Here is a 69,544-nt window from a genome sequence, read left to right as displayed (position 1 = left end):
TAATGCAGTCACACACTGGGACTGCAAAGAATAAAGGATTTTCATATACAGCACTTGGTAAACCTAAAAACTTCACAATAGGCACTGTAAACTTGGTAATTTTGGTTTCTTCAAGTGTTTCATACAGTTACAGAAGTCATCCATTAGGGATCTGATGCACAAACTCAAATAACCTGCAAGACAAACAGCTCCACACCCAGTAAAGTTTAGTGAGGTTCAAAGTATTATTTCAGCCTAGGTTTTTAAGGCTGAGGGAAAGAATTTATTTCCTTGGGCCAAACATCTTAAGAGGCCAGGGTCTAAATGAGGTTTTAAACAGCAGGACATTTGCATGGAGAAGTAAGAATAGTTCTAGATACATAGCAGCTGTACTGCATTCTTCCAGGTTTGCAGCATACTTTTAAAGTATTCTGAAATTAACATTTCTTTTGGAACTCCTCCCACAAGAGCAGGACAGAATTAGTAAATTCAATTTAAAGCTGATAAGTGTCTGGGAAGCAACATTGTCACCTCCTTTTTCCTTTTTTCCCAAAATAGCACACTTCATCAGATTGATGTTCTCCACCTGAACTCTTTCCAGTTTCCTATTACATCAGTACAGTAAGTCCAGTTATGCAAGTCTGCACAAAAATTTGTTTATGAACCGAAGTAAACACCACATTCCCAAAATCTATCTACAATTTGCTAATGAATATTCATAGGTTACACCAGCATAGAAAATACTGGTGACCAAATACAATTGACCAAAGGGGAAAAAAGAGTCCCTCCCTAGAACCATGGCTTTTTCTTGTCAATATGTCTCTCAGTAGAAGCATAAAATTATTTAGTAATTCATGTTTTTCACAGAAATTTTTAGATAATCACAAAGCCAATGCTTTCCCCAATACCGTGTTTATTTTGCATATACCGCTACTTTCTGACAAGGGGATCAACAGCTAGTGTCCAGACAGAAGGGTTTGGTCTGGTTATGACTATTGTCAAATTAGATTTAAGAGCAGGAACATTGTTTAATAAGAAATTTCTTGATTAATATTAGAGTTTGCTCAGGCAGCATCACAATGAGCTCCTAGGTACCAGAATCACAGCCTCCAATTCCTAAGTAAGATTAGCAAAAGATAAATTCTACGTCCTCTAATTCCATATTCAACATGATAATATTCTTTTCCTATACAACTACTGGAATAGACCCACAAAGAATTGCAGACTACCAATCCTGGCCATAAAAAAAGTCCAAAAGCTACATCTATAAAGAGACTTGTAATTTCTTAAAATCTATCTCCAATTTGGAGTTACTGTCTTCCTCTAGCTTTTAGGGGTCAGTTTTTTCCAGAAGTGGATAATACAATAAGATCTCTAATAAGAGTCTACAACGAATACCATTCACATGACTAAAAGAAATGGAAAAAGGCTTTCAGTGAAAGCAGTACATTTGCACATACAGTGGGAGCATTTGACCTAAATAATGAGAAATAACTGCTAAGGCTAAAAAGCAACAACAGTCCAGTCTACCACTGTATTTCAGCATAGCACAATGGAAAAGATTTCTCACTAACAGTCTGAAATTATCTTAGAACTCATTGCTTTACTGCACTCTATGGATTACCAAGCAGTCTGCACAAGATTGCTAAAAGAAGCAGATGCATACCTGCTACACTGCAATGTCCAAAAAGGCTTCTCTGCACAAAACCTTTATAGAAATCTCTGCAGGTTTTCACACTTGCATCTGAAACAAATTTGAGGCCCTTAAGTCTAGTGCTGACTCACGAATTTCACTAGTAACATCTTCCCATAAAAACACCACCTGAAAAGTTCACAAGAGGGACTGCAAACATAAAATTCGCACTGAGGAGCAAAGATTGTTCTGAGTGCTACAATTCTACTGAGCTACGTGGCAAATGAAAATTTAGTTTTGTCTTATTTTTATTAAGAAGCACTAGTGACTTCACAAAGCCACCAACAAACCTAAGGCACCGGAACTGCTGTATTTCCTCCCTGACAAGTGACTCTCGGTTAGTCCGTCCAGCAAACTAAAGAAAACGAGAGGCTGTCTTTCTACTCGCACAAAAGCAGAAGTCTCCTTCAAAGCATCAAAGGGCAGCACAACAGCTCCAATCTTCTTCCCAGTGGAAGCACTAGCTAAATACCACACACCTGCACCACGTAAGAAAACACCTCGTGATAAATTTCACACCGGTATCTTCACTTTTTACTTCTGAAGCTTTAAAAGTGAAGAAATACAAGCGCTACGACCTATGCTACACAACCTTCCTCTCTAGGGCAGATGATCAGAGTCCATTCTGGAAAGTAAACGTCTTTAAGCAGGAGGCTCCCGTCGCTCCAACTTCGCCACTTGGGCCCACAATAAAAAGTAGAAATTGCCCGAACAGCAGCACAGCAGGGAGAACCAGCTCGGCGCCGGAGAGGCAGCGCGGCAGGCAGAGGCGGGGAGCCGCCGGCTGCCCCTCACCTTCTGGATGGAAGACTTCCCGCTGCGCCGCAGCCCCATGAGGAGAATCCGCGGCTTGGAGTCTGCCCCGCCCGCGCCGCCGCCAGGCCCGCCCGCGCCGCCCCCGGGCCCACCGGGCCCCGGGCCTCCCTCCAGCTCCGCCTCCTCCTCCTCCTCCCCGTAGCCGAAGTCCTTGGGGAACGAGTCCGCAGCCCCGAAGCTCCCCCCAACCAGCGCCGGCTCCTCGGCTGTGCCTGGCGCGCCCGCCCCGCCGAACTGCAGCGCCATGTCCGCCCGAGCCCGCCGCCCGCCAGCGCCCGTCCCGGGGCCTCCTTCTGCTCGCCCGGCCCAGCCCAGCCCAGCCCAGCCCAGCCCGCCCCGGCCCAGCCCGGCCCGGATTGGCCGCTGGCAGGCTCCGCGCCGCCGATTGGCCCGGCCGGCCAGCGAGGTAGGAAGGCTCCGGTCAGACGACCCGAGTCACCTGACGGCGCCGCCGCACGTGAGCGGGAGGGGCGGAGCGCGCGGCCCCGGGCGGAGCGCGCGGCCCCGGGCGGAGCGCGCGGCCCCGGGCGGAGCGCGCGGCCCCGGGCGGAGCGCGCGGCCCCGGGCGGAGCGCGCGGCCCCGGGCGGAGCGCGCGGCCCCGGGCGGAGCGCGCGGCCCCGGGCGGAGCGCGCGGCCCATCGCAGCCCCGGAGCGAGGCCGCACGTCCCGCCCCTCCAGGCGCAAACACAGCCGGCAGCCGGCCCGTAACAAAACGTTACCTTGTGAAGAAATACTCTTCATTAGACACTGTCATTAATTTTCTTCTAGCAGCCCTGGTGCAAGCAGGCACTGAGCTGAAGTTTTAACAAATATTTGTTATTTCGTCGCAATCCTAATTCAAGGTTCGCAACATCCAAGTGCTTTCAGAGGGAAGCTAATAGAGTCATGAAAACTGGATGTTTGCGTTACTTCCCTGGCACCCGACAGCTCAAGCCGGGAGTCCATGCCCTGTGATGGCTTGACCAACACCTTGACCTGCCGTGCTGCTTCTTTGGCAGGACATGACAGTCATTTAAAAACACATTCAGCCGGACAATACCTTTCCCACAGCATTACCCTCTCCCTACTTCCACCTGGTGCAACTTAATGCTCTATGTTACATTCAAGGGAGATTTCATCTGCCCTTTGTTCCAGAGGTTGGGGAAATTTTTTTTTGCTTTTCTTGTTTGGCGTTGGTTTGTTGGTTCAGGGTGGTTGTTTCCTAATTAATGCTTTAGAGACTTAAAACAGTATTTTCCCCTCATTTTACCTCTCTTCTGGTCTCAAGTCAATATATACAATAGTAAGGTAAGCAATTATTACATTCACTAGCCCTTGATCACAATGACTAACAAAGTTCTGATCTATCCTACCGCATTTTCAAGATAGTTTAACTTCCTTATTTTTAAGGGGGGTTTTGCAGACTAACAGTCAATAAATCTAATACATAAGACAGCTACTGCATTTCATTTCCCCTTTATTTTTCTTGTCATCAGCTGCCTTTAAAGTACCTAGCTTTAGGGTAGGAAATAAAAGAGTAATAATATTTTAAAGAGCTGCATTTATTTATTTATTTATTTTATAAAGGTCTACTTTGCATTTCAGAAGAGTCATGAAACCAGTTCAGGGAAAGGGGAGAGGGAACATAGGCAGAATTAATAGTCAAAAGTCACACCCACATCCCACCCCACCTGGATTTCATTTTCCCTGTTAGATGAATCAGAAAGCAGAACTCTCCACACTGTAGTCTTACATGTACCCCTCTAATTACACAGGATTTTCATCACAAATAAGAATTTTGTATTATGTTCAGAACTGCACAGGCAATATCTGGATCAACTCTCCAAAGCCCAGTTTCTGAGACAGGAACAGAGACACAAACTGCATGGGAAGAGGTACACCTCAGGCAAATTCAAGTGTAAGTTCAGTAGATAGTGGATTTCAACATTGTGCTATATCCACCACTTAACTATACTTGCTCATTTTATGCCCTTCTGAGTAGTGTCACCCTATCAGCTTCAGCAGAAGTCTCTCCTCAGTGCTGAGTACAAACATAGAAATTAATCTGGAGGTCCTGCTTTAATTTACAGTTGGTCCATCAGTGTCATGTCACCCCTTTCAGTTAAAAGAAAACAAAGAGACAAATCAGCAGTTCAACAGAACCATTGACCACGATGTGAGAAGTACATGAAGTTGGCAAGCACAGTAATCTAAATTCATCATAACTGTCCCCTTTTCATCAACACAGAAAGCAAGAACGTTGGTCAGTATGCTCTCAGCAGTTGCCACGGCATCTGCATGCTCATGGTGATGTATTCTTTCTTTAAGACGATCAAGTAACAAAGTAGACAATGCAGAGTACACACGCACATACACACAAAAGACCGCATTTCTCAGGAAGCCCTTTATTAAGTCAAGGCAATAAAGGAAAAACTACTGTTATTCACCATGCTTCTCATCTTGAGGAGGTTCATACTGAGCCAGCTGTGGATTTAAAGAAAGGAATTTAGTTAGTCACAATATTTCATGTAACACTCTATATTAAGAAGTAAAGGAAAATGTATGGTCTGGACTTGTTCCGTTTACTTTGTGTGTGTGAGTGTTCACTCACTCATCTCTATGCAAGGATTTTCAAATCAGGCAATAAAATAACCCTTCTCCCAAAACACCCACTTCTCACACTGTATAACAATGCAGCCAGCACAAGATGGATTTTTAAATGCACTTTGAAGCACATGTCTTGCCCTTAACTTTTCCCTGTTTCTTATTCCAGCAGTGTTTAAGTACTTTCATCTGAAATAGCAGTTGATAGTGACTGGTGACCTATAAGCTTTCAACTTAAAACTTGATTAAATGAAACACTCAGTCATTCTCATTGCAATAGTATCCAACCTAGTATTTCTTGTAATCATTCTAGTTTCCATTATGCTTTCTGGAGAGTATAGCCTTGGAAACTACACACTTAAACATGACTTTTACTTGTAAAGTTACTACCAAAGAAAGATACTAAGTTGTTCACTTATCCTCAATAGCATTAAAGGTAAGTTCAAGTTTCAAAAACAGTTCAAGAATTAGGGACATCTCTCTGAAATATGCTGGTTCAGTTTACTCAGTTAAGATTCCTCCCTTCTGCAAACTGCAGAGTGTGTTAAAAATATGCAAAGTACATAAAAATAAATTAAATAAAAAAGCATCAATAAAAATTAAAAATAATAAACACACAATAAATAAAATACCCATGTGTTCCTTCCTACAAGCAATAGTAGATTGCAGCAATCATTCTGCTACTAACAAGAAGCACTAAAATCACATTTTTTAGTTGTTGTAGATTTTACTACAACAGATAACTAGTACACAACCCAAAGTCAGTTTTCTTTTCCATCAAGGACCTAAGTGTTGACTTCCTGTCCTCTTCCCAACACAAACACAACTATCTAGCATTCACTGATGAATGCAGCAGCAGTTCCCAATAAATGCCCAGATGAAGTTATGTATTTTATGTTAGAGGACTGCTACAAGAAAATGGTAGTGTCCTCTGTGCATGCTGTGTGAACTTCCACAGTATGTCACAATAATGGGGATTACATTGTAAAGAAGACGAAAAAACAAAATATGCTAATACTGGAAAAATATGTGAAGGAGTTATTTAAACAATGAAGAACAAAAGTGTTACTTTCCTGCAACAAGCTCTGACTTCTTGAAAAGACTTCTTTAAACAAAGAACCAGATTACTCTGCTCTCATCTGTCTACTTACTATCAGTTGCATTTTTAAGTTTGCTAAAACAAGTGGCTGGTCTTTTGCTACTCTGCCTAAATTCTGTTCTTTCCCATATTTCCCAGTAAAAAGTAACAAATGTAGCTGAGGACTCATAATGGGTAACAGTGAAGCAGGAGAATTACTAGGACAGCAAGATGGCACTCTGGACAAGAAATACAAAGGGGTAATGGCCAAGAATCCTTTCTCACAGAACTAAAATGAGGTGGCTGTCTCCCAGTAAAAAACTCAGGGGTATTCACATGTAACAGCCACCATCCTCTTTCAACAAATGCATGGAAGCCTGCAGCAGCACAGAGGTTACTTGCAGATTAAATATCTCAGGGGTTTCCTTCTTCAGTGTTGTGAGAAAGCTGTTCACACCGCAGAGCTCTCTCAGACAGCCTGCAGACCCATTAAAGAATGGCCCTGCCCTAGCTAGCACTTGAGATTCACTGTTGTTTCAGATAAATACCACTGTCATTTTAGGTTAAAACACAAATTATTGTTCCACACGGATCTAAGTGCCTGTGTAAGATCCTACAATGTGTAAGTCTATGCCAAGTGACACAAAGTAATACATAATATTCCTGCTTCAATTTGCCTTTTGAAAGGCTTTATAATGGATACATTACCTTACTTGTTTTTAAAATGTCCCAAACACATGATCTACATAATATCAGACAACTTAAACACATCCAGACGAGACTCAATACAACATATTAGACATAATACACTTTCCCTAAATAAACAAAATCCCTAGTTTAGCAACATTTTGTTATATTCTGTAAGAAGCATTCCATAAAAATTAATCATCTTTACTACAATGAATTCTATCAGCATTTCTCAGTCATAAGGTTAACAGTGCAACGACATCTATCAGTTACTCTAAAGCTCTAAGTATATTAAAATATTTTTCTTATTGTGTAAAATGGAACTATAGAGTAACACCAAGTAGACTTTTACCTTGGTTTTCAGTTTTTTATTTTCTTCCAGCACAGCTTCATATTTTTCTTTCATCTCTGCCACTTCCAAGCGAAGTGCCTCTATTTCCGGATTCTCAGGAGCTGAAGCTCCCAGATGATGCTTCAGAAAACTGATATTTAGATGTTAAGTATTTCTTCAGTCATATAACTACATTTTAGTTTTAACACCTGTGTTGAATTTAACACTGCAGTACACCTGGCCAAAATTTCAGTAAACCATTACTACAGGAAAAAAGTTACCAAAATAAGAGAGCTTTTCATAGCTACAGTCCTTAAAAACAAACATACAAAAACAAGATATCAGTACAAATTCTTAAGTGTTACTACCCCCTTCTTTTCTCTTAATTGCAGATTCTTTGAAGAACCGAAAGAAATAACAAAAAAAAAAAAAAAAGCAATACCCAAAAATGTAGGCTGCTTAAAAACAGTGAGAAACAAAACATGCTAGTTCCCCCTTTCTTTGTGTATTTAAAAAAAACCCAACCAAAAAAACAACAGAAAAAGGAAGTGTGAAGAAGCAAATTTCAGAAAAAAACCCATTGCCAGTGCAGGTACTCAAATCTCATGCTGCAGGTCTACAACACACTGAAATGGCCTATATCTTAGCTTCAAAATTGCTGACACACTGAAATACCCAGTTCTCTTCCATCCTGGCAGATTCTCTTAGCTTGTGAAAATGCAATTATTAGGTAAAGTGCATTGATAAAAGCCATGTTCTCAATGCAAGGCTTTGAAATGAGCCTATCCAGTTCACACGAGTCAGAAGCAGTACTGTGCGTGAAGTCTCAATAAATAAGTCACAGCAAAGAAAAAGGATACTCCAGTGCACTATCTGGTTTCTCTGGCTCTTCATATAAGGCTACCAACACTGCAAATAGAAAATATTCAACAATTGCAAGAAGTTCATGCAATTCTATGTGTTTAAAGCACATACCAGCGGTCAGAAAGCACACAAGTTGCATTTTTTCCATTTAAAAAGATTTTCACCTGTATATTTTGACATAAGCAACAAGTCTGCTGTATCAGAGGGGACAGAGCATTCCACCTAGTAACAACTAAAGAGTTTTCTTGATCCCTAACCCCACATAGTCTTTGGCTATTTTAGCACAGAACACATAACGGCCTGAAATTTTTTTACATATGCCACATGTATCCTAGTACTAGCTTTTGCCAGTAAGACTGAAATTCTAACTATATTGTTCATAAAATTTCAACTTAAGCTACATCTTTAAACCACAAGACATCAGCAGTTTTATAACTTTCAGCATGTAAGGAAACCTCCACTGAGCATCTACAGCTACAAAACTAAATGGCTAGGTGACAGTCTTTACAGATGGGGACTCTAATGGCCAAAACCACCAGACAAAAGCAGCAATACCCTGAAAACTTAAATAAAATTATCATATACCATTTTATTATCATAAAATTATCATAACAACATAACTGGAGTCTGTCACATGAATACCCAGAAAGTTCCCAAACATAACCACTCTCTGCTCCTCACAGGGGCCATGTGCTAGTTTCAGATGTCTGAACAACACAGCCAAACAGGTTTTAAGCTAAGTGTCTCCTAAGTTAAAAACAAAATTAACCTGCCTCACTGCTTCAAAGACTTGTTTTGCCATCGCATAGGATGGTATTGCAATTGAAAAATCAAATGGTACTCACACACCAGGCCAAGAGTCTTAGTGCAGCAGCTATTCGCTTGACATCCTAGATCTGCTGCTCCCTCTTTAAACAGCATATTTTCAATATTAACAAAATATTATTTTTTTTCAATATTAACTGAAACATTCACAGATTTTTGCCACATATTATTCGAAGGTTCTCAGATTTTAGAAGGATTTCAAAGATACCAAGTCACACGTGTCAAGTTCAGCATCATCATTTTCCCAGTTTGATATGGAGAGTCATTATTCCAAAACTTAGTTTCATTCATTTTAGAAGGGTTATACACAATTAAAGTTTTTTTAAGATAATATTTGCTGTTATTTCATCTTCAGCACTGACTTCCTCTGCGGAGCTCTAGCAGAATAACACGAAAACACGAATAACACGAAAAGCACGCATTGAAAGAAAAGAAATTAACCGAAAGCACGCACTGAAAGAAGCACTTTGGCCGAAGAAGACAGGTCTCCAACACAGCACGCACGGGGAAAGGACCCTCCTTCCCGCTCTACACGCACCTCTAACAATCGCCCCCCACACGCTGAACGTGCGAGGAGAGAACGGTTTGCAGCTCTCGGGGCACATTTCCAGCGGCCCGCTGCCCTCTCCCGGCGTGCACCGCCCCGCCGCGCAGCTCAGACTCCATTTCCAGGCCACGCCGCACCAAGTTTGCCAGGCGAGTTCTTCTGCCGGCCGCCTCGCCGGACTGAGGAGAAAAAGCGATCGGCGAGGCGAGGCGGGAAGCCAACGGAGAGCGGCAAGGCTGCCCGAGGGACGAGCGCGACACCGCCGTGCAGGGCGGCAGCTGCTCCGCGGGAGCGGGACGCCCTGAGAGGAACGGCACCCGCCCGCAACGCCCACGAAGAGCGCCCGCCGGCCCTTCGGGCGGCACGACGTGAGCCGGAGACTTACCCTTGGTGAGCATGTCCAGCACTCCCGACTTCTCCAAGTACTGGCGGAACTGCTCCCGCTTGGAGTCCGCGGCCTGAGGGAGGACGCCCACAGGTCAGATCGGCGGCGCGCCCCGCCTCGACTGCGGAGGCGGCCCTTTGGCCCAGGCCGGTCCCGCTCTCCGCCGCGGAGGCGGCACGAAGGGCCGGGCCGGTGTCGGTCGGCGGCCCGCCGCTCCGCGCAGCCGGCACAGAGAGCGGCACCGCGCCCACGCCGGCGCGCTCCCCCCTACCTTGTAGTGCGCCATCTAACCCGCACGGCGCCTGCCCCGGCCGCGCGCCTGCGCCCTGCGCTTTAACGGCGCGAGCGCTTCCCCGCCGTTACCGGAGCGACGGCGCCGCGGCAACGCCTGGGGCCTCGCCCCGCGCGCCAGCCCCGCGCGCCGCCCGCGCTCCCCTCAGCGCGGCCCCGCTCCCCTCAGGCCGTGCTCGCCGTCCCGCTTGCTCCCCGAGGGGAAGCCGAGGCCGGCGCTGCGCTCCCTTCCTTGCGCGGCTCTGGCCCTAGCCCCGCTCTGCCTCGCTCTAGCCGCCGGGGTCGGTTCCGGGGCTCACCTCAACCTGCGAGGGCTGTGCCGCACGCTGCCCCGGAGCTCCCCGCGGTGAAGGCGAGCCGTGGCGGCAGGAACCGTCCGGAGCGGAGAGCGGCGGAGCGCGGCCGGCCGTGAGCGGGGCCCGAGCGTCTCGGAGCGGCGGGTGCCGCCGTGTTCGGGCGGAGCGGCGAGCTGTCCTGCTGCTCGCTTTTTGTTTTCCATAGTAGACCTTCTGGTTTGTGAAATTCAAAATATCTGAGTAATAAATTTCAGTAGCTGCAGCTGACTGAAATCACAGGAGAAAGTTGTAGCAAGCAGCAGCTGCAGAGGTGCCTACCCGAGAGGCTCGGAAGAGCGATACTTGGTGAAATCCTCGCATCGAGAGAAAGGTCTTTTGGCTTAGCCTGTTTGAAAAAAACAGAAGCAGTTATACCTGTTTATTTTTCTAAATGCTGAAAGATAAAATCTATTTATTATAGAAATAAGAATAAAATTAAAAATAAAAAGAGACCAACCAAATTATCTTGCACGTATGATGTCAGGGATTTTTCATACTTTTTTTCCATGCTCTTCTGCAAAGTTTAGATTTTTTCAGTAGTTACTCTTCATTTAGCAAGGTGCTGTGATGAAACAGAATATTTGACTCAGGTCCAGACATAAAAAAAGTTAATAAAATTCCTTTCACGGCAGCAGAAAAATTGTTTTTAACTTGTCTTGAACAACAAAAATACAAATGTCGTATCCCATACATGAACATCTAAATGCTAACTTTCTATTATTTAAACAGCGGGAACAGAGTGCGTTGAATACTAGGCTTTTTATTATGTAGAGATTAAATGCAAAACAGGCATTAGCAGTCATTGCCTGCAGAATCTTACACATCAAGAAATGCAAAAATCAAAGCCACAGCAGCAGCATTAACTTGCCTAAGTCACACTATACATTTATGTATGTTCCAGTATATTACACAATTTTAAATTTTACAGTGTAAACACATCTACGTAGGGCTGTATTTATGTATACACATAGAACAATACTAGAAGTGAAAAGGATACTTGCTGGAGAGAAATCTGCAACAAATAGTTTTAATAGTTCTAGTGTGTATTTCTTATGTGGACAGGACCAAATTAATGTTGCTGCTACAAGCAAAAGAGCCTTATAGGTTTTCTGGCTACTTTTTTGCAAGTATCATGCCTTTTTTAGTCAATCTGAAACATGGTTGCCTGGTAAGTATAATGACAATGCACTTGAAGAATTTAATTATGCTGTAACATCATGATGCTATATCTCACAAATTATTTTTTCAGTACATGTACAGTAAGTCAAATCTGCTAGTAAAAAATACACACAAAAATACTAATGCATTCCAGCTGTGACCACCTCACCAAGTATTTACAGTGTTTCAGTGCTGTGCAACTCAAATAAATGTATTTCATACATAGAAAACTTGATTACAAATGTACCGTAGTATTTTATTCGTATTTTCCTCCTTTATTATTTCAAGGTGTTTCATGGAACTTCCTTTACACCATATGGACCTGAACAGCAAGTGGATGAATGTCATAATGTTTTGTTAACCTCATAAAAAGCATAAACACAAATGCTCCTCCTAAAGATGTAGAAGCTTTGTTTGATTTAAAGGTTTATCAGAATTTGGGGGAGAGACAAACAGAAAAGGAGTACTTTTACTGTTTGATAAACCTTTTTTATGTCTTTTGACACTGTAACTGAAGGCATGAAGGTACTACCATATTTGCTTTTTTTGTTCTGTTTTTGGTTTTGTCTTTTTTCTGTTTTTCATAGTAAGAATTCTGATTTATGAAATTCAAAATGTCTGATTATTAAATTTCAGTAACTTGCTTTCTGATTTTTCTATTTATTAGTGTTATGAAAAATGTCAAAAGCTCACAACAATTCTGTAATTTGTGGTGTTCTAAAAATGTAGTGGTGTATTGAATTCTGACAGCATGGTATAAGAAATTCGCTTTAATTTTTCTGCTGAGAAAGTCAGTGGTGATACACTGAAAAAAAAGTGTACCATGGAGTCAAAGAATTAGTGATCTGTTATGTAAATGATTTTTCTCTTATTTACTTGTAAATAAGAACTCTGTATTGATAAATAAAATCTCTGTATTTACCACAGTTTGAACAGTGGAATATTTTTGACATTCTGCTTTGGGTCAGCTATCAAATGTCTGTTTGAATTCTCAGACTGATTAAGCAGAAACGTTTTTACCAATTAATTCTTCTGAGAGCACCAATGGCATCTTTAGTCTAATTTGATTTACTGGTCTTTGTAAAAAATATCATTTGACTGTAAAATTTGTCTTCTACTTTTATTCAGTTTAAATAGTATCCGTTGTGATTTTATGCCTGACTTTTTCCTAATATGTAGATTGAGAGGATGTATGTTTTCTTTTTTAGCTGGAGTGTAGAAGTTTATACACTGAGGTCTATGCCACACTTTCATTACAAAGTAAGTAAAGAGACTGTTTAAAATTACTTAGCTACTATTCAAAGGGCTACACAACTTTTCTATCTATGTAACCAGCTGGTTAAAGTTGAATTATTTAGCTACACTTACACATAGGTCTGGGTTATGTCTCCAGCAGTGGTTAGTGCAGCTAATGGTTAATTCACACTATATTTGAAGATCAGTGGGGGCACGCCTACTGCTGGCATTGCTTGACAGTGACTGTTGCCTAGACAGAGAGAAAAGCTTAGGACTATTCCAGTTTCTGCTTTGTGTAGATTCTGAGCTCACCACCCCCATAGAATCAGAAGTGTCTGGTCGGCTGGAATTTTTTACATCAGCATTGTAAGGAATTTGGGCTTTGTTTACATTGAAACTGCTTTGTCTTCCATCACTGTTCTTTGGAAGGGAATTTGTTGGTGCTCCTGTGCTCTCAACTGTTGCCTGTCCTCTAAAACTGGTATTAGGAAAAGTTGTATCAGGTTGCAATGAAGTTTGAGATGGCATCTCAGCAAAGCTTCTCAAGTACATGTTTGAAGCTGTATCTGCATTCTGAGTAATAAGAAAATGTTTCTTTTCAGCCTCTTCTTGTGCATCATGCATCTCAGTCCAAAGCTCGCCAAGAAAGCCTTCATTATTATTTGTGCTAGCATTTTGAGTCTGATTGTCTAAAGCATTTGTAGCTGGCCTCTTCTTTGGAGATTTATTTTCCTGATTGCAGTGGGTGTAATTGCTGCTGCTTTCTGTACGGTTATTTGGCACAGACTGAAACATAGAAGGAGAATTTAAAACTGGGTAGAGCATAGTGTCAGTTTGTTTTTCCATCAAAAAGGTACAACTGCTAAGAGCACAAGGAAGTGTTTTCTGAGGGGTGGTAGATATTCCCAAAGAAGACTGTGGTATCACAGAGTATTTCTTAGATTTGTTTATGCAGAAATTGTCAGAGTGATCCTTGTTTTTATTCTGCTCACAGAGTCCCATTTTAATTTTTCGGAATCCTAAGTGGATAATTTCTAGAATATTTAAAAGCAGTGAGACAGTCGCTATCGATTGCATGAATAATATAAACACTGTCTTTTCTGTTGGTCTAGATACAAAGCAGTCAACTGTGTTTGGACATGGGTGTCTCTGACATTTATAAAGGGGATCTAAGTGAAAACCATAAAGAAGATACTGCCCAATCATAAAGCCAACTTCCACTGCAGATCTTGTGAAAATATGTATCACATAAGTGCAGAGCAAAGAGCCTCTTAGGGGTGCTTTGTTCAGCTTTCTTTGATCCAATTGCCGGAGTTCTCTCTCCAGTCTTTTACGATTTTCAGTCATTTCTAATTCAGTGCTTTCAAGTTCCACCCTTACCTGAGCTTTCTTTTTTTGCCTCTCTTTTTCCAAGGCTCTTAGTCTGTATAAGGCATGACCCATATATACCAAGGAAGGGGAAGACACAAATATAACTTGCAAGACCCAGTATCTTATGAGAGAGATGGGAAAGGCCTCATCATAGCACACGTTTCTGCAACCAGGCTGCTCAGTATTGCATATAAATTCTGATTGTTCATCATTCCAAACATTCTCTGTTGCCACTCCAAGGACAAGCATGCGAAATATGAAGAGGATCGTTAGCCAAATCTTTCCAATAATAGTGGAGTGAATGTGGACCTCCTCTAAAATGCCTCCAAGGAAATTCCAGTCTCCCATGGTTATTCTGCCATATTAACACTAAAATGTATGAGAGAAAAAAGTATCAAGCATTGTAAAAATTGCATTCCTTCCTTAATGAATTATGAAAAAATACAACCATCTTATCTCACATTGTAACCATGGGAACATGACCAACTGCTCATTGATGATTAGGAATTATTTTTTCTCATCTGCGAGATGGAGAACTGCATCATCTGCCTGTGTCCACTTTATTATTAGCATCCTGATAAGCACATCACTACAAGCTATTAAACACCCTCAGTCTGCATCAGATCAGTGGAAACTAAAGTGCCTGACTTGTAGCAGGATTTTAAGAGCATTATGTGATCTGTTCAAACCATCATCCAATAACAATGTGACAGCAGTACATTTATATTTAGGACACTTATCAAGGTACAGTAATATTTCCTTGTCCTCCTTTTTGGATGTTTGAAGCCCCATGTCAGAGCTGTAATTATGGCAGTCCAATTACTGTTTCACAGAGAAAATTAATTATATAAAGGAGCTCAAGAGGGAATAAATAATCTCATGAAAATGTCATTATTAATTAAAAAGGCATGTTTAAACATATCATTTTGTGCAGACATTTGTTTTTTGTTTATGGATGTCAGCAATAAATAAATAGAATTGCTGTAATTGGTTCACTTCCTCTGATCAATGATACCTGCAGTTGAAATAGTGAATAGAGTGCCTAAGTGCCAAGCATTACTATCTTTGGTCACAATACTTTAAGAACTAAATTATTTACACAAAAATTCTTTACCAGCATTTTCCTAAATGACTGTCATCTGAATACAGATAAACTGGTAATAGATGTCTGTAATTGTACATCTCACCTTTCTTTCATATGTTTGTTTCTTCATTAGCAGTCCACTACATTGTGGACAAAACTGTATACATATACAATTGTAACACAAATTTTGTTATGTGTGGGGACAAGCAAAACACTTGTATATTTACCTTTTCATTGTATGTACAGAACAATTCAATAAAATAGTATCTCATTTTGGTATTTTTTAGGAAAAAGGTGCTTTAGCATAGCATTTTCTTTTCAAATGGGATTAATTTTCACCGTGTAAAACAGGAGTGCTCACAAGTCAACAGAAGCTGGAATCTTATGGTTGCAATATTGATGTCTATAGAGGAATCTTTATGTTAAGCCTTCTAAACATGAAAATACTTTTGGAAATCAGTATACAAATAGGCAAGATAGACATTTTTTAAAGAGAAACAAAAATAAATGGTAAATTAAAAATAAAACATACCTTTCTTTACAAGAATGTGTAGAGCTAAACATCCGCAACATCCAGTAAAAAGTTACAACCTCTGCCATCTTCCATCTATGTGAGTAAGTTGACACATTATGAGCAGTTTATTTTGCTACAGGAACAAGTGAGAGAGTGTGAGCTTTGCACATGAAATTTATATTTGCTGGGGCTGAAGGGAGGAGAAAATCAATCTATTGTTCAGTCTACTACCGCTCCAAGCGTAATTTAACTATGAATGGTAAAAGATTCTCATTTTTTAAAAAAGCTAGAAATAAAAAAAATCTGCAGCTTTAAGTTCTTTGAGATTATATATCTATAGCACCTTCTAAGTTTTAAGAACAGTCTCAGACAGAAAAATAGAATAAAACAGAACTTCCAGACTCTTTTCGTTTATGTATCTCAGTAATAACAAATATTCAGCTTGCCTGTGCAAAAGGTAGATTTTCCCAAGCACTATCATTGTAAATGCCTGCAGAGAGTCTTTCCTCCTGCAACAGCTTAGCACCACAGTCCTGATGTAAAAACAAAACAATGTCTGGACTTTTGGCCCCTCCAAACTCACTCCCTCTTCACAGACAGCATCTCCTATATTCTCTGATTCTGCAGTTCTCGTTTATTATCCTGAGGCCATATTACTTGTTATACAGACATCCTGAAGATACTCCTAAACTTGACAATGGTTTTACTCTATTTTTCCCATCCATATAATTCAGTATTTCTTTTTGGGAGAAAATCATTATAATTCCGTTTTAAATGTCAGACATACTAAAGATGTCATTCTTCTTGATAGTGATACATAGAGACTATAAAACCTGACTAGATGACACAAGTTCCATTTTTAATCCAGACCTTAAGCTACCCATCTACATTACCTCAGCAGGAAAAATAGAGATCAGGCTGAAATATTTTCTGTTACAAAAGAGCACACAAACTGCCTGGTCTCAAAGAACATTAATGGATGTAATTGTTCATAGGTTACAATCTACTGTTGTTAATTTTTTAGTTTATATTTCTCCCTTTCCTATTCCTTTCTTTACTTCAGATGGATTGTTGTAGCACAGTTGCCCTGTGACTGAGATGAATGCATGGGTTTCTTCTAATGAAGAATATTATTACTTCAGGTAGAAGATTTAGTAAAGCTATGCATTATACATCCTCACCTTGTTAACATGTGGCAGAATTAGAAATTAAACCCACAGTTGTACCTATACTCCACAAAGTTACCATTCTCTGTGTCTTCCTAGAGGAGGATAAAACCACTGGAACAGAATGAATGCTCCTAAATTACCTTTTACTAAATTTAAACATTTTTGGAAGAATGGCAATGGAAGTTCTGCACATCAAAGGCACATAGAATCATAGAATGGCTTGGGTCAGAAGGGACATTAATATGCTGCCTAGTCCAAACCCCTTCCATGGGCAGATTCAGCTTTTGACAGATTTGGTTTCTCAAAGCCCCATCCAAACTGAGTTTGAATGTTTCCAATGATGGGGCATTCACAACTTCCCCAGCAAGCTGTTCCAGTGTCTCATCACCCTCATCCTATATAATGTCTTACTTTGCTCACATAAAAATTCTCAGAGTAAATCCTCTCTTTAAGAATTCCTCTTGGCACCTGGGGATAGACCACAGCTTGGAAGATGAGATGATGCCTAAAAATTATTTAGGAGAGCTTAAAAATAAACTTTTTTTTTTTCTTTTTTTTTTTGAGGTGATCAAACTGTTAAAGTCCATTTTGGATACTGATGGTAAGCTGAGGAAACCCTTTTAAACACTCTAAACATTAAGAAATGTTGGGCAGTGGGGAGGGAAAAGTATCTTATTTTTAAAAAGAGGAGAAAATAAATAAATATGTTTATTTTGTGTACAAAAATTTTTCTGGAGCCAGCATTATCAGTGCTATGGCCAAGGGCATAGCCTCATTAGACACGCCTGGTATTAATGTGCAAGTCCACTGCTAGGAGCAATATGAATTAAGAAGCATATCTAGCACTATAATGTTCTTTTAGGTGATCTTCATCAGCATTCTGCAAAAGTGTAGTGCTAATTCAAATGTCCTGTAAAGGATGAATAAACTTCCTCTGTTGAGAACTCTAAAAAGCTAATCATTATCTTTTAATTTTGGTGCTGAAGATCAGTCAATAGGTCATGTCCGATTTCACGCTTGACAGCTTGCCTGAAAGTACTCAATCATTTTGGCAAGCTAGCAGTCTCCAGCCAGCCATTTCTATGAAGTACTTAAAGCAGAATTCTAAACATGTGTCTTGTCTTGAGTACTTAAAGTAGGTCTCTAAATATTTTTCTGTTATTGATATAAAACCCTCTAAGTCTGCTGAAGTGGTCCACAGTCACATCCCACCCCTGCCAGCTCGTGCAGAGATGCTGAAGCTTTGTTTGAAAACCTGAAGTGTTTGGTGAGACTGAACTACTATGGCCAGAGATTTACTTGCTCTGTAAAATCTAAATATTAAAACAGACATGTAACGATCCACACAATGTTCCAGGATGCATTATCTCATTTAAAATGGTACTACAGTTAAATGACAACTTGACAAGTCACGAGGGAAAATAAATTCAAGTGCCAACAATAATTTTATAGTGCTGATGCTGCTTTTTGCCTTAGTTCAGACAGCTTGCAACTCCGACTATTTACAAAAACCGTTTATAACAACATTCAGAATTTAGTCATTTAGTGATGGGGAGACAATTCATTTTTCTTCCAGGTCTAGAAGCTACCTCACTCGCTTTTTATGGCAAATTTTTATGACTATATTGATTTTCCTTAGCTTAGGGCCAAACGTCACAGTAATCCTCCAATCATGGAACTATTCTCTGAAGATCAAGGCCTTTTCATTTCTATACATCAATAATGTGCACTTTATGCATACAATTGATTTTTATTTTCTACTGTTATCTGTCTGACCCACAATGGACAGCTAGATAAGTAGAGGCACAGATACCAGTGATGTGTCCTACATGTTTTCAGGGTAACATGAACTCACTCCCATCGTTTTCTTTCAGTAGTGAAGAAGGACCACAAATGACAAACTGCAACAACAAGAAATTTTGGGCACTGTACTACTCAATGCTTTCTTTAGGATCGCCAAATTCAGCAGTGCTGTGTTTGAAGGCACACCAGAGATAACCATATAAAGACTGAAACACATATTCTTCACATTAGTATATTTTCTGTGCTGCCTTATAGATTCACTTTTTATTGCTAAAATACGCATGCAAATCAGTAGGTGCACATTTCTGTTTTCACTTTCACAAGCAAAATTTCTGAAGATGCCCTGGCCTGTATCAGAAAGTTTAAGGGTTTTTTTGGTTTTTTTCAGTTTCTGTCTGTTTTTATCTTAGTTCACTGTTGATATTTTTTCTAGTTCCTTAGCTTTAAAAATAAAAACTACTTTTATATAGCTTGCTGTCTATTTTCCTCTCTTAATCTCTTGGCTTTAAAATTTTATTTATACATATATACACTGGTACTGTAGCTTTCCGTGCCCGTTTTCAGTTGTCTCCTGGCCTTGCTCCTCTTTGCATTTTCAAGTTTCTTTCCATGTCTACGTTGTTAGGCTTCTTCTCTATTTTTTTTCTTCTTTCCTGCCTGTTCTGTATTCATCTGCTGGGCTCAGTGTGTGTGGTTGGGGCCAGGAGAAGGGAGATGGGTTTCATCTGTGAGCTGCAGCATCTAGGTTGTACTCATGAGGTGTGAAAGTGGCTGAGCCAAGGATTAAGAAAGGCTGCAGGAAGGGATGGGCTGGGGTATATAAATCACAGCCTCTCCTCAGGGTGCTTTGCTGTTCCTTCAGTGGCTGAGAGCTCCTAGGCTGTTTCAGCTTTTTGGGCAGGGATGTTCTGGCATTTAGAGAAGTGGAGCTGCCTGTCTGAGTAAGGCTTCAGGACCAGTCGAGGTTCAGCAGCCCATGTAGTAGAAAGTACACTTGTGACACACCCTGCCAGTCAGGATCCTGGAGGGAACTCCCCTGCTGAGTGTCATCCCCCAAAATAAAACCACCAGCCTTGGTGGCCTCAGGGGTCTTCATGGTCTCAGTGGGTCTCATGGTTTCCTGGAACTGGGGTGTCCCATGTGTCAGAGACTCCCACCAAAACCAGGCTGAAGCCCCCATCCTAAATGGCCCCCCTAAGTGGGTCAGAAACCTCCCTCAAATGGGGCAGAGATCCCCCCAAAAGGGTAAGACACATGCTCCAAGTGGGGGTATGTCGCTCTATTGGGAACGGCGAGAACAACACAGACTCTCTTGTGAGTTGAACAGGAGAGTTCTTTCTCTCTTAAGGTTTATTACTTCAGATCTTCTTTTATAGACCGATATGTTAAAGTACAGAAAGGTAAAACTTCTATTGGTTAGTGAACTAACACATCACCATCATTGGTCAGTGGGGTACACCACCCCTTGACCTTCTCTTGCAAGAAAACAAGGAACAGACAAACAGCACCTGCAAGGCTGTCTTCTATCTCTGAGGATTGTTTTAATTCCTCCTTATGATTTCCCAGGCCACTTTCTCAGGCGAGACTGAGAAAGCTATGTGGCCTGCTCTTCCATAGGCACTGTGCTCCCTGCTTCATAGGGGCATGGAGGGGAGCAGTGACACCCTGCAAGTTGTGGCTGGGAGAACAGACTGATGTATCACCGCCCCAGTAAAAACACCAGCCCTGGGGTCCCCACAGACTTCATGGTCTTTGTGGCTCTCATCATCTTCTGGGGCTGGGGAGACAGAGCCCCCACCTAGAATTGGGAAGAGAGACCCCAAATGGGGCAAAGACCCACACAAAATGATGGGGGGGGGGGGGGGGGACCCTGGATTGGTGCTGAGGTGCACAAGGAAACAACCCAGGACCTGTGTCCCTTCCCGTCACCCCCTCACAGAACCCCGGTCCCCGGCTGACCCCGCCACCTTCACCCATCCATTGGGTCCCACGGGCCCCACCGAAGCTCCGCCCCCCCCTTTTGTCACCCGTCGTCAACAGCGACAGCGTTGGCGTTTTGGTGGCGTTTCCCTCCGGGGCGGGGCTTCCTCGCCCAAGTCCCCCCAAAACGGTCCCCGCGCCCGCCCAGGGCACATTTGCTCCCGGATCCCGCGGGATGCGGTCCCAGAGAGGTATGGGGGGATATGGGGGATGGAGGGGGCGTGACGCGGGCCTTTTGAGACACGCTTTTAGGGGACGCTGGCCTTTTAAGAACTCTGAGACAGGGTGCTGGTCCTTTAAAATACCTGGGAGAGCCTTTTAAGACTCCATTTTAGGGGATACTGGCCCTTTAAGAGCTGCTTTTAGGGGACACTGGCCCTTTAAGAGAGCCAAGAAAGGTCTGCTGGCCCTTTAGGAGCCCTGGGAGGAGGAGAGGGGACACTGGCCTCAAGGAGCGGGGGAATTCCCGGGGTCTCCCCGCTGGATTCTCCCCGCGGGGGAGGAGGGGGTTCCCCGGAGAGGAGGGCGGTGCCAGCGGGGGCGGGTGGTGACGCATGGGAATCCCCGTGACGCCACGACAGGGGGATTCCTGCCTCGCTGGGGGAGGGCCCAGGCATTTGGGGGTCCCGGGGGGCCCGGTTATGACACGGCGGCTTGAGAGGTCTCAGGAGTTCAAGGGGGACCCCGAGGGTCTGGATGAGACGCGGGGATCTTGGGGACGCCTGGGTGTCTGGCGGAGTTCTTGGAGTTTTCAGGGTTCCCCGGCATCCCGGTGACCCCCGAACCCCCCCTCGCACACCCCCAGGTCCCCCCCGATCCGCTCCGCCCCAGACGGTGAAGCAGCTGCTGAAGGAGCTACGGCAGCAGAAGAGCAGGGAAGGGGCGAGATCCCCGGTGGGTGCCCCCCTCTCCCAGGTGACACCTCCCCCGGGACACCCCCACTCTCCTCGCTGACCCCCTCGCTCTCCCCTCTGCCCCCCAGGTTTTGGCTCTGCCCTCCCCGCGCCCCTCGGATGGTGAGTGACCTCCGACCCCCCAGTTCCTCCCAGATCCCCCCAGCACCCCCTATCTCCATGGCCCCCCCAATCCCTAGTCCCCCCAATCCTCCATGTGTCCCTCAATTCCCTCCCATGTCCCCCGCATCACCCGGTCTCCCCTCAGGTGCCCCCTGGCCCGGCACCCCCGCAGTGACACCCAGCCTCTGCGGGGTCCCACGCGTGCCGCCCCACGGCAGCCCGGGAGGGGCCCATGCGGGAAGCGCCTCTGGTCTGAGGGACTTCCAGGTGAGTGGCTTGGAGGGGACAGTGGGGCCGGGGGAGAAATGGGGCGTGTAACTGGGAGGTTAAAGGGGGGCGGTATGGTAAATGGAGGGGGAATGGAAGGTAATGAGAGGCAAAGGGAGGGAATAGGGGAAAAGGGGCGGAGAAGGGGAGGCAGACTACTGGGAGGGGAATGATGGGGCAATGCCGAGTTAAATGCGGGCAATGGAATGGTTAAGGGAGGCAATGGGAGGGAATGAAGGAAGCAGTTGGGGGTAGTGGAGGGGCAACGGGGACAATGGGGGCAGCAATGGAGGGAGATGATTTAGATGGGGACAATGGGGTGGCAGCTGGGGGGCAAGGGAAGGAAAATGGGGGGGTCATTGGGGCAGGATTTGAGGGTCATCTGGAGCCCTGGAGGGGCTGGGACCAAGCCCCTCTCCACTTTGACTGCTGCTTCCCCAAGGCTGCTGCCATCCCTGGCCCTGCCTGGCCCCATCTCCCAGTGCCGTGGGGAGAATTTGGGGCCCCTCAGCTGGGAGGAGAGAACCCAGACCTGTACCCTGAACTGGCAGCCGCCCGTGCTGCAATGGAGGGCCGAGATCCCCGGGAGCTGCTGCGACAGGACGAGGAGGGGGACACGTGAGTAGGGGGAGCCATGGGAGGGCACTGAGGGGTACAGGGGTCATAAGGGGGTACAGGGGTCAAGGGGTCCAGGAGACGCCAATGGGCTAAACTGGAACAAAGGGGGGGCATCAATGCGGGGGGCAATTTAGGGGGTCAGTGATGTGAAGGACAGTCAGTGGGGCCCATAGGGGTGCAGTGGAAGGGCAGCGGAGTGAGTGGAGGTCAATGTGGTGTTCAGTGGGGGGCAATTGGATAAAATGGGGTAAGTGTGGGTGAGATCACTGTGGGATAAATAGGAGAATCAATGTGTAGGGCAGTGAGGCCAATTGGGAGGCAATCAGGGAGTCAGTGGGACAAGAGCAGTGCTGTGAAGTCCCCAGGGGCAGTTGTGAGGCATTGCGAGGGGCTGTGGGGTGACAAGCCCTTTGGGGGATGTCTGTGTTCTGGGTGGAACATGGGGGGCAGGTAGAGGGGTCCCCTCTAACCCCCCCTCCATCCCCAGGCTGCTGCACATACTCTGTGCCGGGGGGCTGTGGGCACTCGCCCGGGCTGCAGCCGAGGCTCTGCGAGACCTAGGGGGACTCGAGGTGCGGGAGCACCTGGGCAAGGTGAGAGGGGGACACACCTGGGCGGCCTGAGGGGGCATCTGGAGGACATCAAGGTGCAGGAGCACCTAGACAAGTTGGGTGGGGACAGGGGAAGCTAGAAGTGCAAGAACACCTAGGGAAGTTGAGGGCATTGGGGGTAAAGAAGGGTTTATAGGGGTAATAAGTGGGTCTTATTGGGGCAATAAGGGGGTGATGGGGGTAAGAAGGCAATAACGGATCGGGGGTTATGGGGGTAATTGATAATAGCATGGGGTAGTTAATTCTGGGATAATGAATCACGCAGTTCTGTTACAGCCCAATAACAGGGGGAGTGATGGAGGATAAAGGGATAGTTAATACTGGGGGTAATAGGTGATTAGTGATGGTGTAATTAGAGACAAATAAAGGGGCAATTAATAATAAATAATGAATGAGCAGATGATAAGGGGATGATAAGGGGGGCAGAGCAGAATACCAGGGTGGCAATTGGAGGGTTCGGGGTGGGTGCACCCCAACCACCTCTGATTCCCCCAGATCCCACTGACCTCCCTTTTTCCCTGCAAGAGCCCCCAGACTCCTTTACCTCCTAGACATCTAACTCCCCTCAGGAGTCAGTCAAGCCCCTTGACTCCCCCTTCATTCTCTCTCTGACCCCCCCCATTTTACCCCCCAGACTCCACTGCTGGTGGCAGCAGCAGCAGCAGCCCCAGAGATCGTGCGGGACCTGCTTGTCCTGGGGGCCAATCCTGATGCCGCTGACCACAGGGGCCGCACGGCCCTGCACCTGGCTGCGGCCTATGGGCACCCTGAAATCCTCCAGGTGAGACCCCAACCCCCAAGAGGACTGGGAAACCGTGGGGACCACAAAACCCTCCCAAAGAGGACCCCAAAATGGGTCCAGAAGGGACACAGTTGTCCTGGGAGACCAGGGAACTGGCCTAGCGGCAGGCCTGTGGTGTCCAGGGGGACCCCAAATCTTTTCCCTCGCCTTCTCAGGCCATGATGTCCTCGGGAGTTCCTGTCAACGTGGAGGCCAGAAATTTTGAGGGTCAGCAAATTTGGTGGGGGCAAGGGTGGTGGAGGGGATTGGGGCAGGTCCTTGGTTTTGGGATGGGGATGATTCTTGGTCAGTCCTTGTTTGGATGGGGCCGGGGAGAGATCAATTGGTGGACCCCCAAATGGAGGGGGTGGGGGACTCAGGGGTCCCTGATTTGGGGTATCTGACGAGTCCCCTGTTTCAGGATGTCTTGGGAGAGTCCCACTTGAGGTGTACTCAAAACAGAAGGGGCTTGGAGGTCCCTGGTTTGAAGGTGACCCTGGAGATCCCCATTTTTTGGTAGCTGTTGGGATTTTGGAATCTTGGTGGGATTCCTAATAGGTGCATCACTGTTTTGGGGTGATGGGAGATCTTCAGTTTGGGGGTCCTGGTTGATGGTGGGAGGGTCCCAGGGGGTGTGTCTGTACTTTGAGGGTATCCCTAGGAGGGTTCCTAGTTCCAGGAGGCCCTGTTTGGGGGAGGGGACCTTCCTTACCCCTCTTTGTTCCCCCCCCAAGGCCAGACCCCTCTGCACTGTGCCGTCCTGGCCCACAACGCCTCGCTGCAGGGAGGGCACACCCCCACGGGGAGCTCTGGAGATGGATCCCCCACTCCCCAGGACCGATTCCGCTGTGTTGAGCTGCTACTGCAGATGGGGGCGGACAGCAGCAGCCAGGTACAGACCCCCCAAGGACCTCCAGGTACCCCATAACTCTGCAGGTGTCCCTCAGATCCCCTGAGTTCCCCACACAGACCTCTGTGTCCCTCAAAGATGACTGTGTCCCACCTCAAGGTCTCTGTGTGCTGGGCAGACCTGAGCTCCTGGCCATTGGGGTACCTTGGGAGGACTGGGGAGGAGTGTGAGACCCCCCACTACACCTGTGTGCCCACCAAAGACCCCTGTGTCTCCCTTCAAGGTCTCCATGGGCTGGATAGACCTGTGCTCCTGGGCACTGGAATCTCTTGGGGTCCTTTTGGGGAGGTTGAGGAGGTTGTAGCAGGGTGGGACCCCCTGTGGACTGCCCCCCAACTGCTGTCTTGCCTCCAGGACACCAAAAGCAGCCTGACAGCGCTGCACCTGGCCGTGCGGGGAGGCAACCTCGCCCTCGCCCACCTACTGCTGCGTCAGCCTGGCATGGCCCCCCGCCTTGTCAACATGAAGGTTTGAGGGACTTGTGGGGCTGGGGGGAGCTCTGAGGAGCTCTGTGGGGGGCTCTGGGTTCCCCCTAAGGCTTTGTTGGGCACCTAGGGTCGGGGGACCTCTGTGGGGCTCTTGGGGCTCATTGGAGGGGTCTGTGGAGCTCTTTGGGGTTCCTCTAATGGCTTGCGGGGTATGAAGAGGCTCTGGGAGGTTCAGAGGGATCAAGAGGGTACTGGTGGCTTTGGGGTGTCTGTGGGGAATCTGTAGGGGCTGGAGGTATTGGTATCAGATCTCAGGGGTCTCTGAGGTACCTCTACGGGGGCTGCAGGGTGACTTGTGGGTACCCTGAGCCCCCTCACGTCCCACAGGCCCATGGGAACACCCCTCTGCACATGGCAGCAGCACTACCTGGCACCCCCAGCCAGGAGCCCCTTGTGAGGCTGCTCCTGGCCTGGGGTGCTGACCCCAGCGCCCGCAACCTGGAGCACGACCTGCCCCAGGGCCTGCTGCCCCCTGGGTCCCCTGGAGACCAGGTGAGACCCCCAGACCACCCTCACACCCAGCACCCCACTTCCTGCCGACAGGGGGAAATGACTGGAATTGCACCTGGAACCCCAAAATCCCACCATTTTGCCTCAGATCCCTGCTGCTATGCCCAGAAGTTCTGCTGTTGTACTCCAAAATCCTGATGCTTTCCCCCCAAATCCTGCTGCTCTACCCCGTCATTTTCACAACCCCACCCCCCCAAACCGTGGGGTTCCGTTCCAGGACCTTTGGGTGACATCCCCATATTCTGGGGCAGAACCCCGTGTTTTGGGGACCTCCCTGAACCCTCTCTCCCCCACAGCTCCGCCTCCTCCTGAGGAGCCGCCGGGGGTCTCACCGCGCCCCCCACACCGCCGAGTGACGTCAGAGGGATGGGGATTCCCGGATATCAGATGGGGGGACACCCCCATATTGGGGGATTTCCCCCCGCCATGTTAATTTTTCCTGATTTCAATGAAATTGCCCCCAAATTTCTGTGAAATTAGTCTGAACCACATTGGTTTGGTGAGGGGGGGGAGCACAAAGGGGGTCCAGCTCCCCCTTTACCCCCATAGAGCACTCCCCCCCAGCCTCATTAATGGGGGCTGCTAATGAGGGGTGTCTCCTCTAAATTGGGGGAGTTGGGGTGGAACATGCCAAATTGGAGGGGAAACCCAAAAACTAAGGGAATTCTGGAATAAAATAAAACTTTCTGAAAATCTGAGTCTTTCAGACAGATATAAGTTTGTTTTATATCTTTGTCAGACAGATATGTTTGGTTTATTTGCATATCAGGGGTTAATTTTCCAATTACAACTTCTGGTAATGAAGTCACATACGCCCAGTTTGCTCCCTGCTCCCCAGTTCACTTTTGTTTATACTTTTTGGAGCCTGAGGCAAAGAATGTCTTTAGTTCTCAGGCTTGGAAGGATTGTTTTGTGTGACCAAAATGTGAAGAGAGCTTGCTAACACTCTATACGGAGTTCAGAGTCCTACACTAACGCAGTACAGCATCTGGAAGATATAAAAGCTAGAAATTGAAGACGCCGCCAAAGGGGACAGTGCCATGTCTGTCGGTGCACAGCGTCACCTTGTGGCCCTCTCGCTCCCGCCGTGGCTCAGAAGCTCCACCAGGTGGCGCTGTGTGCACACCCAAGGCGGGCCCGTGTGGGCCCGGCTCTGAACGGAGCGCACGGCGAGGGCAAGGGAGATCAGACAGGTCATACCTCCATCACTTGGGTCAAAGTTTCAAGATGCTTGTATAGCTTGAGTTGTAAGATACCAGTATAACCTGAATCGCAACTTTCTATACCTGTGTAACCTGAATCATAACCTTCTATACAATGCAACTGTCTTGACTTGGCTTACCCCTTACCTTGCCTTTCTTTACCTTGCTCCTCCGTTGATCAGCGTTGCCTTGCCTTCCCTGTCATGGAATGACCCTGGCTGGATACCAGGCTCAACCGAAGCCTGTCTGTCCCCTCCATGAATGTAAAGTGGGGAGAAAATATATGGTTCATGAGTTGACATACGGACAGAGAGAGATCTCCTCCGACCCATGGGCCCAGCATCTCATGTCACCAGACATACTGCAAATTCTTAGTAAAAAGCTATTTACCGTCCTCTCTGTTCCCATATCTGGGCAACAGCCTCTCCAGGGCTATCCTAGAGACGCAAACGTTCGGCTGTCAACAACGTGTTGTTAAACGGGAGATTGAAATAACGGCAATCTAAGTTAAAAAGCTGACTGTGGCTGGCGTCCAATACCATCTTTCAAGTCCCTTAGCCGTGCAGTCGGTCACCTTTATTGCAGAGGGGGCTGAACCTCCCGAGCCGTGCCGATGCCCTTTTCCCGGGGGCCGGAGCCCGCCGGAGCCCTCACGGCCCGGGGGCGGGCCTTGCAGCGCCCGCCGGCCCCGCCCCCTCTGCGCCGAGGGGCCGCGTGCGCCAGATCCCCGCCCCGCCCCGCGCGGGCACAGCGGCGCGTCACGTGTGCGCGTCACGTGACGCCGTCCCTGGCCGATGAGGTCAGCGTCGGGTCACGTGACCGGTGCCTACGCGCAGTAGGGCCGGGTGCAGATGGCGGACGCGGAGGCCGAGGCGGCGGCGCGGCCGGAGGTGCCGCGGGTGGTGGCGGCGCTCCGCGCTCGCCTCTGGCAGCTGCAGGCCGAGCTGCGCGAGCAGGAGGTGTCGGAGGCCTCGTCCCGAGCCTACTGCCGAGGCTTCTGCCAGGTAGGATGCGGGCGGGGCGGGCCGCGGCGCGGGCTGCAGGCCGGGTGCGGGCAGCGAGGATGAGGCTGGGGCAGGCACGGGGCTGCCGCCCTGGGCCCTCGCTCTTCCGAAGCTGGCGGTGCGCAGGGCTCGGGGCACCGTGCCCGACCGCCGAGCGGGGCTGTGCACGCCCTGCCGAGGGCGCCCCGTGGGCTCTGCGCCGCCAGCCCGGAGCCGGGGCCGAGGGGACTGCTCGCCTTTGGGCTTTGGCAACGCTTCGCACCAGGGCATCCTGCGGCCCTCGGGTGGGTCTCTGGGACAGGCAGGCCGCACCGCATTTTCTCGGTGCAGTCTTGGCTCCGTTCCGAGACCTCCGGTTGTCTGTGTTTCACTTGTCTCGGGATCAAATCTGTGTATTCTGCCTTGTCTGAGATCTGCCGGGCAGCGCAAGGAGTGCTTGCCGGCCTGTAAGGGCCTACAGTGCCCTTAAGTCTCTGAATGAGCTGTGGTTTGGATATCCCGTCTTGAAAACTTGCTTAGTGCAACCCAGAGGAAGATCAACAATTTCTGAATCGAGGTCCTAAGTTGCAGAAGAAGAACTGATCTTGATTAAAGTCACAGTGATGGAGATAACTCGTTCTTAAGTAAACTCTTCCAATGGTTAATTAGTTTTTGCTGCCCTTACAGCATTGTCTACAGTGAGCTCTAAGGCTGAAAATGGTTATTATGATGCTGGGTTGAACAGTTGTCCCTGTTGAGTCTGAAGAGGTTGTGGGTTTTAAAGTAAGAAATAAAAAATCTGTCTTCTAAACTAGTTCACAACAGCAGCTTATAAAGCTACAGTATTTGACTGGTGAATGGCAAAATCATAAGGAAAAGCTTGCTGGTGTGTTATAAATTATGTGTAAGTGATGTTACCCTTCACAGTCTTCCATTTTGCATCCACAGGTTGTGTGCTTTGCCATACTATTCTGGGAGGGTGTTTAGGTCGTCACTTACTGAAACAAGAGAATAAGTATATTTACTAGCTTTCAAAATTCTTTCCTCTCAAACTGCAGGGTGCAGCTGCATCCTGCTGTGTTTGTCCCAAATTCAGTGTATGGTAAAGACCTGTGACCTTGCATTGACATGGAGCCTGCTACAAAGTGTGACTGTGTCCATATTTAGGTATTGCAAAAATTGTTTCCAGTGACAATGTGTCAGGGTATTGACACAATTATTCAGGTAACCCTTAACAGTGGTTGTCAAAATAATCCACATGTCCAGTTTCCCAGATTAGTTTGGTACAGAAGCTTTAGAGATGCTCAATCAGTGGAGTGAGTTAGAGACGGTTCTGCTACCTAAAAAAATAAAAAGCAAACAACAACAAAGCAAAACAAATGAACAAAAAAACCCACAACCCCATCCTAAACCATGTTCCACAAATAATGTAGCCCTCTAGGTCCTTGTGTTATTAATATAGTCTGGTTTTAAAATACTGTGATAGCACAGATAAAAATGGAAAGGATTGGTTTTGAGTTGTCATCAGTCTGGGACTTTTTGGGTTGTTGTGCCCATAATCCAGGGGATTCAATGGGCAACATGGAACTGCTGCTCTGTCCTGCAGCAGCTTTAACAGAGTTGATGTTGTGCAGACCACTGTGGATTTGGTGTGATTTTATGTTTGGGTTTCTCCTGACAGGGGATGTTGGTAATAACTTCACTCACTTAAGGTCTACCCATATGTGAAATTTAGGGAGCTCAATTTTGTATTAATTACTTAGAAAGTACTACTGGTACCTTGTCATAAAGTTATTAAGCTACAGTAGAATGTGCCTAGAAAGAAGCTACATTTATCTGGGCTTAAGTTTGATTTTGGGAAGTAGCTGACATAAGGAGAGCTGAAATGTTTTACATTTGCCATCCTGTGAGTACAGCTGAGGCAGGGGCCTGGAAGGTGCTGTGTTTTGCTGTGGAAATTACCATGGCTGTCAAGCAGACAATGAACCAGATTAGTGAATTTTCTATGCTTTGAGCTGTTTGAATGCCATTTTACTGCTTGTAAACTTGTGCTGCTGTGTGCAGATTTCCAGTAGCTCTTATGTGGACTGATGCTGAATGTCACAATTTCCTTGAAGATCCCTATTTCCAAGCAGGGATCTAGTACTTTTGTCCAGGATAACAAAACAAAGAAACTGTTGAAGCCTAAATAATGGGTTGACTTTATATTCTATAGACATGAATGCTTTGCACATTCACCTTGGGAAAAACATGTTTTTTTGGAGAGCAGTATGTACTCAAACAGCCAGATAGAAGGACTAAGGGGACTGTTTGAGGCTGTGCTATCATAAGTAGGAAGAGCAATTATCAGTGGAGGTTGTAGGATGTCAAAGCATCCCATCTGCCAGTGCCCAGTAGCTGTTGGCTTTCTGAGATTTTTGAAGATGATGTGTTGGGTGCAATCAGATATGGTTAAGAGGACAAGGAACTATTTTTCTTTAAGAGTCTCAAAGCTGTAACAACAGGTCAGGAAGCTTTGATATCTTCATCTTTAAATTTGGTCTGAACAAAAAAATTATGCTTCTGAGGAAGTGCAGCTAAGCAGGTGTTCTGTCATTCCAGAACATGAAAATCTGTGCAGTGTGGAGGGCTGGTCTGCATGTTACACATTAGGTGGATGTGGCTTCTGCACTTCTCACCCAGTCAGAAGCCCATCAGATGTGTTACTGGAATCAGAGGATGGGATGAAGTGTAAGAGTGGGCGTGTGCTAACAAGACTAAGTGCGTGAATGCTCTCCTCACACAGGTAATTACACTATAAGGTAGTAATTGCTTCTAAGTTGTTACTTGAGAATCCCTTAAACTTGTAGATTATCTAATTCTGTCAAGTTAATAATTTTTCCATAATAGCTTTTTTATATAGACTGCCAGGGGAAATCTGTAGTGGGCAACTAAACAGCTCTTACTTGAGAAATAGCACAGAGGCTTTGAAGAACTTCTTTAATACAGTTACTACATTTGGCTTATTTGTCAGTGTGCTAATACTAATAACACCATAGTGTTCCAAACTATGGATCCTTGAAGTTTAAGCTATTAATAAATCTATCACCTTGAATCTGGTTTTTACACTGAAACCATTGTTTATGTATTTGATAAGAAGTTTCTCATAAATGGTTAGTCTGTGAATTCCTAATGTTAGCTTGAAGACTTTGATCCCAGCGCTCAGATTGCACTTGAGCAAGGGTGCAGTGTTTACTAGAAAGTGTATTAAATCTTAAAATGTATTCTACTGTATTTTATGGTTTACACAGACCAGGTAGTTTATGATGAAAGTGTCTGTCAAAATAATTGAGTACTAAATTTGGCTTTTTAGATTGTTTTTAGCAGATATATATTTAGAAAAGTGTGGGGACTGGTGGGTTTGATCTGTTTCTGTAGTCACTATAATGGTTGTGTTACTGCTGGCTTTACTAACCAGCTGATTTATGATGGTCATCAGTTGACTCTCTCTGGGGACTGCAGCTTGACAGTCTTCGAATGTGATTTAATGCTCCAAAGCAAGATATGATTTGTGTTACATTATCAAATGCTTCATTAATCTGTTAAACAAGTTTGAAGCCTAGTATTACTTGCCATTCGCTACTGCAGCTAATTATCTTTGTGCTGTGGATGATTTCTGCAAACTTCCAGTTCCTTGCCCCCTGCTTGTCTTTATAGCTATTAATATTATGTGGATTTTTGGGAAAGTTTGTAACTTCCATTCACCCAGAAGTTCTGTTAATGGATTGTTGGAGAACAACCCACAAAACAGCGGATTACTGATTCTTAGTATTTTTTATAGATTTATTTTTCCTAAGTATAACATGTGATTCTGCTAGTCTGCATTGTTTTTAGGCTAGGATTAGTATAGTAATATCACTGATGTAACATTGGATACTGGCCACTTATTTCTTGCTGTGCTGGAGGGTAGGTTTTGTTTTAGAAGTTTTTGGTCATAATTATGACTGCATTTGGTTTTAGCAAGCTTCTAGTAGGGTTTGTTCCATAGCATCCTCCTTCCATTCACCATCTGATAGGATCATGTGGGCTTTTTCTAAGGTGTTAAAATAAATTTGTTATGTCAGAGTCCCAACTTTAAGTGATTTGAGAACTGAGATGACCTTACCATCCTTGTAGGACAATTTGACTTGTTTTGAACGGTAGGGTGAAGCACTCTGAATTTTTTTTTCCCCATGCATTCTTGGCCCTAAGGATTCCAAAAAGCACAGCCTCTTTCATTGGTTTTGTTTTCTTTGCAGCTGGCTTTAATCAAGATTGTTACCTTGTTTAGTCTAGGGAGAGTACTACATGGAGAGGGATCTGGTGAGTATACAAGCATCACTGCTCTGGAGGTGCAGGAGGGTGTTCAGAGAAGGGCTGTTATTTGTGGAACAAGCAGTCAGAGCTAAGGTGTCCTCAGCTCAGTGCCCTCCTTGCTCTCAAATTGTACTTCATAGCCTAGCAGAGCACAGCATGGTAGTGTAGGTATGCTTCAAAAAGTTTGAGATACACTAGTGTTATCCTTGTGTTGATATGATTTCTATTAAAACTGGCTAAATTTTATATTGCTGCTTTAGTAGTGTGCCCAGGTAATGTGGGATTGCTGTGGTCAAGGAGTAAAATCTAGGGTAATTTTGTATTTGAAAAATGCCTATGTAACGGTCTGTTCTGGGTTTTGTATCCCTTTCTTGTGGCTTCATGTTTGCTGTGTGGGTAATGCATGTATCTTTAAAACACTACACCTGTAGTAATGTTCTTAATTTCGAGTTTCTTCCTATTTTTTCTGCATTCTCTCTAGTAATAAAGATTCCAAAAGGAGTTAAGTGTAGGGCTTCTCCCTGAATTTCCTGCTTAATAGCCAGTTGCATATAGCTTTCTCCCTAGTAAAAATTCTGATAACTTTATCAAAATAATAAAGTAAATAAAAATATATTTCAATAAAATGGAGAATTTGTGTTCTGAGATTCTATTCTGTTCTATTTCTGAAAAGCTTCCACTTTAAATTCTCCTTCAGAGTAAAAATTTCTCACTTCTAGAATTATTCCACTGTATGTGTTTGATATTGTGTATTGATATTTGTTTTTAAGCAAAAGTGTGTTATAAGAACTTCTAATGATAACTCATTTTGTTTCAGACACTGCTCCAGTATGCTGGCAGTCGGAGTGCATCGGAACATATTTTACCTTTTTTGGAAGTGTATCGAATCTCCATCCAAAGCTTTGCTAATGCAAGACCTTACTTGACTACAGAATGTGAAGATGTTCTTTTGGTACTTGGCAGGCTAGTGCTGTAAGTTTTAAGTTGGTATATTATTTTTTGTTGTTGTTTTAAAGAGAACTGCACTTTATAAATTAAAGGGCAAGCTGTTGAAATAGTTTATTGCTTAATTTGACAACTATCATTGCAGTTTATCTAGTGAATGTCTTTAGTATGTTTTTAATCATGCCACAAAAATGTATTTGAGCATTTAATTAATTAACATGGATGTGTTCTAAGGCTTTGTTCTTCTGTATCTGGATAATCATGTAGGTATTAGGAAGGTTCTTTCTTATAACATTCTGCAAGTATGCATGTTATTTTCTGCAGAAGAAGCTTCAATATTAGACCTTCATGCCTAGGTGAATAAACCTGGACTCTTGGCTCTGCAGGTGCAGCTTTGTGTGTCCTGTCCCCTTTAGTGCAGGGGCATTCTGAATGTGTCCCTTGTTGAAAAGGACAAGCTGATTTGTGTTCCTGGCAGTCTGGGTTGTGCTGTAAGATTGCAAAGCAGCCTAGACATGACTTAAAGCACAGCAAATCCTGGAACAGAATAGGGAACAGTTTTACAGATGAATTGGGATAACCTGTAGTTCCTTAAAATCTGTCCTAACTGCAAAGCAGCTTTTTGAAATTGAAGAGTGTTGCCTGAGGGCTTTCGTGTGCACTGGGATATAATCATTATAACCTGAGAATGATAAGGTGATGTGCTGGTCAGTCCTTGCTAGTGAGGTTTCACCTGAGGAGGGTGAAGATCTAGAACCTTGAATATGAAGATCTTCATAGAATAAAAGCAATTCTGTGATAGTTTTTGTTTGTTTTGTTGTTTGGGGTTTTTTTTCTTATAAGTCTCTTACTCATTTTGTGGTCTGAACTCAGGTATTTTCTTTAAGATGGACTTTAGCAGAACTCCTTGATCAAATGCTTTATTTTGTAATGGACTGACTTACCATATAAATTAACAGCTCAGAACCAGATTACCTGCAAATGATGCCTTGAAATATTTTCTTTTTAATTGTGAGAAATATGTGAACTAGGAGTGGTTTTGGGTTTTTTGAAAACATGTGAAATCAGGAGAAGTGTGTCTTAGGTTCTTACTATGAAAACTTAATCATTTACCTGGTACATGATACAGATTTTTGGCACAATATCTTCATTGCTTTTGCAGGCTGTTCCTTTAAGGCTAGAGTATTATTGTCTTCATCATTCTGTCATTAATTAGCTTGTGTATTTTGTTGTTTCCTACTTATGTAATTTTAGAAGTTTGTCTTTTAGTGTCTGTTTGCAGGGCATCTCTACTTGGAGTATTTTCTACATATTTTGCCACTGTTAGATATGTTGGGGTGTAAATCCCAGTTCTGCATTGAAATTGCTTTTCTCTTGTTGAGAAATATCAGAATATTCTGCTTTTGCTAAGGGTTTTTTTCCAGCTTTCAGTGTGCAGAGTTTGTTGTAGCTTGTATAGTGAGAAAACCTTGTGTTTGAGGACAGTAGAAAGGCTGACTTGCTGGAATCTCCTCTTTCTTATAATGATTACATTTGAAAGGAATCTAAAGAATGAGATTCAAGGAGTGAGGTGGAAGATAAGATGAGGTAAATGGCATACCCAACTTAACTCTCCCACGTTTTTTCTTTTTCATCAGTTTCCAAGGGAGTGAGCAAGAAGTTAGAGCAGAGAATTAAAGATAAAAATTGAGGTTCCATGAGGGAGGAAGACTGCTACTTATTTAGGGACACAAAACATACTGTTCCCATGCAATTGTGATTTTGGGGTTACCCACAGCTGTCATGCACTGTGTTTTCAGACTTGAACCTTGATTGGAAATGAAATAAGCAAACTTGCTGTTTCAAAGCAGAAGTGCTCTACTTCCTATTGAAATCCTCTTTCCCTTCCAACATTGACCCTGGAGAAGAGGAAAAGAACTTCCTCCTCCTGACTTCCTTCTCAGCAGGTTGAGCCAGTAACAGCCAAGTTCGGTGTACTGTGGTGTTCCCTGCTGAGGTCCTTTGTGCATTCACAGTGCAGCTGACATGAGCAGGGACTGTGCCTCCCACAAGAAGCATGATGCTCATGCACTGTGAGATCTTGTTGGTCCACTGTCCAACACTGGGAAACAAGGAAAGCTTGGACTGGTTGCTCTTGTAGATTGCAGATGTGATAAATGACTGGAGATGTGGAAAACAGGAGTGTTCTTTCTGGCCATGGCCATGAAGTGACTTACCTGCTTTGCTCAAGTGGAACTTGGACAGGTTATTCTCACATCCCCAAACACAGTGCATTCACCTCACCCCTCAGTATTACTGTTTCAAAGGTATTGCCTCTGTAGGATAATTAATAAAGAATTAGCCATATCAGGGATGTCTTTCACTGACAGTAAGTTAGCTGGCTGTCCTTGTGACTCTCAGGAGACCCTTGAAGCTGGTTATTCACTCAAGCTTCTGTGAGTGATTTATTTCTGAGGCTGCTGTGAAGGGAAAGGTATCATGTTATCAGTATAAAAATTTTATTTCCATCTGAAAATGGTTTTTATGATTCTAAGATTAATAGATTAAAAAAGGAATAAATATTTGGTCAAAATTCACATTGTGTTTGCCAGTGATGGCACTGAACTGAAAGGGAATTTACCACTTCTACTACTTTGAGAAGGTGTTTGTATGGTTTTTTTCAACCCTAAAAAGTGAAAGGAGATTTGAATGCTGTCATGTTTAAGAAGCAAAACTGTATTGAACCAATAAGACCAGTCTGCCTGAAGCTTGGAGCTCTATCTCCCTATGGGATCTGACAGATGTTGGTTTCAGACAGATTTGTGCTGGCATCCCACAGCACTCTGAGCAGGCACAGCAGCACTGAGCTGTTTGTCTAATAAAGCAGTTCTCAGCCTAACACACTGCTGCAGTTTGATTCTCTAGATTGCATTTACCACTCTGCTGTCTATCATTGAGAGCTAATTCAACTCTTAATAAGCACAGGATAATTCCTGGCAACAAGTGAACGATTCCTGCTGATAATCCAATATATAATGAGTCATCTTGTGTCTCCAAGAAGGCTTGGGCTGGAAAAGTGTTCTAATGCAATCTAAAGATGAACACGGTTCTGAAAAATTTTTTAAAATTTCTCTGGATGACATATAAAGTAATTGCAGAAAAATTGTATGCAAATAATGTGTTGAATTTTACATAGTTATTTGTTCCAAAATAAGGAAATTTATATTTAGGATACATTTTCTTAAAAGATATATTGAAATTGAGTGTTTCAGATGAATAATATTTTTTCTAATAATGTAAACATTCAAGCACCCATTACAGTTTATTTGCAAAAATTGTAATTGAAGTTTGAAATTGAGTTTTGTATAGGTAGGCATTGTGGTGGTACTGGTAGAGTAGGGTTAGAAAGGCTTGACTTCATGGCATAGCCGTGGTATTTTGGTTTGGCCAGCCATGACATGCAAACTCCATTTAGTTGCATTGCAATAAAGGGGGAAATTGGATTTCAGGGAGGGAGGTGTGGTTTAAAGTATTATATAATAAAGACCAAAAGAAAGAATTAAGCTAAACAGTGTGTTGTCCACCTTGGCAGCAGGGAAGTTCTTATGCACCTGTGTGTTTGAATCAATTAGTACAAAAAAATCTTAGCTAATTGACTTAGGATTCTAATTATTTTTCTGCCAAAGAAATTGTGATTGGAATATCCTGGATATTGTGCTCTAAGTTGTTTTATGTGGTGGCTTACATATCTGGAGCTCCAGATTTCTTATGGAGTGACTTTCAGACCAGAGTGCTCTGTGTTGGGATCCTGAGGAAGACTTGCCTTTTGGTTCAGATCAGTCCTGTGTTACTACAACAGACAGTAACTCTGGAGCCATAAATTAAATCCTCTTCTCTTCCTAGACTGTCTCACTCTGTATACATAATGCTTTGAAAATGTAATTGCTGATTTTTTTCACTGACCAAGTAGCAACTGAATGCTTGAGTTTAGAAAAATGATGTTTAAAAGCTCACATTGTAATTTTGTTCAAGTCTATTATATTACATAACTAATATCATGTATATGAAAAATAAATGTTCTAGAAAAAGTAATTCTAGCAGTTGAAAGTGGACACAGGATTGACTAAGTCTGAAAGTGAGGCGTGCATCAAAAGACTTTACAAAAGCACATTGACCACGAAGTTTGCAAATGTGTTACTGGGTGTAGAGTCTGTGTGATATGGATGAAAACAGACCTCATACCTAGGGATTTTCTTAGTTGTCTGGTTTCTTGGTTTTTTTGCTTGGTGTTTTTTGTTGTGTTGTTGCTTTTTTTTTTTTTTTTTTTTTTAAGTTTTAGGGTGTTTTGTTTTAAAATAGAGTTAAGGTGTTTTGTAAAATATTATTAGCAACTACCTGGGTCTAAACATTTGGGCTGGTGAATTAACTTTTACTGTCAGGCTGGAGTACAAGACAAAACAAAGTCCTAATTATTTTATTACATTGAGACCTATGACAGTCGGAATATCTGGTGGTCCTGTTGCCAGCTTTTTCATCATCAGCAAAGTCTCATGCCTAATGGTGTGAATAATCTATTTCAAGGAACCAGGATTGGAAGTGAACTCAAACATATGAAATGTGGAAAGGATGGTCAGATACTTATTCAATATTCATCCATTTGGTCTTGTTGGTGTGTATGACTGCTGAATCTGGCTAAAAATGGAGTAGGCATAGCATTTGGTAGGTAACTGTTCAATGCATTTATCAGAAGTCAGGAGGAAGCTGGACATTCTTTTTGAGTACTAAGCAAATCTGAAACTCATGTTTGCTTTATGGTCATCTCTTCCATTTCCCCAAGCTCAGTTCTGTCTATCATAAGACTGAATGTGTTGCCCTGTCATTCTTCTATTTAATATTTGAGAGAGGATGTTTTGAAGAAAAAGTAGCAAGAGCTGAAGCTATCTAACAGTGTAGATGTAGTTTATAGCAGTGATTAAGTGTTTTTTTTATAGGTGGTGTCCTAGATTAGTTTTCTGTCCTTACACTCTCATGATTTATGAAAATGCTTCTGCTATAAGTCTGTGAATCTCTAGGCAGAGTGTCATGGTTGACACTTTTAGTTTGATTAGGTCTAATTGCTTAGTAGGGTTTTAGGCAATCCATATGCTCTGTACAAGGTTGGATAGCTCCTGTTTGAGAGCAAGATAGGCAGCAGTCCTGCCATGGCAGGTTGCAGTTTGTGCTGTAGGTATTGGAAAGCTCTCCCAGTTGGTATCAAAGGCTCATAAGGTGTTTCCAGGTGCTGATGCTCCTCTTCACAGGTCTTGTCTGGATCCATTCTTGTGCTGATGCATGTGGCTTCTGTCAAGCTGTTTCTTAGGGGTTTTTTTGTGGCTGTCAGTGCTGAATTGTTGAGTTAGGTGAAGCTGGTTTTCATTCTCCTTCTAGGCAGAGACATACTGGACTGCAGTGAACTTTATTTAGAATGGTTATTAGCTTTCCTTTGAGAAGAAAGAATGAAATTCTGTATTGTAATGTTCCTGAGCTACATTGAATGGACTATCTTGTATGATAAGAGTAGCTGCAATCTTAAATTAGAGATTGTGTGTAGTGTAAAGGAGCTCTGTTTCCATATGATGAATCATGCCTGATTTACAAGCTGTTTCAGGCCTTTAATTGATTTGCACAATCTAACATGTTTTATTGTTACTGTCATTGCTTATCTGAATACTAAGTAGCATGTTCCAGAAATGTTATTTGATATAACAAGAGAATGTGTTCAGGTAGCTTGTTTACTTGCCTTTTGCTTTTCCAGGAGTTGTTTTGAGCTACTGCTTTCAATTCCTGAAAGTGAATTGCCACATGAGGTGTGGTTAGGATTCCATCAATCCATTCAGGTAAGTGTTCTGGATTTCTTTTTTGTGATTTACATATTTTTTTTAAAAAAAAAGGCTGCAGTTGTGTTCCTTCTCTTCTACCCTTCCCCTGAGTTCCACTTGTCCTGCATTGCTGTTACCTAGGCAGCAAGAATTTCTAAGCAGCAAAAGTCTAACTGCAGCAACTCCCATATTGGGAGTCTGAATGCCCAACAGCATATTTATAACCACACGGTTGATGGCAATTTAAGCAAGAGAACCTTAGTAAGTTGATTGAATGATTTGTATGAGAGACAGACTGAGTTAAATTAAGTGATTTTACAGCTCTGAAGCATTGCTTTGATGATAAAAGAGCTTTTGTGGAGGTATGAGTGGCAGGTTAGTGTCTGTACCTGATTTGAGAGGGATGGAAATGGTAGGACAGGTCTTTAGTCCAGGTGTTTCTTAGAAGTGTTTCTTTACAGGTGGTGCTGAAATAAGCTCATACTTCAACATTCCTACAATCAAATCAAGATGGCTAATTTAGACTGTGTAGGAAGAAGAGAAGTTTTCTGGGTTTTAGTCTGGAGGTGGTACCTAGCTGTCTGCAGGAGATGGTGTTCCTAATGGAGCTGAAAGACAGGAGTGGTATTGCTGTATTTGTATTGATGGGCCCTTCCAGGGCCAGGGAGTGCTCTGTTTCTGCTATTGCCTGTTCTGGCTTTAACTGTGACTGGTGAAGTTGGAAGCTAATCTCAGTTATAAGTTACTGAAGTGAAGACCTTGGCAGGAAGTGAGCTTAGACCTTGCAGCTATCTTTATCACAAGACCTTATTCCCCTTTGGCTGGGGATTTTCTCAGTCTCTGAGGCTTGGCTATTGCTGCATTAGCTCTGAATATGCTGGTACTGAGCTTCTACTTTTGTTTTCCCTGCAGTCAAGGAAACAGGAGGTGTGAAAACTTTGTTTTGTGAACATGAATAAGCCTGTCACTTTAAACTGAGAGAAGCAGTCTAGCAGAGCTTTGTAGTCCTTCTAGTAGTGGAAGGGGCAGAGATGGTCTGTGCTTGAGTAGAGAAACCTCCTTTTCCTGAAATACCATGGAATATTTATTATCATGGGAACCCTAGAAACAGTTGGGTGTGGCATGTACTTGGTAATAGAAATGCAGTAGGTACAGTTTAAATCCTATGGCCTCAGTGGTGAACAGGATGTGTCTTTCATTTTGAGTGCGTGGGTCCTGCAATTCCCTTAGTGACTGTAACAGCACAATGGACATTGCAGCCCTCCAGAGCCAGGTTTGAAGGTGTAGCAGTTCATTTTGACAATGCCCAGCTATGCTATTTGGCTGTTAGCCAAAGGCTGGGTCTGTGCTCCCAAACCCTGCATTTGTGGGGATGCCACAGATAAGGGTGGTCAGCCACAGTGTCATCTTTTATGTTAGGGTTGATGCAAGACATTGAAACTTAGTGTTTCCAAAGTAGCTCTTTAATTTACTAGTACAGTCATTTAGGGTAAAGAGGAGTGAATCAGAATCACAGAGTACCAGGTTGAAAGGACCTCAAGGATCATCTGGTCGAGACTTTCTTGGACAAAGGCAGGGTCTAGACAAGACAGGCCATCACCCTGCCCAGCTAAATCTTTAAATTGTCCAACATTGGAGAATACACCACTTCCCTGGGAAGATTACTGCAGTGGCTGAATCTTCTCATTATGAAAAATTTTCCTTGGTTGTCCAATCCAATTTCCCCAGGAGTAACTTGTACCCATTACCCCATGTCTTTTCCATGTGAGTTCTTGTAAAAAGGGAGTGTCCATTGATTTTTATAGCTACCCATTAAATACTGGAAGATGATAAGGTCTTCCCTAAGCCTTGTGATCTTACCTTACACTAAAAGGCAAATATGTTTGTAACTGAGATGGCCTAGACCTTAAACAAGGTGTTCTCTCATATTTGGAATATTGGAGGGCATATAGCATCTTTTTTCATTATGGCAGAGTTACAGTGCAGCTCTAAAGGTTGCTAGCTTTTAACTGGAGAGATCTGCGAGGAGAATTCTTGTTACCAAGTTTAGTAATTTCTATGATGTAACAAATATGTGCATTTCTAGGATTTTGAAATGATTGATGGAACTTTGACACCTCTGTCCATAGAGAGCAGGTTTTCAGTCTCTTTATGCTGAATATGTTGGAAGGGAGCTTTTAAATTCCAGTGGTAGAAGGATGTGATGTCCCACTCTAAAGAGGGATGGAGCATCCAAGATTTGTAAATGCTTGTGGCCTTAAGAATCCACAGAAGTCAGAGGATACACAAAAGCTGTTTTATTAGTAAATTACATGCTTGGCATGGAAATTGGTATGTTAGTGCTTAACCTGCTGTGTAGGCACAGAGAGCAGGTGGGGGTTGGATAGAGGGGTATGGTAAGAAGAAAGAGGAGAGAAAGAGATCACCAGTCCTGGTTCCAGTGTTGGTCCAGCTGATGGGATCCTGGAGCTACCACCTAGGCTTATTAGGGGTACCATTTTATGGACAGGTTTTTCACTTAGTATGCACATTAGCTACACAGTCCAGTTTTTCAGACCCCTCTCAAAATGGGTCAGGGGGCTTTGGGGGTCTTGGGTGGTCTTGATCCCCCCTGTTACCATCCATTCCCACTTCCCAACCTCATTCTTGAACTTGTGCTGGCGTGTGTTGTGCTCATCTCCAGGAGCAAGAACGAGGATGTTTTTCACAGGAAAGTGCTGCCCTACATCCACATGGCCTCTTCTCCAGCCACATTTTGTTCTTTCTCACAGTGTGTTATTACCAACAGTCCTTGGTTATTGGCAACAATTGTGTGTTATTACTGAGAGTCCTTGGTTGGGTCCTCAGCATCTCGTTGTTGGTGTTTGAGACATACATGTGAACCTTTATCTTTTGGGATTCTACGAAGGCTGGCACAAGCTCAGATCTCTCATGTCAACTTTTAGAACTAAGGGAAAATTCAAGATATGCTTCTGCCAGGAGTACTAGTATTTGTTTGGCTTTTGTAGTGACTTTTTGAAACTACAGTTTCCAAGTTTAGCACTCATCTAATGCTCCCCATTGTCCAGATTGTGAACTGATTAAACATGGTGGTTTTCTGGAAGCTTGCTGAAGAGAGGTTTGTGGACTTCTACAACAGGTGTTTCTAATAAGATTTTGAAGTAGCTCTCTGGCAGAAGTATGAGAATGCTTGTAGCCTACTTTGGAGTACAGTAGGAACCCACTTGTCACTGCAGGAGTATGTAAGGCATATGAAGGGCAATAGAGATCTTCAAACAAGAATCACTTGTAGGCTGTCTTGTAGGTTTTAAAGCCTGTGTGTGACTGTGTGATGTGCAGCTCTACAGGCAAATCCAGTAGGAAAGAACTGCAGAATATTATGTTAACACATGCCCAGCTCTGATGAATGTGAATGTGCTTACTGCTTTCCTAACAAAATGGACATGTGTAGCTCCAGAGGACTATAACTCCTAATATAGGAGGTATTTTTCAGATCTGCCTGCAGTTATTGTTGCTCTGTAACAGTCTGTGTGGGTAATGGGAGTCAGTGAAACTTCAAATAAATTTCCATCCCAGGAATGTTAAAGGTGACAGCTTGTATTTCAAAGCATCAAGGTGTGGGGACTGTCCTGGACTTGAAAGTAGACTGTCAGTGATGTCCAGCTTATATACAAAATGCTGTCAAAATCTTTCTTTGGTGTCTGAACCTGTTTGTTGTGGTATCCTAAATACCAGTAGTCACTATCTGAGTCCAGTTTTCCTCATCCCTGGGAAAGATCAGAGGCAGCTTGGGCAAAGTGAAAACAAGATGTGAGATTGTATGACAGGAGTCTCAGCATGGATTTATTCAGTGGCAGCAAGCAAAAAGATGCAGGCACAAGTGGGGAAATGCTGTAAAATATGAGTGAAAGGATTGGGGTAGAATTACAACAGGGCTCTTGATACAAGTAAACTCTTAGTCTGGGGGAGGGACCCAGTGGAGAAGTGCAGTGTGGATTGATATAATCTAGTCAGATGAAGGAGACATTCAAAGACATCTTTAGTGAGAGCAGAGATGTTGTTCTGGGTATTAAATGTTGGTTGTGTAACAGGGTTGCCTTCAAGCCTTACAAATAGCATCAATGCTTTATTTAGAAAAACTGTGAGTTGAGGATGAGCATAAGCCAAAAACTTTTGTGAAGCTGTAGTAGATGCTGATCGCTCTAAATTGCCAGGACTGGAAAATCCTGATGTCTTCAGTAAACTGTTTCAAGGCTTGTCTTTTCTTTTGAACTTTGTCCATAGGCTCTTACTGTATTATTCTTTCCTGACTTCATTTAGAATGAAATGTTTTATGTCCTGCTCTTTAGAACCTGTTTACAGTGTTGTCCTACCTTAATGAGGTCTGTATACATAGATGTTGCATTAAGTTTCTTCAAAGACTTTTGATGTATTCGTAATACATTTTTGCATCTATTCCATTAATATTAGCTTTATATTCTTCAGCAGGTCCAATATGGTTCAGCTAAGCCCTGCAGTGGAAAGGGAGTAAACTGACAGTGGTTAATTACTTGTGCTACATATGTTGGTGAATTTTATATTTGGTATTTTGGTAGTGATACACTGAATCTCAAACACAGTGCTGACTCAGCAAATTGGCTTGCTTGTATCAAAAGCCCCTTCTTCCTCATCTTCTTAGGTCCTTTCAGCCCTTAATACACAGGTGCTGAAATGTGACTGATCCCTATAATTGGACTAGGCTCTGCTGGCTCTGTACTGCATCCTGAAGCCCTCAGATTAGGGATCAGTTGCTATTGGGAAGACATTGTTTATGTTGGATGTCTGGATCATTGGATGTCATAATCTGAGGGCCAGTGGTATTTTCAGTACCTCACCTGTGTCCAGGTTGTGTGATTTTTAAGGGTTTTTTTGTCAGCCATATTATTCCAGTGGTCATGGCAGATAAGTGAGCTGATCTGGCTGTTTCTGTTTCTTTAGAGGCCATGGCTTCTAGCTCCTCAGTGCTTGGATCAGTAGTTCCACCCCTTTCTAGGGCATAACAGCTGTGCTGAATGCCTTCACAGAGCTCAGTAAAGCTCATGGAGTTCAGTCTTCCAAGTGAAGTTTAAACTGATAGTCTCTTAAATGCTGATGTTTTTTGCAGTTAGTCTTTGACCTGCTCTACACTTGAGACTGAGAGGTTAATGCTGTAACATTAATGTGAGGGAAGAGACTGCATCATGGATGCTCTGGCAACCTGTTGTCTTGAAAAGACTTAATTCTGTGTGACATGTAGTTGGGAAAGGCCTAAAGTAGAGATTGTTAAAATGGGCTTCTATTGATTTTTTTAGGTAAGATCCAGTAGCTCTTCTACCTGCATACCTGTAGGCATTTACTTAATCATCTTCAAGACTGAGGATAAAATAATATACATAGACTTCCCATAGGAAATAACTGCCAGTTACAGAAAGTGGGCTGTGGTTAGGTATTTCATGGATACAATTTTAGATGAGTTTGTTGTTCTCCAGTGATGTTTTTAAAGCTGTCTTGAGGCTACAACTTGAGCATCTTTTGGCAGTACCATTGTGTTAAGCATTGTGTGTCATTCACCTGGCTGGTTCTATTGGCATGCCATTTAGCTCAGTGTAAAATGGAGAATTGATCATTTTAGTTTTAAAAAGCAAAACAACCAAAAAAAATCCTTCTTCGTCCCTGAAGGTCTTTGTGGTGGGTTTTGCTCACTGTTCCAGCTTGGACTGAAAGCAAAGGCTTGAGAGGAGGAACGGCTGTGTGAGCATAAGATTGCTTAAGTGATGTTCTCAAATGCTTAAACACAGCCTGAAACCTTTGTCAATCACTCAGTGCTGTTAGCTAGGAGCAGTTTGAGTTCTGGTCAAGAGCATGTAAAGTCTCTTGCATCATTAGGGTCCAGCTGTGACACACCAAAATTACTTCTGACCTTGTGAGTAGCATTGCGACTCCAGACCAGAAACCAGTCATTGCAAGCATCCTATTTGGCTATCTTTGCATCTACTAATTAGCACCAACTCCTCTACCAATATCAGCTCCTGGTTTTTGAGGTGGTCTTACCAATAACTCACCCACCAGCTTTACTGCCTTTATAATCATTTTTAGAAGTAGCATGGTCTTTAATGATTTTAGTTAGCAGGTTGCTGTGAGCTAATAGTTGGAACACGGTTACAACAGTTATCTAAAAATAAAACTAATTTTGGGGCAATATCTACAGAAAGTCTTTGGTACTGCTAAGGAAGATGAGATTTTTAAAGTCATCAAAACTGCTTAATAGTTGCATTCACCTATGAGCCTTCTAATTTTATGGTCCTTAGAAGGTGGAAGTCTGCACTACAGTTCTGCATTTGGAAAGAACTAATGTGTGGTTTTTTGCTCACTTCTAGTGTTGGTTTACTATTTTTCTTGTAGTTGGAAAAATAGGGCAGAAGCACTGACTTCCACAAAGTGTGCTTTCTGACATAGTTTGAAATTTCAGTGTATTGAATCTGCAGCTCTCTGAAGGTTTCTGTTGTAGCAGAGTTATGGAAGAAAGCTCAGTTACCTGATCCACCTCTTCACTCTGAGTCAGAGGGCTTTCTTAAATCAGGTTGCTTAGCGTCCTGTCCCACAAATATTGTCTTTAAGAAATGGAAAATGCACAAATTTTCATTAGTCCTTTCAAAATGAGATTGTTTACATGTGGAAACACTTCCTGCATACACACTTACAGAATTTCCTTTCATGTGACTCCCTTGCTAGACAGCTCCAACTACTTTCTGGCAACACAGGGAAGATAAAGACAGCTCAAAGATTTTCCTTTTCACCCTCTTTTCTGCAGCTGGTGGTTTTTGCTGGGTGTGCATCACTATGGCAAATTAATTGTACAGGACAGTTGCAAACTAAGTGTTGTATTGCAGTAGAATTTATTTCAAAAATGCCAAATGGGAATAAGCATTCCAGGAATCTCTTGGTTATGCTCTGAGACTGTTCAGCACAGCCAGCCTTGTTTACAGTAAGAGCTTACTGCTGACCTATGCTTACAGACCCTAGAGTTCTGTGGTGCCAAACTGGAACCCAGCCAGCTGGTCACCAACCTGTTCTGATACTTGGGGTGGTACCATGTGCAGCCCTTTCATTTGCCTGTGTTGAGCTTCACTGAGTCCCTGTCAGTGATGTTCTGTGTTGAATGTCCTGGTGGCTGCCTGCCCAACAGTGTCAGCTGCTCTCCTGGTTCTGTATAACCTGTGGGCTGGCAGATAATGCATGTGCTTTGTCCCATTATTCAGACAATAAATGTGTTAAAAATACCAGCTGACTGTTGACCCTGAGAAGTGCTACTGAGAGACAGCTGCCATCTGGGTTCTGTACAGTTTGTCACAAGCCTTTTAAGTCTGGCTATTGAACTGGTTTTTTTATCTGCATTTTTGTCCACTTTATTTTAACAATTTGGTTTTCAAGATAGTATGGGGGATTGTGGGAAGCCTTGCCAAGTATGACTAATATCATCTACAGCTTGTTACCACAGAAGGTAGTCAGATTACTGGATGTAGTTTCCAGGAGAAATTGTCCCGTATTCTTTCAGTCAGGCTATGCTGACTGACCTGTACTTCCCCAGGGTTTCTTACTTTTGGTGATTTCTTCAAGTCACTAGAAACCTTTCACCAGTGACTATGACCTTACAGAGCCTAGTACAGGACTTGCAGTGACATCCATAATCACCATCAACACTCTTGGCTTCTGTTTGATACCAAGGATGCTAATGTGATTCAGATCTCTTCTGTCCTGCTGATTCATGCCTCTTCCCCACCTCCAGCTCTGCCACTGTTGACAGGGACCAGGAAGGCCTGAGTGCAGACCTTGACAGGAAAACAAAAAGCAAAGTTACAGATCCTCTCCAGTGTCTTCTGTTACTCAATGTCCTGTTGAATTGTTCTCAAGCTTTCCTTGGTCTTCCTTTTCTCAACCAAGTGAGGAAAGCCAGAGATTCACATGTCTGTCAGCTTGGCCCCTAGAGCTTTGCATTTCCTCAGTGTGGTGTGATTTGTGTCCAGGTGTGCAGCAAGCAATGGTAGTCTGAGAACAAGCCTTGACAGCTTCTCTGCAATATCACACATCCAAGTTCCTGTCAAGCACCAAACCTTGTGAGACATGGAGGCTGATTAGCAGCTGAGGATTCTGAATGCTTAGATAGAAGTTTATAGTGGTAACTGATAGCTTGCTTTGTTTCCTTTCTCCTTTCCCTTCTGGCCTATTGCATTAAAGGCTGCTTATAGCTGGAAATCCTGTTTATTTCAAAGGTGAGCCAAGACATGATGTTACTTTAATTTCATGACTAGTGTAGAAAGATTAGCCAAGCTATGGAGTACAGTAATGTCCATTTCTAGCATCAGGGATACATTTGGTGTTACCTTAGCAGCTTGCATGGAAAGATAGAGAATATGCTCTACTTTTTTTTTTTTGGACATCCCTATGCTGCTTCTGAGATCTGCAGATCCTTAACACCTTGTGTTGCAGAACACCTCCCAGTGTTCTTTCTTCCCCTCTGAGATTCATGGCTTTCATGTTTCTCCAGGTGAATTGACTGGCTCATCTTCAGTGTTAACACTAAATGTACAATTTTAGACTCTTACCATTTTGTTACTGGTTTTGAAAATATTTAGTCTTCTGAGTTTTTCAGTAGCATTATATGCTTTGATATTGAATCATCCTTTGTCTTTTATACAATTCCTGTTATTTTTTTTTATATTTATACACATGTACATGGAGAACCATAAAAATTGTAGAAGAGCTACAACTGCAGAATAGGCTTTTTGATTTAAGCCATGTCAGCCGACTCAGCAGTCTGAAACTGGAGTTTTGCAGTAGGATTAGAGAAGTGAAAGGACATAGGACTACTAAAATCCCAAAACAAACTTGTCAAAGCAGTAATGACTGAGAGGAATAGTGTAAAAGTACTAAAATGTAGTGAAATATTAGGATAGATAATGTAAAATTACATTGGCTTAATTTTTAGCTAAGACTTTTAATGACTTTTTTTTACATTTTATAGGATTCACATGATGCTTTACTGGAATTTGGGAATAACAACCTCCAAATATTGGTGGATATCACAAGGGAAGGGGTATGGAAAAATCCAGTTCTTCTTAAAATTCTATCCCAGCAACCAGTAGAAACTGAGGAAGGTAAGAGTGTGTTTTTAGAGATGATGTGTGGCTGTTCAGAAATTACTTGGGGCAGTTTTGGTGGGTAAGCAGTGATTTGAAGACAGAAGAGAGTTGCATTTTAAATTGTATTGTGCAGTAGTATTCATATGTTGCTAAATAATATTTATTATGAAACTGTCTCACTGGCATTTTGAATAATGTGTCCAATTGTACAACCAATGCATCTTTGCTTGGACTGTACTATCCATCAGCTTGACTATTTTGAAACTCCATTTTGAAAAAGAGGTATTTCTTTTTCCATTAAAAATACAGAAATTTTTTTTCCTGAGGTGGTTTTTTTTCTCATAACTCTGTGCTTTTAAATGTTTTCCTGAACTCTTCACGGGGAGATATTTTCTGCATCCGTACTTTTCAGAGGCATGAAAGGAAGGGCAGTGTGGAGTGTTATTGGCTCTGTGTTGGGAGGCACTTTGTGTTTAACACAGACTATGGAAATAAGATGTCAAATCAGAAACTGCTGAGGGATGAGGAAAAGGAGGTGCTAGTGTCACTTTATATAATATGGTCTTTCTAATGTTTTTTTAAATTCTTCCTTTACTCTGATTATTTTTTCCATTAGTGGTACCATTAAGTACATGTAGGTATATTATCTGTTCCATTTACAGTGCACTAGACTGCAGTTTACCTCTGGTAGTCTAAAGTTAAAAATAATACAGAAGGAAAGAAGAGTTTAAAATAAAGTCTTAAAAATTAAAGGAGAACAAAAAGGTATTTTAAGTTTCCTTCCATAGCAGAATCCTTTGTTCTGGCTTTGGGTAGCCTCTCTTTGAGTTGCAGTATGTCAGTATTTTTAATAAATAAATATAAATGTGTTACTGTTATTGAGACAATGTGTTGTTCCCTGTGCTAAAAAAAGAGCAGCCAAGTTGGACTTCTGTCTTCATTAGCTTTCATGTCAGGTATTAATACCATGGCAGGAATATTTGAACTGTTGTGATTTAAAATCAGCTGGAAACATTAAGCCCCACACAGGTGCTCCCTTTTCCCCCACCCCCTCTGGTGAGAGGGAGACAAGGGCTGAGTTAAGAACAATTTGCTTGAAAACAGCAATGAGATAAGAAAATGAACAGTGACAGCAACAATAGCAATAACAGCAGTTTATAAAAGAAGATGATTACATTTAAAAACACTCTCTGAGAAACTCCTACACTATGGCCACAACAACCCCCTGCAGCACCACAGGCTGGGGACAGAGTGGCTGGACAGTGGGCAGGCAGAAAGGGGCCCGGGGTGCTGACTGAACATGAGCCAGCAGTGGGTCCAGGTGGCCAAGAAGGCCAGTGGCACCTGGCCTGGATCAGGAATGGTGTGGCCAGCAGGAGCAGTGCCAGCTCTGGGCCCCTCGGTTCAGCAGGGACCTTGTGAAGTTCCAACACGTCCAGAGAAGGGCAACAAGGCTGGTGAAGGAGGAGTGGTTGATGGAGCTGGGGTTGTTTAGCCTGGAGAAAAAGAGGCTATGGGAGAACTTTTTCACTCTCTACAGCTTTGTGAAAGGAGGTTATGGCCAGGTGGGGGTTAGTCTCTTCTCACAGGGTGACAGAATGAGGCCACAGTCTTAAGCTGCATCAGGGGAAGTGTAGGCTGGACATTGGGAAAAAATTCTTCTCTGAAAGAGCCATTGGGCACTGGGATGGTCTGCCCAGGGAGGTGGTGGAGTCACCATCCCTGGAGGTGTTTACAAACAGGCTGGATGTGGCACTCAGTGCCATGGTTTAGTTTAGAGGTGTGTGGTCATAGGTTGGACCTGATGATTTCAAAGGTCTGTTCCAACATAGTAAGTTCTGTGACATTCATTGGAGTTCTTCTGCACAGGTGCATTTTTAGGTTGTCTGGAATAGTCCACAGGCATGCCTAAAGAGTCTGAATGTGACTCCTGTATTACACAAATCCAGCAAAAGCACATTTCTTAGGTGGTAGATATTTTAAGTAAAGGGTACTTCTGCAAAATTGAGTCTCTGCCTAAAATATTGCTTCTCCCATGTGTGCATTTGTGGCAATCTTGGAAACCTTGGTTTGGTGTTTTTGCTTGCTTTCAGGGTATCAAAGAGCAGATAAACTGAGAAAAGTGGCCTGTGGACATGCAGCATAGCTGCTTAGACATAGCTAGATGATCTTTCTGAGCTGAGTGTGTCCTCTTAGCACTGAAGCAGCATGATTTAGATATTGGTTGAGTGTTTTCAGCTAACAGTGCAGGGAACAGTGAACAGTAGCAGAGCTCAGTGTGATATCAGACTTGGAGAAAGACAGTGAGAGCACTATGTGAGAGTGCTGTCCTGTTCTGCTCTATTCTTTTGGCTTGCAGCAAGTACTGTGAAAGTGATAGATATTAATAGCACTATTAGTGGAAATTGGAAAATAGGGGGATGGGATGGCAATATTTAATAGCTATAAATACTGTAATTATTCAGTAATTAAATAACTTAGTGTCATTACATTACAGGGGATGGAAGGGATTTTATTTGGTGTTTTTTGGTTTTGTTAGCCTTTTGGAAAACTAAAGTACAGTGAGGAGGTATTGAAGATTTCCAGGAGTTGTAGGAAAAAGCATAAAGCTTTGAAAGATAACAAAGGGCACAAAATTCAGTCTTGTGTAGCTACTACCAGCTATCCAATAACATTTCAAATAAATCAAAAACATGGATATTGTGAGTCATAAAACTTTGAAGTGATGCAGGAGAAGAGAAGTAGTCCTGTGAGGAACAGGGGGTTGGACTGATAATCCTTATGGGTCACTTTTACCTCAAGATATTGTATGATTCTAAGTAGATTGAGGCCATATGTAAAGTTTGCCTTTTTTCTCAAAAGGCAAGATTTATATTCTGAACTTGCTACCCTATACTCTGGTACAAGGCAAAATGAAAGCTTAAAGAAATCCTGCTCTCTATGCCATTATGACATGGAAAATATTTTGACTCCTAGATTGTGCTGCTAATGTAACTGGTTTATCTTACTGATATCATCAGAAAAATGTGATTCAGTGACTACAGAAGTTACTGCTGACATACAAACTGTTTCATGAAGCTGTATGATAACATATGTTATGATTAGTAAAATTCTGATTTTGTTTTACTTCCTTTTCTTTGCTCAGTCCTGTCTTTCCTCTATGCCAGGCAGTCAAATGCTGCTGTGATTTTATTTTGCTTGCAGAAACTCTGAGCAGATGGAATTAGTCTCTTGGCCTTGTGTAGGACGCAGTTGGAATTGGTATTAAGCAACTATCTCTAGATGTCTACTAAATTAACATAATCATTTGCCACATTCAGAGACATATCAAGTAAATACTATTTTCTGTAAGAGATCACCAATGAGTTATGATATTTGTCTTCCTTCTTTCACTTGTATCACTTCTTTGATTTGTATGAAGTTCTGTGCTAGCAAGCTCCATTTGATAGAAGTAGGAGGAATCAAAATGTACTTCCTGCAGGTCCCAGAGGGGATGGCAGCTCTGCTTTTAGGCTTGGGAGTAGGAGCTGCAGTGCAATGGATTTTCAGTTGCCTTAGTCAAACTGCCATTTTATCCTTCAGAACAACAGCAAATTCACAAAGTGTTTTCTTTCAGTTATCTAAAGCTTAGTTTATTTGAATAGTTTGTATTTCATGCTTTTTGGGGTTTTGTGATGAGTACCTGAAAAGCATTCCTGGTTTTTGCTGCTGTGAGCCAGATGTGAGAGTAGCTCAGTGTGCCTAACTGCAGGTAGTTCATGTTAATGATCATCAGATGCCTACTTGAGTGAACAATCCTGAAGGTATGTCAGGTTCCTGCCTTTCTTGTTTAGAGTTACTCATTTTAATTCTGGTTTTAATGCACTGGCCTGGAAAAGGAACTGACATCAAATATAAATATAGCTTACCAAATTTCTTCCAGCAAAAGTTTCATAGCAGCTTGGGTTCTGTCTGCTGCTTCTGTGGCTGTTAATAAATTGCACTGCCATGTGCTAGGCTGGTTGTTCCTAATTTTTACTGTCAGCTGGTGAGGATTATTGTTTGGGGCATTAACATTTGCTTGAGGAAAGGGCTTTAAAAGAAAATCATTTCAACTTGTGCCTTTTAGGTGACTAAACAATACCAGCATCTTGATGGGACCATAACTGATGCTGTTCAACAGTTGTGACTTCCCACGTAGTTGTGCCTCAGGCAGCTAGCTTTAATACTCTGATTCCAAGACTTCCCCCAACTTTTGTCTTAACAAACACCCTGAACCAAGGAGATTGGAGTGAGCTGGTTGCTGAGTGCTGATGAATGCCAACAACTTGGTATGTCTGTCTTGAGGAGAGCTGGTTTGTAGACAGCTGGGATAACCATCCAACACACTGCCACTGTATATATATAATATACAGTATATTATATATGTATATATAATATACAGACCTCAGTGTCAGTTGTGTGTACTTGACGTATGTTACTGCCCTTCAGCACATTGTCCTGTCTTGTTCCACAGGGATTTTCAGCAGGAATGCTCACCCCAGATGCTGTTTCTCTGGAATGTTTATCATAGCGAAGACAGTCTTCTCATGCTCTAGTGCCATGCATGCTTTAGAAAGGTTGTATTCACAATATTGTGGTGTAGCTTAAGTTATCTTTTCACTGCAAGTGTTTTGTGTGAGAGAGGAATCTTTTATTGTTACTTTTTCTCCTGGCTTAAGAGGGCTCTTAAGATATGTGTAGAGCTTGAAACTGTGCTGCCCTTTTGGCTAAAGGGTCTGAAAGAGGAAAGGATTGCCGGGTGTCTGCATTGATTTTTATAGAAGCTGTTCTGGTCTTGAGATGTTTAATAGAACACTGTGACAGAACCCATAACAGCAGGAGATCTAGGAAGAGAAGGAACAAGAAAGTCTGTTCATGGACATGTATGGAAATGTAACAGATTTAGGACTGAGTACAAAATTAGGTTCTCTGAGGGAAAACAACTCTTCTCGTTTTGCTGTCTGTTCCTCAGGTTTTGTTCCTTATTCAGGAAAAGGAAATTTTCCACTTTAGAGTAAAGCTAAGTGCTAAGATAGATGTCTGACTAGTGACTCATTTCTGAATTTTGCTCCTACCATCATCACTTACATCTGCACAACAGAGGAGCTCAGTTTGTCATTTGCCTCCTTTGCAAAATTCACTCTACACTCCCTTAGGTGTGAAAGAATTGGCCCGAGGGCAGGGACCTGCCAGCCTTGGGTACCATGTGCTTACTGACTACTCTCAAAGACTGCAGCAAGTTGAGACCCTCTTGTGCATATTGGCAGAGCATCCACCACCATCAAAGTTTCTCTCATTTGTGCTGGAAGATAAAAGTGTAACTGTTAAATGGAGAATGTTTTATTTGGCTGACTGCAGGTAGTCTTAAAATACTTCCCATGTCTTGACTAGCTGGCTCTGACACATTAGTAAAACTTCATTTATGCAGTTGCCAAGTGCATGTCTAGCTGTGTAAACAAGAGGAATTTAATTCTTAGAGGAGGTAAAAAGCTTTTTACTAGTATGTTCTTGATGCTTCTTATGGACCTGAAAAAAGTATTCTGTGAGCCAAGAGGTGTAGAAATAGGGACTTACAGAATTGCTTTCAATTGATTGTGGGCACTAAAGCCCGTTCCTGCTAGGCCCATGAATAGCAGTTCCACTTGGAGAGGTGACTGATCTGATGCTGGGTAAGCCAGCTTTCCGGGAGTTTTCCCTCTACAGTGATCTCCTGACCATCTGTTGTGGTAGCAGTCTCTTCCATCAAATATCCATATTGAAGCACTGTTAGCTTGCCTTGATAAGTATTCAAGCACAGTGTCATACAGATGCAATTTTTAAGGCAGAGAGGAGGCTTGTTTCCTAGCAACTGGAGATCTTATTGCAGGCTGCCTCTTGGTCAGGCAGCTCTTTTTGCTTTATCCATTGAAGCTCCTTTAATGTGAAGTATCAGCTGGGTCAAGAGTTTAATGCTCAGAGGTTTTTCCTGTAAAAAACAGAAACCATTACCATAGACTTAAATGTTAAAATGATTCTCTAATGGACCACTAAGCTGATTCCTGCAGAATACAAGTTTCACTACAGGCATGTGGTATGTACCTGGCACCTGAAATGAGTTTTCTGTTGAGGTGCACATCATGAGTTTTCATGATGAGTTTCATCAACTAGTGTAGTGTCTGTTAGAACACACTGTTGTTTATTTAAGCAATATTTTAAGTCCAGAAAGCATGAAAAGTTTCTTGTTCTGTGTTATGTGCAATCCTCTCTTTTAGAAATTTATATATCATTGGTTTCTTAACTACCCGTTTTGCATAGTAATCAGATGCTGACATAGTGGAAGAGCCATTGAATAGAAATATTTTAAGTTGTTAGTCTAAAACAAGCATTCCTTTTTGACTAATCCAGAGTCTCTTGCAGGCACCAGAGGTAACTGGTTGACTACAGCTGCTGCAGAACTGTTCTAGCATGTGATTTATCAGAATGGCTCATGCATTTCCATGATTTCTTCTACAGCTCATCAGCTTGGTTCATATGCATTACTACACATAGTATAAGAATGTGTTAAAGTGTGTCTCTTAGTTCATAAGAGTCTTTTGAATGATGTACAGATCTGGAGACTCGTATCAAGGCTTTGGCTAGATGTTTATGTTAAGCTGGAAATAGCACCACAGATATTTTGAAGCATGTGATTTCATCGTGTTGGTTTTGCCTGGTTTTTGGTAGCGGGGGTGAGGCATGGAGGTGGCTTCTGTGAGAAGCTGCTGGAAGCTTCCACCATGTCCAGCAGAGCCAGTCCCTGATGGCTCTGAAGATGGAACATGCTGCTGGCCAAGGCTGGGCCAGTTAGAGATGATGGTGATGCCTCTGTGATAACATATTTAGGAAGAAAATCAAAACAAAGTGGGGGCAATTTGAATTCCAGCTAGAGAAGAGGAGGAGGTGAGAACATGTGAGGGAAACAACATGGAAACACCAAGATCAGTGGAGAAGGAGAGGCAGGAGGTGCTCCAGGGGTCAGAGCTGAGATTCCTTTGCAGTCCATGGTGAAGCAGCCCATGGGGATCCATGGATCTGCTCACAGCCTGTGGAGGAGGTGCCCATGCTGGAGCAGGTGGGAGGACTGTTTGCTCATGTGAGGGACTCAAATTGCAGCGCTTTTGGCAGGACTGCTGGTCATGATATTGGACCCATGCTGGAGAAGTTCAAGAATTGTCTCCCATGGGAGGGACCCCATGGTCTCACAGGGTAACAACTCCTCTCCCTGAGCAGCAGATGAAAAACCTTGAGTGACGAACTGACCCAACCTCCCATGCCCTGTCTCCCTGCACTGTCAGTGGGAAGGAAGGAGGGGTTGGGGGAAAAGGTGTTTTTAAGGGCTTATTTTATTTCTCATTATTGTAGGATTTTGTTAGTAATAAACTCCCTTTGTACCTCTAAGGTGAGCTTGTTTTGCCCTTGGAGTGTTTTCTCTAGGTCCTTAACTCATGAGGCCTTCGTTAAATTTTTCTCTCCTCTGCCCAGCTGTAGCAGGGGAGTGAAAGTGAGCAAATTGTGTGGGTTGCATTTGGCCAGAGTCAAACCATGACAATCAGCCAAGGCAAAATACATGAACATTATAAAAGGTTTTGATGCTGTCTCTCACAGCATCTCTGGATTAAATATCCAGGATGCAGCTTGATAAATCCATTGTAGGTTGAGTGAGAAGTGAGCTGATAGGTCAGGTGCAAAGAGTAAATGAGATTGTCAGGCTGGTGAGCAGTCATTGGTGGGGTTTCTTCAATGTCTTCATAAATTATGTTGGTGCAGAAGTTGAATGTACATGAAATAAATTTGCTGTTAAGGACACTATGTTAGGATCTGTGATCTCCTTTGAGAGCAGAGGCCTTATAGAGAGGTCCAGATACACCAGAGAGCTGAGCAGTCACCAACCATATGAGCTTTAACAAGAGTAACTAATGAATTCTCCACCTGGGACACGATAATCCTGGTTACATGGACAAACTAAGAGATGGAGAGCAGCCCTATGGAAAGACATCTGGAGGATTTGGGTTGATGGCAACTGGAATATGAGTAAGCAGTGTGCCCTGGCAGCCAGAGGGGCCAGCTGTGTCCTGGGGTGTATCAGGCACAGCATGGCCAGCCAGTCGAGGGGGAGGTGACTGTCCAACTCTTTCCTGTGCTGAGGTGGTGTCACCTTGAATCCTGTTTTGGGTGCTTCAATGCAGAAAGGACATCAGACAGCAGATTGTGACCAAGGTGGGGAAGGCCTTGAAGCTCCTCCTTATAAGGAGAAGCTGAGGTCACTTGGCTTGTTGAGCCTGGAGAAGAGAAATGAAGGGTGACCCCATCACAGCCTGCACTTCCCTCAAGAAAACCATGAGGAGAAGGAGCTGATCTCCTGTCTCTGGTGACCAGCAGCAGGACAGGAAGACATGGAATGAAGCTGTGTCAGGGTAAGAGCAGGTTAGACATTAGAAAAATGTTCTTCATCCCAAGGGTGGTTGGATTCTGGAACAAGCTCCCCAAAAAAGTGGTCACAGCACCAAACCTGCCAGAGTTCAGGGAGCATTTGGCTGCTGCTCTTAGTCATACAGTTTAATTTGAGGTCCTTTGAGAAGTAAAACTTGCAGGTCCCTTCCAACTGAATTCTGTTTCTATGATAAACACCTGGGAATCTGTAAATCTGTGAGGTGTTTAATCCAAATAAATAAATTTTGCTTGCTATTTACAAAAATACTCTTTTAAGTGGTATATTTACTATTGAATTGGTTCATCAAGTCTCATAATGATTAGTAGTATCTGCTTGTTTAAGAGCATAAGCCTAGCATGTTTTAAACACAATTCTTCAAAAGATAATATTCCACAAAGATAATATTTTCACCCTCAAGTTAATTTTGCGTATTTTGGCATTACATAGGATTTTAACAGCTTGGGTGGAAAACTTTACCATTGAAAAGCATGTAATGAATGGCTTGAAATATTTTTTTCATTTTTGGAATATAAAGCTACAGTTGAAAGGTGATGATTCTGAACTTAAGTTAAACTACTGGTATCTGTCTGGTGTGTTCAGTGTCCTTTAGCCATTGCTGTGGCATACCTCTTAATGGTGCATCTTTTGGGAGGGCTGTGAGGAGGATCTGTTTTCTGTATCCCAGCATTCTCTTTCTGCAGAATTTGGGAGAAGAGTCCATTGCTATCCCTTTTAATTGTGCCTAGAGTTTCCTAAGAACGCTGTCCATACACAAATTTGTAAAGAAGTATGAATGCAGTGAGACAATTTCATTTAAGTGTCGCCTGTAAATTGGTCTATTCTCAAAGGATTTTTTCTTTTCCTAGCTAATAAATTGATTACACGAGAAGGGCCTTCCTTTCTGCAGATGCGAATAAAACATTTGATGAAGTCGAACTGCATCCCTCAAGCCACATTCTTGTCAAAATTGTGTGCAGATTCTCCAGAAATTGCAAATGTTTCATCTTTTCGCCAAGCCTACATCACATGTGTGTGTTCAATGTTGCCTAATGAAGACTCCATTAAGGAGGTTAGTAACCTATAGTCCCTTTTTTAATATATATTTATGAAGCATTTTAGAATTTATTTATGCAATACTAAGAACTGAAGCTGAAGAGTGAAACTGTTGCAGCAGAGTTCCATGAGAGGAATGATCTATTGCAGACTGCCGTAGGAAGGAATGTTTGGATGAACTGCTGCTGTGGATATGTATGTATGTATGCTTGATTAGATGTGTTTGAAAGCTTAAAAATTACAACTTCAGTTCCAATAATAAGCAAAATATAATTGGAAAGCTGTCTTTTCTGACTCAAACACTGGTACCAGGTACTTTTCATCTAGTTGTTCTGATGTAAGAATGGTTTTAAGGAAAAAAAAATCACTAAACAAACAAAACACACTTCAGAATTGTTCTTTCTGAACTCTTAACTTGTTTTTAGAGGTCTTCCTGTTCCAGTTACAATCATAGCAATGATTTGTGTTCACACATGGCTGCTGTTCACACAGCTGACTCTTGCCTCTATTGCCTCTTGATGTCACACAGCTGTTATGGGATCAGTCTCACTTGTATGCATCAGGTATAGTTTTAAATGTGAGACTTGGACATTGTGAGTAAACCTCAGTGAAACTGGAGGAAGCTTGAGATCCTAAAAAAAATGACTCTCACATCTGCACTTCCTGCATGAATGGCAGAATGATCATGTTGTACATATAAACTATTTTAAAAACCTTTCCTTTAAAGTACTTGTGAAAAAGAAATACTTGGATGGGTGTCTCTTCAGTCTGCACTTTGAGCCAGATTCCTGTTGCTGTGCTGTAGGAGCAGAGAATGTGTTTAACAGCTCACTGCAGACATCATCTGTGCATTGAAAGCTTTGGAGTTGATGGGGAGCTTACAGCATCTTTGATTGGATTGGCTGCTAATGAGAAATGGTAGAGAAATTATATTAAATTCTGTTCCTTTTTCAGTTTACTTTGAGGGCTGTGAAATGTAGCTGTAGCTGTTTTACCTTGATACTCAGAATAGTCTTTACTTGCCAGTCAAGTATAAAAGTTGGAACACAGATCAATGAATTGAATCAATTAATCGCTTAATTTTTTTTTTATGGGAAAACAGCCACAAAGCATCAAAGCATTATCTTAAAGCAGTAGTTTATTGACTTAACTGGACCTGAAGCTAAAACTGTGAAAGTATAAAGTCAGTGGTGTTCCAGTGATAGAAAGTTAACATTAATAACTGACAGTATGAAGATTTGCATGGCATGTTTCTTTGCATGCTTTGTCATAGGTGTTGTGTAGTTGACACTCTTACAGAATTGCTGAAGTCCAAGACTTCAAACACACTTTCATTTACACCTTTGTTTTAAGAGGCAAGAAATGTGTTGTATCATCATGTTACCTATCATCTTCCTCAGGTAGAAAGTTGTGAAGTCTAATGAAAAGTGGGAAAAGGGGATGGTGCATTTTTTTGTAAACATACTGAGAATAAAGTGCCTTTTCTTCTTAATTTTCTTTTTCTTTAAGATTGCAAAGGTGGATTGCAAAGAGGTACTAGATATCATATGTAATCTGGAATCTGAAGGACAAGAAAATACTGCATTTATTCTTTGTACAACATATCTTACCCATCAGCTTCAAACAGCAAATGTGTATTGCTCTTGGTAAGTGTAAGAGCTTCTGCTTCTGCTAACTGTTCCTCACTGGGTAGAACTGAGCCAATATAGTACAAAAACATGTAGAGAAGGTGGATTTATCCTTTACTTGAGCAGTGCATCAGACTGAAATACTTCCTAGATAATTACTTATTTTGTCACAAGTTGCTATGCTAATAGAGCAATTAGACAAAAGTAATGTTTATACCATTTGAAACTGTACTCACACTCTTGGCGTGAACACTGATACTTCTGTGGGGTCATAGATCTGTCAGTGGTGATGGGTCAGTGCTCTCAGGGTTGGTATTAAACCCCTAGCTTTGTGGTTTCACAAAGCACATTGTCAGTCTGTTCTTCCTTTGGGGATGCTTGGCCCCATGAAAGCCTGGTGCATTTTTTTCACCCAGAGATGTCAGTACCAGGAATGAGTGGAAGCAACACCCTGTAACAACTTCTCTCTGCTTCCCCCACAAGAGCCTTTTAACATTTTTATAATTTCTTTAACATCAAGTATTGTAGTACTAGATTTGGCCTGATTGTGACTGTAAAACTCTGACCTCTTAACTGTCTGGAGATGCAGAACCTTCTGCGCCTCTGTTTCAGCAGTGGTAAACTTGTAGAGCCAAAGCAGAGGGGCTGGTTTCTACCCTGCAGAATCTGGGTTTGTAGTTTTAGCTTTCAAGGTGTGGCTGAATATGTAGTTTTCTTCCATTTAAATCCCCACCTGGATAAAGCTTTACATGGCCAGACGTAGTATCAAGAATATGTTTGGAATTTGGATTTGGTTAGCTGTGGTATTGTTCATTTACTCCATGTTTTAAAGCCATTAAAAGAAGTTTTTACAGCACTTCAGTGTCTGCAGAATAATTGACAGTTCAGCCTACTCTATTCATGTGTACAAATAGGCCAGAAATGTCTTTTTGAGCAAAGAATGCGTTCTAAAAAGAAATTAACCTTTTGGAAGACTCAGGAGGGGAGGGTTCACCACACTTGAAGTTCTAGGGGATGTTTTTCATTAGGGATTTGAGTAGAATTATGTCTGAAGAGGTACAAGGCTAGAGTCACCCCCCATGTTCTCTTGTCAAAGAGAGATGCAGCAACTAATATTCTTTTGGGGTAAGTTATATTGTTTGCTTTTGTCCAAAAATAAGAGCTGTATCCCTAGGGTGCAAACGAAGAGAGTCAGACTTTGTATTGTTGGACTGTTGGGACTGGAGACCAGGCTCGAGGATGTCACGTTTATTGTTACAGAATAACATTTCTTCTATGTGACAACAAATGTGGGTAGATTTTTTTTGCTTGCATTATGGAGTCTGCAATGAAACTCTTTAGCATTGGAATGCAATTTTCAGGCGCTGTAGCTCTAACCTGTAGATTACTCATCTCTGCGTCAGTCTGACTCCCAGGTGAGGCCTGCCTGAGGCTGATGCTAACACAAAACATCATGCAGCTGTAACATGCAACTTGAATTTCAGCTTTCAACTTGCTTAGCCTGGGTGACAGGCAGTGATGGCTTGAAGATCCAAATGGTAGCACAGTCCAGCAACATAAATATGTCCCTGCTTACAGAAGGTTAGCAGGTTTGTGTCACATCACTATGGCCTACACTGTTCTAGTCATTCTGAGGAGGTGCTGGGTTAGGCTGTGCTGCCCTGTCCATAGCACAGTTCCCTCTCTGCTGCCATCCTGACAGATTTCTCAAGTTCCAGCTGCCTCCCCTGAGGGTGAGATGGGAGAATGAAGTCTTCTGCCTTCTGGTAACACTGACATTGTAGAGATGTGTAAATTGAACCTGTAGTACTGCACCTAGCAGTGCTTGTGCAACAGCACTGGACACAGCCAATGCCACCTGGACCCACTGAGAGCAAAGCTCCAGGGTGCTGGAGCACAGATGGAAGTTCACCTTCTGATGGACTCCTGTATGTATGGTGAAGCTGGTGTAATACTTCTGGGCCATCAGACTGCTTTCTCACTTTGACACTGTATAAGTCTATTTGAAAAGTACAGTTGCTTGAAAGTCAGGATGCCTGGCTGTTGGTGCAGTGCTGCTTCACTGACCTTCAGCTGTGTTCCTGGGGCCAGATATGGATGGAACAATTATTTAGCCACAAAGTAGATGAATTCAAGTGGCTGATATGACATAAAACGTATCATTTGGAGGGTTGCTTTTATCAGATCACCCAGCTTGACTGATATTCCGTAATATTTCATGTAGCAGGTGTAGTGGGCATGCATTATGGTGATTGAAAATGAGGAGCTCTGCTCCAATACAAACTGTGGCACTCACTGAAATCATTGTAGGGCTGATTTTGAGCAGTAGTCTGGCAAGGAGATAAGGTAATATTGTCTGCATTGGTGAGCTAGGCTCCATCCATAGCATGACAAATGCAAGAGCAGGCTGGAAAGACCAGCCGCTGCTTTTAAGGAGGCAGAAATTGCTTAATTCACTTCTGTCTTGCTTTAAGACAATTGAAGGGGTGGACACTCCAAAATTAATTACCTGACCTTTTAGTTTTAACCACTTCCTTTTTCACCCATAAGGAAAGATGGATGCAAGAAAATAAAAGTAAAAAGATTAATAATTTACCAAAAAATGAGGCATCAACAAATACTAAATAGCACTAGTAAAGTAACACTAGCAATCACTAGATACAGAGTTGCTGAATATCAGACTCTGAAACAGTTTTGGATTGCAAAGTGCAACTTCTTGGGTTGCTACTGTTGCTATTCAGAGACCTACCTGAAGCAACTCGCTCTGAAGCCCAGAAATAAACAAAAGAAGGATGTGTTTTCTTGATGTCTGGTTCTCAAGGCTGTGGCTGACCTTGCAGTCAGAAGCCTCTGTGTGTAGTTGACATACACAGTGGATGTGTTAGCAAAAGTGAAGTTTACCAAAGGAAAAGAAGAAAAAGGTTTTTTTCACTTGATACAAGAGATACAGATCCTATGGCTCTGCTACTTTTGGGCAGTCCATGTGCTGGCAGAACAGCAAGTGACAGGTTGTATCCTTAAGTGGCTGTGCTGCCTTGGGTATTATAAATTGCTAAATAGAATGGCTTTGTGCTCTCATGGTGTGAGTGGGAAAGCACAGAGAGAGCAGACAGCCTTCAGCTTCCAGATGCCTTACATGATGCTGTGCAAAGGGTGGTTCTGTTCCCTGTTAGTGGCAGTCACATCACCTGGCTGCAGGTGTCAGCAGCTGAGCTGCTTGCTTATTGGAAGAGAAGTGGCAACTTTGCACTATGATTCATCTCACCCATTTTAAATTTCTATGTGAGAGGTAAAGACTCTGGAAGTGGAGGACTGTTTGGGGTTTTTTTGTCTAGAAAGGAAGTCTGTGCAGCTCTAGATGTGTTCATTAAGTGAGATGAATCCCACTGCCAGTGTCTTTCCCCAGTATCAGGAGATACACTGGGGGTTGATCTGATGCTGGGGTGGGGTACAGGAACTCTTCAGTGTCACTTGGAGATCAGGACCTTATTGAAGTGTGTACTGTCCTTGAATAACACTGAAATTTTCTTGCCATCAGCTCTGAATTGACACACTGTGACTGTACAAATTTGTGTGTATCTGCAATGTTCTTACATTCTGCTTTCAACACTTCACAGGGAACTGACGCTTTTCTGGAGCAAACTGCAGAGAAGAATAGATCCTTCCTTAGACTCCTTTTTGGAGAGATGTCGTCAGTTTGGCATCATTGCCAAGACACTACAGCATCTATTTTTCTTGATAAGAGTCATACAATCCGAAGTAAGTAATTACAGTCCTGAGTCTTTGGACTCAACTAGAGCTGTTTACATGAATTTATTATTTTCTTAATAATCCTATTGAACTGAAAAAAAAATATATAGCTTATATAATTATTCCTACTTTCTGATTAAGTGCCTAATAACACACTGATAAAAATCTTCTGTTTTCTTTAAACAGGCAGAGGAAGCGGGACTTGCCGTGTCTGTTTTGTTGTGTGTGAGAGCCCTTCAGATCAGGTCCAACGGAAGCGATGAGATGAAGACATCAGTGTGTAAAACAATTGCATGCCTTTTACCAGAAGATCTTGAAGTTAGAAGAGCCTGTCAGCTCACAGAATTCTTACTTGAGCCAACTTGGAGTGGATTTAATGCGTTGGAAGAGCTCTATATGCAACCAGACCAAAAATTTGATGAAGAAAATGCACTGGTTCCAAATTCACTCCGCTGTGAACTGCTGTTGGCTTTGAAAGCGTATTGGCCATTTGATCCTGAATTTTGGGACTGGAAGACTTTAAAGCGACATTGTCATAAACTGTTAGGGAAGGTAGCTTCTGATTCCGAGGATGATGTAGGTTGTCATATGTCACTCAACGAGACCGACATGTTAGAAACTTTCTTTAGTGACTATGATGAGGCAAAGGAACACAAATATTATGATGGAAAAGACACATTGAACCACCCTAAGGAAAAATCAAGAGTAAAAAAACCAATTGGTTCTTCAGAAAGATACCAGAGATGGCTTCAATACAAGTTTTTTTGTGTGCTCTGCAAAAGGGAGTGTATAGAGGCCAGAATACTGCATCATTCTAAGATGCACATGGAAGATGGTATTTATACATGTCCTGTTTGCACAAAAAAGTTCAAGAGAAAGGAATTTTTTGTACCACATGTAATGGAACATGTTAAAATGCCACCAAGTAGAACACACAGACCTAAAAAGAAAATAATTCTGAAAAAAGAGAGATCACCGCAAAAGGCAACAGTTTCCAGCAGCCCTCCCCCAGTGTTCCCAGAAAGGTCACACCAGGCGCAGCTCCCTGAAAGCTTTGATGATGACACACAGGAATACGTCACATTCAGCCAACTGGAAAATTGCCAGCTGCAAGACAGAGACATCTACCCCTGTCCTGGGACAGATTGTTCTAGAGTATTTAAACAGTTTAAGTATTTAAGTGTGCATCTGAAAGCTGAACATCAAAACAATGATGAGAATGCAAAACACTACTTGGATATGAAGAACAGGAGGGAGAAATGTGCGTTCTGCCGCCGGCACTTCATGACGTCCTTCCACCTGCGGGAGCACGAGCGCGTGCACTGCGGGCCTCAGCCTTACATGTGTGTGTCCATGGACTGCTACGCCAGGTTTGGGTCAGTGAATGAGCTTCTCAACCACAAACAAACTCATGATGATCTTCGGTATAAATGTGAGCTAAATGGCTGTAATATTGTTTTCAGTGACTTAGGGCAGCTTTATCATCATGAGGCGCAGCACTTCAGAGATGCGTCATACACCTGCAACTACTTTGGTTGCAAAAAGTTTTATTATTCAAAAACTGAATTTCAGAATCACCTTGCAGCACATGATATCCAAGTGTCAAATGGGGAAGGGAAGCAAAGGCTGAACCTTGAAGGGTTGGTTTCAGAAGAAAAATCCAGTTATCTTCCAGACTCTCAGCTGCTTGAACAATCTGAAAATTCCAGTCTGAATGATAACTTGGATCCCTCAGGCTCTCAGGAAATTCCACAGGTGAAGGAAGAATCTCTCTCTGACAGTGAAGATCTCAACAGTGAAAATAATTGCAGCCTGCATTGTGGGAAGCACAGGGCAGATGCTGCAGTAAGCCAAGGTCAGACATCTCCACAGCTGCTTCAAACAGTGGCTCACAACCAGTCAGTTCCAGGTTTTGTCATGTCCCAGGAAGGAGTCTTCCATCCAGCAAATATGAAACAACAGTGTTCCAATGTGGCAGTTTGCTTTGATGAAAAAAGCCTTTCCTGTGGTTTTGAAGGCTGCTGTCCCACCCATAAAAATTCCAGAAGTATGCAAAAACACCTTCGAAGGGCCCATCCATACAACTTTAAAGGTAAAAGAAACATGGAGATGAAAACTAAATACTTTCTCGATCTGTTAAGTGATGCTCAGGACAGTAAATCCCCTACAGATATGAGTCCAGAGTTAGGTCACAGTTCTGATACAAATGCTGACTCTCCAGAAAGCTTGTGTTGTGCTGTAGATGCTACAGGAAGCAGTAGCCTGAGGGAAGAGACTTGTCCTTCTTCCCCAGAAACATCTTTCTATGACAGTTCTAAAGAAGCAGATATTGAAGATAACATGTTGGAACTATTGTTAGGCTTGAAACATCTAAGCTTAAAAAATGCTAGTGTTCAGAATTCAAGACAGAAATCTTTTCTGGGCTATTCTTCTAGGGATGGCAAGTGCCCTGAGTCTGTTGATGAAACTACCTCAAAATTTCACCTTCAAGAGCAAGATGATAATTTACCCAGCCAGTATCTTACTCAGCTGGCAGCTAAACCATTTTTCTGTGAATGTCACGGATGTACATGTGAGTTTGTGACCAGAGAAGCTCTCTTAATGCATTATGTTAAAAAGCATAACTATTCAAAGGAAATGGTTCTTCAACTAAATATGTTCCAGCATCGGTATTCACCATTTAAGTGTCATATTTGCCAAAGATCGTTTACAAGAAAAACACATCTTCGAATTCACTATAGAAAAAAACATCAAATTGGCTGCGAGAGGGTGGCTCACAAGGTGTGTCCTAGTGAAAATTTCGATCATGTAGGTTTATGTTCAGAGGACATGCATAAGGACAGCACTGCTCCAGTGCCTGCCTGTGCAAATAGCATTGGGTTCCCTGGACATTCGGACTCGGAACAGCTGTGTCACCCAAAAAAGGAAGACTGCTCTTCTGAGACTGATTTGGAGTCCAATGAAGAGACAGACAATGACGTAACAAGAAAAACATCTAACATAACTTCTCTGGACAGTCATAGGGAAGAACTGGAAGCAAGACAGGGAAGAGGAAGCAAAAGAACAGTTGCTAAAGGAAACTTATGTTACATATTGCATAAGTACCACAAACCATTTCATTGTATACATAAAAGCTGCAACTCGGCATTCACAAACCAGAAAGGTTTGATTCGCCATTACAGAACTGTTCACCAGTATAACAAGGAACAGCTCTGCTTAGAAAAAGACAAAGCAAGAACAAAAAGGGAACTTGTCAAATGTAAAAAAATATTTGCATGCAAACACAAAGACTGTGGTAAGCGTTTTCTGTGTTCTAAAGCTCTTGCTAAGCATTGTAGTGATTTCCACAATGAAATTTTAGAGGATCAAAAACTGCTTTCTGAAGCTGAGTCTGCCAGATTTGCTTGTAACCAAGCCCACTGCCATGCTGTATTTTATACATTTAATAAGCTTAAACAGCACCTAATAGAAGAACATGCCAATGAAGAAAAATTAAACAAAGATTTTGAAATCCATTGTGACCTTAATGGCTGCAATAGAATTTTCACAAATTACAGTCACTATTCTCAACACGTATATTTCAGACACAGTGAATATTATGATAGTCTCTTTGGAAATCAGAAAGAGGAGGATGATAATGAAGATAAAGATAAAAATGAGCAAAATTATTTGAAAGACGGCTTTAACACAAGCAAGCAGAATGGGAAGCAGTTAAAAGAAAAAGCTAAAAGAATTAGCAGAAGCAGAGAAAAGCATTTGCTGAATTTCAAAACAAAGGAGGAAGCCCTACAAATGTGCAAAGAGAAATCTAACCAGACACAGTACCCCTGCATGGTCCAGGGGTGCCTGTCTGTTGTCAAACTGGAAAGCAGCATAGTGCGGCACTATAAGCGCACACACCAGATGACCAACATGTACATTGAGCAGCGCCTTCAGAAACTCGTTCTTTGTGTTAAATGTGGCATCATGATTGAAAAGCAATCTTGCTCTGACACAGCTTCAGACTCAGATAAAAAAGATGTAGAAGTTAATGAGGATAAATCAGCTAATTCTGAGCCCGTGCAGGAAAGTGACAAACCCCTTGTTCCAAATCCTGCCTGTGATCCTCCAGATGTGAGTGATGAAGACCAAAAACAATGTCCACCGAGTAGTGTGAATTGTGATACCAGTGCCTTTGTGTACTCAGGCACTTTAAAATGTAACCACAGTTCAAAAGACACCTGTTTTGAAGAGTCTAACACCAGGGAGACAACTGTGTGTAAAACTGAAGATCTTCCTGAAAGCAGTGAAAGAGAGAATAACTCTTCTTTCTCCAGTTTACAATTAGAGTTGCCAAAAGAGAAAGACCCAGGAGGATGTCAGCATAGTGCGGTTAATCAGAATGCGAAAAGAAATGTACTTTGTGCTACGAAGGACAAATTTCAAAAGCCTCCTGTGTCCAAACCATTTGATTTAAAGACATATAAACCAATGGGATTTGAGTCTTCATTTTTAAAATTTATTCAGGAAAGTGAGAGAAAAGATGATGATGATGATGATGATGATTGTGATGAGGTGGTAGAATGGGAGTCTCCTGAGCCATTGCCAGCAGGTGAAACGTTGCAAAAAGAGGGAGACAGTCAAGGGAACACACCAGTAAACAACTTTGTAAGTGATGAAAATGTAATCATAACCCCAAATAATCCTGGGCAGCTAACAGAGATCCAGCCCTTGCTGTCAGAGTCCTCATCTGCCCCTTCCTTAGAAAATCTGAGGGCAATCTTGGACAAGGCCCTAACGGACTGTGGAGACCTTGCCTTAAAACAGCTGCATTACTTAAGACCAGTAGTTGTTCTTGAAAGATCCAAGTTTTCCACACCTCTCATAGATTTATTTCCAACAAAAAAGGCAGATGAGCTGTGTGTAGGAAGTACATAAGTAGCTTTGCTTAGAGCAGATAGCCTCCACTACTGCTGTACGGGGAGAACTTCAAATTAGAACAGTAATTGTTACAGTACACACTTTTTAGGTTAGTTTTGACTGTTTGATTCCATGAATGTATAATATCTGTCAAAAGTATTGGCCAAGTTAATTTAGCTCCCCATTTTTTTCAATGAACAATGCTGATTTTGGTGCTATTTAACACATCAGAATACTGGGGGCTTCCTCTTGAAGAGTAAATGTGCATGATTGTATATGGAACAAGTACTGGGGTACCAGGGTTTGGGGGGCGATGGAGTTATTACTTGACTTGAATGTGCACCCCAGGGTGCTTTGTGTAACATATTGTACACTACAGCATCTTATATTTTTTGAGTTATGAGTTTCAATAAATTACAGTTTTTCACCCATTTGTTTACTGTACAGTAAATCTTTAATGTGCTTTACTTGTAATTGAGTTTGGGACCATTCTGAGTGCATTGGACAGTGTTGCTTAAGTTTATGCATTTGTAGATAATTTATCAAACTGATAAAATAGATACAGAAAAGTAAAGTATTACATTTTATTTTACAACATTCTCTGTGCTTTTTTCAGACTTGAAAGAACTATAATTAGTACAGGCTTACTAATTACACTTATGCATGCAAAAGTCTTTGTTCCTTTAAAGGCAGAGGGTGCTTTCTGAGACTGTCTGGCACCACCTGAGTGTGTGATGAATGTTGCCAGACTTCCAAGCAGGTTCTGTGACATGAAAGTACCAATATACATTTAGGGCTTTCCCGTTGGCTTTTTTTGACAATGAATGAAACCTAGCTGGAAGATTCACCAGAAGAGTCAGCTAATATTTTAAGCCCTGTTTCTTGTCCTGTCTCTCATTTCTTGCCACTTACGGCTACATCATGAGGCCCTGAATCACAGAATCACTGTCCCCACATCTCCCTGGGGATTCTAATGAGCAAGCAAGCAATCACAGCTTCTTACTGATTGAAGGCTTGGGTGTTGTTGGGGCTTCTGGGTTTTTGTACTGTAATCTGAAAAGCAGCAGTGGAAAGGAAGTGGAAAAAACTTTGGGAAATGTTTAAAACAGCATGAGTATTGGCTGGGTGCAGGAATGATGGCAGCTATCAAACCATCTAGTGAACTGTGGCATGACCAAAACTGGGCAGAAATGGCATCTCTGTAATATGTTTGGGAAAATAAAGTTATTTGGGCTTAGTTAGCCCAAAATACTAACCTAGTTAGTTAGGTTAAAGTCATAGACCAAACAAGAGAAGTGTAGCTTACTGCCTAGCCTTACATGTAATTTTTTCTCTCTAAACTGTAAGCTTTTA

The 69,544-nt window shown here is 42.8% G+C and overlaps 5 protein-coding genes across 10 annotated transcripts in view; 2 read left to right on the top strand and 3 right to left on the bottom strand.

Moving 5' to 3' along the window:
• The window catches only part of RRAGC (Ras related GTP binding C), an 11,174-nt gene extending 8,415 nt beyond the window's left edge, over window positions 1-2,759 (bottom strand). For both annotated transcript variants that reach the window (XM_023940998.2, XM_086863612.1), the window contains exon 1: window positions 2,468-2,759. In XM_023940998.2, the coding sequence (XP_023796766.2) occupies window positions 2,468-2,734 (267 nt within the window). In that variant the 5' untranslated portion in view covers window positions 2,735-2,759. The remainder of the gene's footprint in view (window positions 1-2,467) is intronic.
• Window positions 2,760-4,014: 1,255 nt separating this feature from the next.
• Window positions 4,015-10,471, bottom strand: MYCBP (MYC binding protein). 2 transcript variants are annotated; one of them, XM_086863611.1, is made up of 6 exons: window positions 10,380-10,471; window positions 9,790-9,862; window positions 9,396-9,583; window positions 8,029-8,077; window positions 7,190-7,319; window positions 4,015-4,952 (listed from the first exon to the last, which is right to left on the bottom strand). In XM_086863611.1, exons 3-6 carry the CDS (start codon window positions 9,460-9,462, stop codon window positions 4,908-4,910), a joined length of 291 nt encoding a protein of 96 aa, XP_086719737.1. In that variant the 5' UTR covers window positions 9,463-9,583; window positions 9,790-9,862; window positions 10,380-10,471; the 3' UTR covers window positions 4,015-4,907. The 2 variants fall into 2 exon arrangements, with proteins under 2 accessions (XP_086719737.1, XP_086719736.1); XM_086863610.1 differs by lacking the exons at window positions 9,396-9,583; window positions 10,380-10,471 and adding an exon at window positions 10,061-10,161.
• A 688-nt stretch (window positions 10,472-11,159) lies between these two features.
• On the bottom strand, window positions 11,160-14,528 carry GJA9 (gap junction protein alpha 9). Its single transcript, XM_023941000.2, has one exon. It carries the CDS (start codon window positions 14,526-14,528, stop codon window positions 12,999-13,001), a length of 1,530 nt encoding a protein of 509 aa, XP_023796768.1. The 3' UTR covers window positions 11,160-12,998.
• A 6,266-nt stretch (window positions 14,529-20,794) lies between these two features.
• LOC111939016 (NF-kappa-B inhibitor delta-like) lies at window positions 20,795-26,629 on the top strand. Of its 2 annotated transcripts, XM_086863608.1 has the most exons (12): window positions 20,795-20,921; window positions 21,536-21,624; window positions 21,713-21,746; window positions 21,892-22,013; window positions 22,456-22,631; window positions 23,119-23,224; window positions 23,877-24,023; window positions 24,200-24,251; window positions 24,758-24,915; window positions 25,288-25,401; window positions 25,749-25,913; window positions 26,228-26,629. In XM_086863608.1, the coding sequence occupies exons 1-12, from the start codon at window positions 20,906-20,908 to the stop codon at window positions 26,285-26,287; spliced, it is 1,239 nt and encodes a 412-aa protein (XP_086719734.1). In that variant the 5' UTR covers window positions 20,795-20,905; the 3' UTR covers window positions 26,288-26,629. The 2 variants fall into 2 exon arrangements, with proteins under 2 accessions (XP_086719734.1, XP_086719733.1); XM_086863607.1 differs by lacking the exon at window positions 20,795-20,921 and having other exon boundaries at window positions 21,402-21,624.
• Window positions 26,630-27,862: 1,233 nt separating this feature from the next.
• RLF (RLF zinc finger) lies at window positions 27,863-68,622 on the top strand. Of its 3 annotated transcripts, XM_086863595.1 has the most exons (9): window positions 30,718-30,901; window positions 32,394-32,457; window positions 33,269-33,423; window positions 39,170-39,251; window positions 48,274-48,406; window positions 57,728-57,930; window positions 59,424-59,560; window positions 63,160-63,301; window positions 63,479-68,622. In XM_086863595.1, the coding sequence occupies exons 2-9, from the start codon at window positions 32,443-32,445 to the stop codon at window positions 68,207-68,209; spliced, it is 5,598 nt and encodes a 1,865-aa protein (XP_086719721.1). In that variant the 5' UTR covers window positions 30,718-30,901; window positions 32,394-32,442; the 3' UTR covers window positions 68,210-68,622. The 3 variants fall into 3 exon arrangements, with proteins under 3 accessions (XP_086719720.1, XP_086719721.1, XP_023796681.2); XM_086863594.1 differs by lacking the exons at window positions 30,718-30,901; window positions 32,394-32,457 and adding an exon at window positions 27,863-28,137; XM_023940913.2 differs by lacking the exon at window positions 30,718-30,901 and having other exon boundaries at window positions 32,315-32,457.
• The last annotated feature ends 922 nt before the right edge of the window (window positions 68,623-69,544 follow it).

The sequence above is a fragment of the Cyanistes caeruleus genome, chromosome 26 (assembly GCF_971803275.1).
Source record: "Cyanistes caeruleus chromosome 26, bCyaCae1.hap1.1, whole genome shotgun sequence".
Taxonomy (NCBI): Eukaryota; Metazoa; Chordata; class Aves; order Passeriformes; family Paridae; genus Cyanistes; species Cyanistes caeruleus.
Note: the sequence above shows the minus strand (reverse complement) of the source record. Positions and strands in the feature narration are given on the sequence as shown.

Coding starts and splice junctions, on each gene's coding strand:
- LOC111939016 (XM_086863607.1), top strand. CDS start 21,427: ATGAGACGCGGGGATCTTGGGGACGCCTGGGTGTCTGGCGGAGTTCTT. Junction 21,747..21,891: donor CTCCCCGCGCCCCTCGGATG/GTGAGTGACCTC, acceptor GTCTCCCCTCAG/GTGCCCCCTGGCCCGGCACC. Junction 25,402..25,748: donor CCCGCCTTGTCAACATGAAG/GTTTGAGGGACT, acceptor CACGTCCCACAG/GCCCATGGGAACACCCCTCT.
- MYCBP (XM_086863610.1), bottom strand. Junction 7,320..8,028: donor AAACCAGATAGTGCACTGGA/GTATCCTTTTTC, acceptor TCTAAATATCAG/TTTTCTGAAGCATCATCTGG. Junction 4,953..7,189: donor ATAAAAAACTGAAAACCAAG/GTAAAAGTCTAC, acceptor TTAAATCCACAG/CTGGCTCAGTATGAACCTCC.
- RLF (XM_086863594.1), top strand. CDS start 27,985: ATGGCGGACGCGGAGGCCGAGGCGGCGGCGCGGCCGGAGGTGCCGCGG. Junction 57,931..59,423: donor ATGAAGACTCCATTAAGGAG/GTTAGTAACCTA, acceptor TTTTTCTTTAAG/ATTGCAAAGGTGGATTGCAA. Junction 59,561..63,159: donor GCAAATGTGTATTGCTCTTG/GTAAGTGTAAGA, acceptor AACACTTCACAG/GGAACTGACGCTTTTCTGGA.
- GJA9 (XM_023941000.2), bottom strand. CDS start 14,528: ATGGGAGACTGGAATTTCCTTGGAGGCATTTTAGAGGAGGTCCACATT.